This window comes from Homo sapiens, chromosome 1, assembly GCF_000001405.40.
Source record: "Homo sapiens chromosome 1, GRCh38.p14 Primary Assembly".
Lineage (NCBI taxonomy): Eukaryota > Metazoa > Chordata > Mammalia > Primates > Hominidae > Homo > Homo sapiens.
In genome coordinates, this window is record NC_000001.11 from 214,052,349 (window position 1) to 214,124,437 (window position 72,089).

The window sequence follows — 72,089 nt, forward strand, 5'->3', positions numbered from 1 at the left end:
TCCCCGGATAATTTGTTCAAAGGAGAGGTGATATTCTTTTAGCCTCATAGCAGCTTCAGCTGCTATCTCCCACCTAGAGTTCTACCCATTAATATCTCTTGTTCAAGGTATCACATCTAAAATTTCTAGTAGTTTATGCAACATTTAGCGATTTCCTCTCTTAGCAATGGTTGGAATCCACCACGCTATATCCTCCTTTTGGGTATCCTGAACTCTCCAAATTGTCTCAAAACAAACTTCCTTTTTAACATTTAGATAATATGGCTATTTACAAAGTAGATGGTCAAACGCAGTAATATACACATTTAGTATAAGCCAGTATTCAAAGATTCTAATAGCAATAATTATTTCCATATTCAATGCAGTCAATTCTTCAGTGTATCCAAACTGGCCATACAGAAGTTTAGTATGAACAATACAGCACTGAAAATGTACTGTATTTATATTTGACTTTGGCGATCAAACATATCAACCTTGAGAGGAAATAACATATTTCTGATTCTAGCCTTTGTTTCTTCACCTTGGTACTTCCCAATATCACCAGAGCTAGACTGGAGGAAGAAATGGGAAAAAAAACCCTGAAGGATATTATTTGTTTTGTTTTGTTTTCTCGAGACGGAGTCTTGCTCTGTCGCCCAGGCTGGAGTGCAATGGCATGATCTCGACTCACTGCAACCTCCGCCTCCCAGGTTCCAGTGATTCTCTTGCCTCAGCCTCACCAGTAGCTGGGATTACATGGTGGCACACGCCACCATGCCTGGCTAACTTTTTGTATTTTTAGTAGAGACAGGGTTTCACCATGTTGGCCAGGCTGGTCTCGAACTCCTGAGCTCGTGATCTGCCTGCCTTGGCCTCCCAAAGTGCTGGGATTACAGGTGTGAGCCACCGCGCCAGGCCCTGGAGGATACTTAATAAATATTTGGAGAATTAATGTGTATTTCAATCTACTTTTTCTATGTGTTAGCAATAAAGAACTAGAATATCCAATGGAAATAAAATAGTAACTAAACCTATAAAATATTAGGAACAAAGCTATAAATAAACAACTAGAACATATAATGGAAATAATATAGTAACCAACCCTAAAAAACATTAGGAATAAAGCTATAAAACTGTAAAGCCATAAAGAAGACCTAAAAAATAGAGACAGACAATAATTTTAATAATAATAGTAACTAACATTTATTATGTTCTTTTAATGTGCCAAGAATTCTCTCAGATTTTTACATAGGTGATTTCTTTAATTTTCTCGGAAATTTCATGAGGCAGTTAACACTACTATCATCATCTTTTTTTCCTTCCTTCCTTCCTTCCTTTCTTCCTTTTTTTTTTTTTTTTTTTTTTTTTTGAGACGGAGTTTTGCTCTTGTTGCCCAGGCTGGAGTGCTATGGCACCATCTTGGCTCACCACAACCTCTACCTCCTGGGTTCAAGCGATTCTTCTGCCTCAGCCTCCCAAGTAGCTGGGATTACAGGCATGCGCCACCATGCCAACCAATTTTGTATCTTTAGTAGAGACAAGGTTTCTCCATGTTGGTCAGGCTGGTCTCGAATTCCCAACCTCAGGTCATCCGCCCTCCTCAGTCTTCCAAAGTGCTGAGATTACAGGTGTGAGCCACTGCACCTGGGCTATCGTCCATTTTTCAAAACAAGGAAACTAGGATATATCGAGATAAGGTAACTTTTTTAATGGAAACATGCAAAATGATAAATATGCTTATTTTTCCTAATTTACTCAATAACTTTACCCTGCAAATTAATGCAATGAATTTATAAATTAAAGTAATCACAGTCAAATTTTAGAGGACTGTTCACAGATCTTAGCACAACTATTCTAATGTTCAAGAAAAGAGAAAATGCTTTAAACAAAACCCAAGAAAACACTGGTAAAAAAGAAAATCAATTTAAAAAGTATTAAAATTATATTAAAGTTCAATAAAGTTGTCAGAGATGCTCAATTACTTACAACAGAACCTGACACATAGAAGACACTCAATAAATATTTGGAGAATTAATGTATATTTTTATCTATTGTTTCTATGATTTGCCCCAATAGATATAAAAACAAAATGTATAATCACAGTAATTAAATATGTATTATTAATTCAAGAATTGACAAAAACAGTTCAAGGAAGCAGATTAGAAAATCCAGAAACAGGTTGGGCACAGAAACAGGTTGGGCACAGTGGCTCACACCTGTAATCGCAGCCTTTTGGGAGGCCGAGGTGGAAGGGTTGTTTATGGCCAGGAGTTCAAGACCAGCCTGGGAAACATAGCAAGGAGGCTCCATCTCCATAAATAAATAAATAGCCAGGTATGGTGGTGCACATGCATGCCTGTAGTCCCAGCTACCTGGGAGGCTAAAGCAGGAGGATCACTTAAGTCCAGGAGTTTGAGATTGAAGTGAGCCATGATCATGCCACTGCACTTTGGCCTGGGTGACAGAGAAAGGCATTATCTCTAAAAAGATAAAAAATCTAGAAACAATACAAGCAAACATAGAAATTTAGTCTATTATAAAGATTATTTTCCATTCAGGAGGGAAAAATAAACCATTCAACAAATACCATAGGAATAATTTGCTAATGATATCAAAGAAATAAAGTTAGATTCGCATCTCATGACATGCAAAAATGAATTATTGACAGACAAAAGGTTGAAAACGTATATTCAAACACACAAGCACACACACATATAACACATACATGAACCTTCTGGAAAACTAATTTTATTATCTTGCAGTTTAGAAGACATTTTAAGCAAAATAAAACCCAGAGGCCATAAAGAAGTAAAATAAAAGATATGGCTACATAAAAGTTACATCTCAGCAACAATAACAACAAAAAGCATGAGAAAAGTTAGAGAAAATAAGCAGAGATAAAATATATATTAAGTATATATAGACTATCAAGTCTTAATACATTACTTATAAGTGTATAAGTAATGTATTGTACATTATAAGTATTATGTATTATAAGTGTACTTATATGTCAATTTAAAAACTATACCAGCTGGGGGCGGTGGCTCACGCCTGTAATCCCAGCACTTTGGGAGGCCAAGGCAGGTGGATCACGAGGTCAGGAGATCAAGACCATCCTGGCTAACATGGTGAAACTCCGTCTCTACTAAAAATACAAAAAAAAAAAAAAAAAAATTATCCAGGCGTGGTGGCAGGTGCCTGTAGTCCCAGCTACTCGGGAGGCTGAGGCAGGAGAATGCGTGAACCTGGGAGGCGGAGCTTTCAGTGAGCCCAGATCGTGCCACTACACTCCAGCCTGGGTGACAGAGCGAGACTCCTGTTTAAAAAAAAAAAAAAATACCATTCAGTGGTAAAATGGGCAATGGGCATAAATAGTCAATAGGGAAGAAATAAAAATGGCCAATGAACATTTGAAAATATGGGCCAGGCACAGTGGCTCACATCTGTAATCCCAGCACTCTGGTAGGCCAAGGTGGACAGATCACTTAAGGTCAGGAGTTCGAGACCAGCCTGGCCAACATAGTGAAGTACCGTCTCTACCAAAAATACAAAAATTAGCCAGGCGTGGTGGTGCATGCCTGTAGTCCCAGCTACTCAGAAGGCTGAGGCAGGAGAATTGCTGGGACCCGGGAGGCAGAGGTTGCAGTGAGCCAAGATTGCACCACTGCACTCCAGCCTGAGCAACAGAGCGAGACTCCATCTCAAAAAAAAAAAAAAAAGAAGAAAGAAGAAAAGAAAATACGCTTAACTTTATTGACAATCAGACAAGTGCAAAATATAACATAATACCTTTTTTGCCAATTAGATTTGAAAAATAGAAAATATTGATACTGATATTATCCAGTTTTGACAAGGGCATGAAGAAAACAACAGCCTCACACACTATCACAAGATTATAAGTAGGTAGGCTTTTTTAATGGGACAAATTGACTGTAATTCTGGTAGAATTACGAGATCATATTACATTTTGACAAATGCTTACAAAATGCACAAAAATATATGTCTTCATTAAAACATTGTTTTCAAATGCAAAAATAAGATCTACCAGTAGATAAATGATTAATACCATAAAATGATTTATACAATAAGTAGATCCTTATAAATCAACACAAAAAGACATCCAAGGCAAATTATTAACTAAAAAAGGCTAGGAGCTGAATAATGCAGTATTACATTTTGTTGATTCCAATTTTTTTTTTTTTTTTTGTGACAGAGTCTCGCTCTGTTGCCCAGGCTGGAGTGCAGTGGCACAATCTCGGCTCACTGCAGCCTCTACCCCCAGGTTCAAGCGATTCTCCTGCCTCAGCCTCCTGAGTAGCTGGGATTACAGGTGCATACCACCATGCCCGGCTAATTTTTGTATTTTTAGTAGAGACAGGGTTTCACCATGTTGGTCAGGCTGGTCTCAAACTCCTGACCTCGTGATCCTCCCACCTCGGCCTCTCAAAGTGCTGGGATTACAGGCATGAGCCACCGAGCCCAGCCCTAAAGATCATTTTTTAAAATACCATCACTTTTGAAATTGTGATGCATCATGCAATCAACAGTGTTTAATACTTATCATAGTAGCATCTTTTTCTTCTTAGAAGAACATAAAATGATGATGTGTCTTACAATTGCATCTTAGATTTCATGAAATACAGTAAATCACATGATCCCATAAAATATACTTATTTATATATCTAACAGACTGAGTAATTGAGAATTTACCTGATGCCTTTCTTGTGTACTAGTCTTAAGAAGAAATGAAGAAGGGGGAGGAGGAAAATTTTCTTCCTTTCCCTTTAAGGACAGCCTGGTCTTTGCATTCTTGAATTTGGCCCATTTATTCCAGGGGACTTTACAAACCTTTAATCATCAGATCTGTGGGTTAATAGCACTGTCCCTGAGAAGGAACGGATGGAGGCTTTTGTGTCTAAAGAGGAAGGGAGGGATGTAGACCAGCCCCAGGTCCTTGTGCCTAGGAGGAGATGGGAATTCAGGGTTTGGGTTAGGAGTAGGAAGAAAACTGCTTCCCTGAAGCAAGAGGGTGGGAGAACTGCTGCATGGGTGACTGTGAAGCAGATTGATAAGTATGTTCATTGAAGGCAGAGGAAAAGAGGTCTGCCATCAAATCATCAGGATAGCAGAGGTGTCCTAATAGAGTCACCTTCCATTACTAGCCTTTAGTGTTATAGGCAGGAAGCAAGCGGACAAGAAACACAATTAACTAGAGACCCAAGGTCCATCCTCAATCTTCCTGGGTCCCATAAACCCTGGGGTTCTAGATCAACCTCAAGGGAGAAAGAGAGTCCCCTTAAATAACTGAGACTAGATGTCTAGTCAGCAATGGTTGATAGGGGGCTGCAGCATGTTATAAAAGAAAATGTCCTCTTGTTTGCTTCTGGAGGTTCTGGACCAATTTGTACCAGAGATAGATGATAGATAGATAGATAGATAGATAGATAGATAGATAGATAGATAGATATAGATAGATAGATAGAGATAGATGATAGATAGATAGATAGATAGATAGATAGATAGATATAGATGATAGACAGATAGATAGATAGTAGATCAGTAGCACCATCTTAATGTATTTGCTTGTTTAACACATTTAATGAGCTCATCTTATGTGCCCAGAACTCAGCTGGGCCCAGGGGGATACCAGGGACAGGATGAAGTCTGCAGTCAAGGAGCTCATGGTCTACAAGGTGGCAAACCTTCCAGAAGTGGAGCATCTTGGTTGCATGTGCCCCCTTTTCCTCCCAGGTAAATTTGCCACTCCCTACTTGTTGTTGCCCCCGAGGGACTTGGCAGCGGGTGTGGCTTCTCCAACTCAGAACTTGAAGCAGTGTGTTTTAGGAACCTTGAAGTTACAGTTTTGCTTGAACTGTGTGCAGTGGCCCCAGCATGGCCTGTGATAAATTGCTGTCTGGGAATCAGCCACACCACTTCTCAGACAGCTGCTGAGAGTTGTCTGAGAAGAGTCATTTCACTCCGGGGGCAAAGGGCCTCTGTAGTCACAGTTACAGCGAAGCTGCGAGACAGTCTTCTCATTCATTCCTTCAAAAAACATTTGTTCTAGCCTTCACAGCAACAGTGACATACAATAAATATAGTTCTTACCCTCATGGAGGCAATACTCTAGTGGAGGAGATAGTTGTTCACAAACACAAAGGAACTGCATCGACTAAAAGGTGTTTCATTGGCAAAGGAGCTGAGTAGTATGAAGAAAAGGAACTTGGGGAGTGAAGCAGAAGTTCCTGGAGCTGAGGGAGGAGTAAGCTGACTCCCCTGAAAAACTGACTTGGCACTGAACTCTAAAGGTTGAGTGGTGTCATGTGATCAAAGAGGAAGGAAAATGGTACTAGGTCCAGGGGACAGCAAGTGCAAAGGCCCTGTGTTTGGAGGAAATGGAGAGGATTTGAGGACCTGAAAGAAGGCTTGCTTTGTAGCCAGGGATCGAAAAAGAGGATGTTTCCAAGACAGGATGGAGTGATTGGGGGTATTGATTGAAGGAGGAAAAACAGAAAATTATTTTCTTTGCTTTACCAGACAAAGTTGGCTTACATTTGAAGAGAAAAGGAAAGAGATGTACAAGTGACTAACCTGCTTCATCTAAAAAGAATTTTTCCAAAACAAAAATCTTCTTCTAAGTGAGCAGCATCCATTCACTTGGCGCAAATCAAGATCCTACAGTCATTCTGTCATTCTTCTCTCAATCTCCAGATCTTATCAACAATTATTTTGTTGTCAGTTCATCTCCCTTACATCATTGAAATCCATTCACTTCTCTCCAGCTGCTATGTCAGTACCTTGGTTCACGGCACCATCGACTCTTATCTTAGCATCTACAATGGCAACAAATTTACAATATTGTGATTGGCTTTCCTACCTCTAGCCTTTCCACACCACATCCATTCATTTGCCTCCATTGTAACCAGAAGTGATTTTTCTAAAGCATTAATCTCTCCCTCTTTTCAAAATCTAGTGTGTTTTACTTTTACCATTGTTCCAGAATAAAGCCCAAACTCCTTACCATAGCTCTTAATATCCCTTCTAATCTGTCTCTAGTAACTTCACTGCCATTCTCTACTCCTGCCATAGTAAGTTACTTATCTTGTGCTGGTCCCTTTTTGTTTTGTCTCATGGCCATCCTCCACACTACTGCTGTAATCAATCCATCTTTTGATATCACATCTGTGACCATGGTATTTCCCCAATTAAGACTACTCTGGGGTTCCTTTTCACTTGAGTATTACATTTGATCCCCTTAACATAGCAGACAAGACTCCTTAAGATATGACCCCTACCATTTTCTTCAGCTTTATTTTCTACCACTTTCTTGCTTTCCTCTAATTATTGTTCTTCATGTCCCTAAGATATTAAATTGCTTGTGATTCCCAAGACATACACTATCATTTCATGCCTCAATACATTTGCATAGATTCCCTCTGCCTGATTGTTTTTCTCATTGATGCTTGAACTTTTTATTACTCCTTAAAACACTATTCAGATTTTGAATATGTGAACCCAGAATATAATATCAATATAACTATCAATCAAGTATGAGAGTAATGACTTCAATTTTTACCGATTCAAAAGATTATTTTCCATATACTCTTTTTGAAAAACTCACTTGAGATGTATTCCAACAGGATGAAGGTAAAAACCAAGAAAGAGGAGGATGTGGAATAAAGAAAGAGTAAAACAAACTAAAAAGTTATAAAAAGGACAGGTGGACAGCTGTGCAGCTGGCTGAGATGAAATTATTAATAGTTCAAATTAGAACAGGAACCCAATGGTTCCAAGAAAAATGTCTTCAGAAAAATTTTTTAATGCTGCAGAATAAGCAAGAAGCTGGAAACTATTTGTGAAATGAAAACAAAACAAAGTGCTCCTTTTCATAATAAGGAAAACAAATAGAAACTCTAGGAGAATTTTTAAAACAGAAGGCAAAAACAAGAAAGTGAAATTAAAGAAATATAAAATGTTGCATGAGTTCAAGCAATCAATCATTTATAAGAGAAGATAATCCATTTCAGGAAACTATACCATGCAAACACCAAAAGAAAGCTGATACAGTGATACTAATATCAGACAAACACAATGGTAAAAGAGATTAGAAAGACGTTTTAAAAAGAATCATTTTAATATTAACTCTAGAAATATTCTCCCTCAAGTGATGTGGAGTCCATGCAAGAAAGTAAATGATATGAGGACAGGCAATTTGCTCTGTGTAATGCTAACACCTAAAACGGTGCCTGAGATATATCAGGGAATCGATAACTATTTATTTAATGAATGACTATGAACCAGTAAAGAAGAAAATATAGTTCTGGCACTGCCTGGCTTAGGAGGGCCCAAAATTTATAAATTGTAATAATACAAATGCTGTTTGCTGGTTTTTTTGTGTGTTTGTTTGTTTGTTTACCATTGAGAAGCAACATATGGACCTAACGGAGAGGACTAAAAGAATGGTTAGAGAATAATGTAAATGTTATCAACCCTGACAATGAAAAAGCAAAGGTATGACTGACCAAAGTTAAGAGGTAGAGAGAAAGTGGAGCTACGAATACATTCACCTTGAAAGTCAGAAGAAACAGTCTAAAGATGATAAAACTACAACTAGAGATTTATTTAGTGATATTTGAAGTTACAAAGGAAACCAGGACTAGGAACACCCTAGAATAATGACTATGAAACTTCTCTCTGTTATGTACCACGCCTAAGTGATCCTAACCAGTCTCAAGGATTGAAATATTATCTATGCACTGACAACTCCCAAATGTGGAGCTCCTGCTGGACTATATATATTATATATATATATATATATATATTTTTTTTTTTTTTTTTTTTTTTTTTTTTGAGATGGAGTCTCGCTCTGTCACCCAGGCTGGAGTGCAGTGGCGCGATCTCAGCTCACTGCAAGCTCTGCCTCCCAGGTTCACACCATTCTCCTGCCTCAGACTCCCGCGTGGCTGGGACTACAGGTGCCCCCAACCAAGCCCGGCTAATTTTTTTTTTTTGTATTTTTTTAGTAGAGACCAGTTTCACCGTGTTAGCCAGGATGGTCTCGATCTCCTGACCTCATGATCCGCCCACCTCAGCCTCCCAAAGTGCTGGGATTACAGGTGTGAGCCACCGCACCTGGCCCCAGACTCTTATATCCAACTGTCTATTCAACATTTCCACGTGGATGTCTACTAAACATTTCGAGTTTAACATACCCAAAATGGACTCCTAATTTCTCTACATAGCCAAGCCTATTCTCTCCACAGTCTTCCCTGGCTGGGTAAATTCAACTCTATCCTTCTAATTGCTGAGACCAAAACCTTTGGACAGGTCTTTGATTTTATTTTTCTCTCACATGTCATATCTGACTCATCAACAAACCTTGTAAGCTCTAACATTCAGAACTGTATCAAGACACCAGCACTTCCCACCTCACTATACAATGCTGCTCTAAGCCATATTATTCTCACCTGATCTCTCGGCTTCTGCCTTTGCCCCATTCTACAACATATTCTCAACACAGCAGCTACAGTGATCCCTTTAAAATGTGAGATCATGTCATTTCAAAACCTTTATTTCAAAAGCTAGTCTCACTCAGAGTAAAAGTCAAAGTCTTTCCCATGGCCTCAAGGCTCTATATAAGTGGACCCCATGATCTCTCTGACTCCATCTCCCAATCATTCTCTTCATCCTGCTGTTTCAGTCATCCAGGCCTCCTTACTGTTGCTGAAACACACGGAGAACATCCCAGCCTCAGACCCTTTGAACTTGCTATTCCTGTTATCTGGGATGTTCAACCCTCAGATAGCCACACGGTTCCGTTGCCTACTTCCTTCTGGTCTCTGATTAAATGTCACCTTATTTTGGAGACATTCCTTGACAATCCCATCTGAAGTAGAAACTCCCACCCTAGAATTTGACCCTAGTCTGTCTGGCTCCAGAGTTTGTGCTCTCAACTACTACATTACCTGGTCTATGAAGCTTTCAGATTTCTTTCATATTCTCTATCATATGCCCATCACCTAGGTTTTCCACAACAAAGGAGAACCTGACAGCTGTCCCTACAAGCAATAATCATTCCCTGTTAGAAACCAAGAGGAAGAAGGAACATTGCAAGCACTGATAATAAATTTTTTTCCTGGAAAAAAGACATAATTTTCCCCTAGTGTAAGAGAAACAAAGTGCATGGGAGGAAAATGTGTTACTAACTGTAGGAAGGGGCAAACTGGAAGGCAATTCTAAACATCTCCAGATGAGGGGACTCCAAGCCATCAGCATTACAGTCTACGTTGGAAGACCATGATATGCAACTGCTGTCATCTACGTGGAATTTCCCTCAATCATCTTTTAGAATTACAGCAGCTACGTGCTAATGTCTCAGAGACCTCTTGTCTTCAGAGATAGCTACACTCTCTTCAATTCTGCATGGCAGGCAGTATTTGGACAGCTCTCAAGGTACCCATTAGCTGGTGTGCATGTCTTGTATAGTCCTCATACTTGGAACATGGGCAGAACCTCTGAAGGTGATGAGAGGTAACTTCCATGACTAGGTTACATTACATGGCAAAGGTGAAAATATTTTGCAGGTATAATTAAGGTTCCTAAGCAATTGACTTTGAGTTCATCAACAGGGAGATTACCTGAGTGTGCCTGGTCTAATTAGCTAACCTCTTAAAAGAGAATCTCCTGCTGGCCTTGAGAAAGCAAACAACCATGTGCGAATTGTCTATGAAGGAGGCCGTGGCAAGGACTTGACGGCAGCCTCTAAGTACTAAAAGTGGTCCCTACTCACCAGCCAGGAAGAAAACAGGGACTTTAGTCCTACAACCACAATAACTGAATCTTGCCAACAACTGGAGAACTAGGAAGAGAATCCCATGACTTACCTCGAATCACGGTCGTGGCTGACACCTTGACTTCGGCCTGGTGAGACCCTGAGCCAAGGACCCAACTCACTGATACCAAGACTCCTGCCCCTTGGAAATGCTGAGATAATAAATTTCTGATGCTTTAAGCCACTAAATTTGTGATAATTTGCTACAAAACTATAGAAAACAAATGCATACTACGATGTCAATGGCAGTGTCTGTTTGGGTGGTGTTGCCCTTGTAAGAAGTCACTGGAGCCTAAAGGGTTACACCCCCAGGAACCCCATCCCAGGAGGGAGAAAAGATGCCAGATCAGGGCAATCCTATTTGAGGGAAAGGGATGCTATGAGTCTGTGAAGGAAGGTTTGGTGCTCAGCGACTTGGACAGGATATGAGCTAGGTTTACCAACACTTTGCAGAAATGACAATGGAAACAAGCAAATTCAAGTGCAGAGCAGAGTCTTGATATGTTACCAAACCAGTAATGCAATAGATTGAATGAAGGCTGGGAAAGAAGGGAAGAAATCACAATAAAAGTAATTGTCCTTATGCTTAGTTGACATGAGATCTAGCATAAGACAGAGCTGGGTTTAAATCCTCCACCCAATCTCTTAGCTCTTAAACAAGTGACTTGACTCACAGTTTCATCTTCCCTAAAACAAGCTTCAAAATACCTCCATCACCAGGTTGCTGTGACAATTAAGAGAACAGGTATAAACCCTCTAATACAAAGCCAGGTACACAATAGATACCCAATAAGTGGTAGCTATTACTATATGATCATAAAATATTGCCACATATATGCATTTTCTATGACTTTGTAACAAATTGCCACAAATTTGGTGGTTTAAAGTAATGCAAATTCATTATCTTGCAGTTTCTGTGAGGCAGGGATGTGGGCATGGGCTAGCTGGGCACTCTCACTTTAATAGGGGCAATTTCCCCCAAAAGCAGGACACAGAAATCAGGCTCACTGGGGAAGAGTGGTCCCAGCCACAGTGATGGTAATGCTTCCCTTAGAGATTCCTGCCCTCCATGCAGAAGTGACAGAGGGAGGGTCGGGATGGGGATGGTCGGGGTACAGAAATGAAAAGGGATAGGGGGAAGGCCTGATCTGTCCCCATCAAACACAGCTGTCAGAAAAATGGCCAGAAAGAGGATGGAGCCTGAGTCAGGGCCAAACACCTCTCCCACCTCTCTTCTCTGCATCTGAAGCTGTGCATCTTGCTATTTAATGGAACTCTCTAATCGAACAGTACTTACTCCTCAGCAAACAGACATTATTTCTGTACATCATTAAGTTCACTGTTATTTGTAATTCTGTAATTCTGAAAGGTTAACCCAGGCTCTTCCAGGGCTGGTTTCCCTGCCCCAGTGAACATTCATGGGTGGTCCATGTGCCTCTAAGGACTTGCCTACCTTCACTTAAATATTCTCCCTGAGTCGGGGGCATGGGGAATACTCAGAGAAGGGAGACATCAGCCTGGTTCCAAACAACCAGTGTCTGCATCATTATCACTGCAGTAACTCTGACATCCCCCACAGTATAGAGCATGAGGGCCGCCTCATAAATCCTGACTGGCTGGTTCATCAACTCACCTACCCCACCCTGCAGTGTACATCATCTGAACCAAGAGCACCCACTTGCCAGTTCTCTGTGCCCCATGCTCTGACACCCACCTCATCATCCCCGGGCTCCCATCAGTGGTGGAAGACTCATGGAGCAAGAAGGCCCAATTATCCCGCTCTCATGGGTAAGTTTACAAATCAGATTAGTGATAGGATTTGAGAGTAAAGCCAGGACTTCTGAATCCTTGTCCAGCCTGTTTTTACTCCATCCCACTTTCTATGCAGGATCTGTGGTCAGTGCCATCTATTTCCTTCTTCATCCTGGGTCATCTGTTTGTGTCTTCCCTTTCAATACATTGATACTCAAACCACGGAAGTTTCCCAAGTGCTACAGAGAAAGGGAGCGGGGCAGAGAAGTTTGCTTTGCATCCTCCTCTTGCAATCAGGGCCAATGCTATGAGCATGCAGCTGGTGCAATCGCACAGGGCCCTGTGCTTGAGAGGGTCTCACATTTACTTTACTGCTCTGCTGTTGTCCTCTTGAAACTCTTAGTAATTTTTGAACAAGGTGTCACACATTTTTATTTTGAATTGAGCCCCACAAAATTATGTCACTGGTCCTGTCTGCAATAAAGATGCAATGAACTTCAACATACCTTTGCAAATTGGAGGGAGACTAGAAATCCCTTTTCTTATTGGCCAAACATCAGGCATTTATTGTAATTCAGTGTCATATCAGCACTACCTTCAGTTAAACTAGGTTGATTTCATTGGCCTGCAGACCAATGAAGTAAACAAAAGAGAAGAAAGGATGTGTAGGAACAGCATGTAAAACATCGCAGGATGGCATCCCACAACGGGAGGATTCCTGAAAACTGCTCTCGGCTCCTTCCATCCACCTCCATCCTGGACTCCTCTCTACTCCCTACACACCCCCCTTCTCCACTGGAGCTGTGTCATTGACAACATTCCCTCGAAATCTCCTCCAATATATCTTGGCATGCCAGTTCTTTCCCTCATCTCCTATTGCTCATCTGTGTTTGTTAAATATTATTTGGCACATAGGAAGCTCTTCAGAAAAAGAGACTTGGATTGCAGGGGATGGGCGGTGGGCTTGTGATTTGCGCAGGAATGAGGCTGTGCTGGCTCTTCCCCGCTTCCTCATCCCTCCCCCACCCACATCAACACCATAACACAGACAGGCACACAAATGTGTTGAGAAAGAAATGCACCAGGGCCATAAAAACCTTTAGGAAACAAGGCCTGGTAGCTTACCTAGACTTAAAAGCTTGGATTGTGAAAGCAGCTAGAACCGAGGCTGTCGAATCCCCCTTCTTGTTTTCTAAACTTGTCTCTCTTCTTGGCACTACAACCAGTACCTTCACCAAGAAACTCTACCATTGGCCAGGGTCTGGCGGCACATGCTCTCTAAATGACTGATCCCCAAAAGTCTCTGTTGTGAAAAAGTAAAGCAATCATGCGGAGGAGCCTAGCTCTCCAGCCAGGGGCTCTGCTGCTCTCACCGTGTTTAATGAGCAGAACTTCTGATACCGCAGCACTTTTCTAGGACCTACGTGGAAGAAGGAAGTGGATTTCTGATTGAGAACTCCCAAGGTACAGGGCAACTTCTCCTTTCAACGTCGGACACCCACACTCCCCCACTCTCAGAATCCTGTTTCTGATCTTGACAATGACAATCCCAAGCATATTGATGACACTTCCTATTTCTCAAGACACTTACTAAGGCAGCATCCTATATGATCTTTCTGGCACCCTGGAGAGATAAGCAGGGCAACCCTTATTCCCATTTTACAGAAAAAGCAGCTGAGTCTAAATGATGCTTATGCTCTGCCGGCAGGAAACTCAGCCTCACACCTGTGGCAGCACATTTGAAGCCGTCATGCTGGCTTCTGTTTAAAGACTGAGTTCTCATGGCAAAATGTAATTGACGAGAAATTTGTTTCCTTCGGCTATTGAAGCACTGGCAATCATTTCCCATTTCCCTCTAACTTTAGGCGCAGGCCTGCCTCAGTGAGGCCATGCATTTCTCTAACTCGACATTGTTGTAAAAGACGCAATGGCTAGGTAAGACAACTCACTGAAAGGAGAAAGGAGTTTTTAAGGCTGGAGAAACAGAGACTGGAAAAAGAGGAGGGGCCTGAAAGAGCAGAGAGTGGTTCTGATTGAGAAGGAAAGGGGAAAATTATCCCAATTCTAGCACTGCTGGAAAATGGGAAAGTTATTGCTGCACAAAGACCCTCTCGAACTGCCTGCCTTCCAAAATTTCTACTGCACTCTGCAGTTACTTGTGTATGGCAGAAGCAGCATCTTTGTATTATATGAACAGTCTGCTTCATAATCAAATACCATCTGTCGCTACATCTGAACTTGTTTTCAACATCTGTGCGTTCTGGTCTTAACAAAGCTTTAAAAACTAATTCAAAAACTTTCATGGATCACTGACTAAATATGTACATTGACCATCTTTCCACACTGGTTTGCAATGTTTCTTCTATAGGTGCCTCCCTCTGCCTGGGAAGAGTGAAGACATATACACTTGGAGGCTTTATTAAGCTTATTTTGTAATGGCCTTGGGTAGCCAAGTGCAAGAGAGGGACACTTGCTTATGCACTGAGAGGACCCATCATATTCTTTCTTGGTGCCAATACGGTCCCTTTCTGCCAATGAGAAACCTGTAAGTTGATCAGCTACCATACCCCAATTACTCAAAATGACACTACAGATAAAACGGCAACCAAGGGGAGAATCAACTGTATGCTCATATGCAGCGAAAGTGTGTTTGAACAAATGGTGAAGTAAAACCATGAGAGCTCTCGGGAGGATAAGGACGCTGTTACTTTGCACATGCTTCAGAAATGTGAAGTACGTCTTTACAGAACTTTTGGCCAACCCCCTGGCAGATGTTGACCAGTTTTGCTTATGTATACGTCAGTTGCAGAACACTAAAACAGAGATTGGAAATTTTAATTTAGTCAAGGCAGTTGGGCTAAAATGATGGCTTTTGTTGAAACCATTAAATAGAGCTGCCTAATGAAGTACAGTACAGAGCTGGCAAACAGAGCCCTGATGGGGAGCGGCCGCTTCCAAGCAGGAGAGAGGGAAGGCAGCGGCCATGAGGGTCTCAGAATGCAGGCAGCATGGCATCCTTGGACCGAGAGCCAGAGCTTGAGGTGGTGGGGGCAGAAAGGATGAGGGGGCTAGGAAAGTGAGCAGATGACAAGGCACTGGTGGAATCTCTGTGTGTGTGTGTGTGTGTGTGTGTGTGTGTGCGCATGCACGTGTGTGTGTGTGTGTGTGTGTGTGCTGGGGCCAATGAGGGTTTTGTTTTGGAAATAGTCTCTTGTAAGTTTCAGCTGCACATTTGCATGGACTTGTGGGCCAGGAGGGAAGTGTGGTATAGTGAGCATGTGCACGGCCCCTTGAAGGTGAGTTGAGTGAGTTGGGAGCACAGAGAAGGGAGGGTGGTGGGAAGTTGTGAGGCTGGGAGCCTGTGGGAGGGTGGGAGGCTGCCAGGTTAATGAGTCCAGTGATTGATTCTGCTGCTTCAATACACTTGCCCTTCGTATGCTGCCTGACGGCAAGTAGCCATTAGGTGTGCCCGGGCTATTCCTCCTTTCCCACTCGGGGTCAACCAAGGCAAAGCAAAGCTAACCTCAATATTGATAGAAACCCACTTTAGCATGATGAGGCTGACTGATAATTATTTAGAGGACTGGACATTGACTTCTTGCACAATGTTGAATCTATTAAAGAACACAAGACTGTGTGTATCTTTCTATTGTTTTCCTGTTTTAGTGGGAATTTTTATCATGTGACCATTTAATACTCTCTAGAAGTCCTGTATGTTTAAAAAGACAAAAACAATACTATATTTTAGTGAAAATGATTATTATTATTAAGGTATAATTATTTGCAGTATATAAATAAGTGAATTGTATTCAGTAAACACCTCTTTTCGGCCAGGTATTACCAAAAACAGAGGGAGATTCAGCCCTTGTTTACCTTGTAGGAAATAGGATGAAACAGCAGTTGATTTTTGCCAAACAACTGCTTATTTTGAACACCATCAAAGGAATTGGTTAATAATTGTTTGAAATTATTGTGTGAGACTAAGTGGATATTGGTATATTTTTTTCTAAGCTGGCTTATATGTATAGACATGACCCGAGGCATCAGACAAACAAAAATACATACACACAAGCATGTTATTGCTATTTAGTATTGGGGATGTGCATATGTCATGGTGTTGTTTGTTTTCTGTCAGGGAGAGGATCAGATTCTTAACTCTTCCAGGGAACTTGACAAAAGCCCTGGATTAAACCCAGAAAGTTGTTTGTCCTAGAAAAGACTTCCAGCCTCTTTGGGGACAAGCACCCTGTTATAACCCCTGGCATCCTGTGACATTCATTCTGTACACAAATGATGCTTATGGACAGAGGGGGTCACTGACCCCTTGAAATCACTCTGTAAACTCAGCATGTCTGGACCCCAAAGCTGGCAGCCACTGCTGCACGATAGTGAAAGTTCTAACATCCACTTTTAACTCCAATTCACTCTAGAGCCTTCATAACTTCAGAGATATATTAATCCCACACAGTGATGTATGTGAAAGTCAGTTCTCTTTGGTTAAGAACTGTTCATGATCCACTCAGGTAAGTATTGAAATAGGGTTGAATTTCCTTAAAACTTACTCACTGACAACCTGGGGCAGATGACCAGGAGAGTTCTAGGTGGGGCAGGGAAACAGGTGTGGAATCAAATATTTGCTAAAATATTTATATTCTAGCTTTTAAAAATTGATTATTTTACCCACCTATGTGATTGAGATTCATCTATATTTTTCCCTCTGCTCCTGATAAATATCCAGATTTATCTTAAAATGAAGAAATTTCTAGGAGGCAGAAGTAAAGAGAAACAAGGAGAATTCCAACTAGATGTTGTATAATTTTTGTATCTACTAAAGAGAGAACAGCAGATGCAATTTTGAAAGCCAAATTATTGGAAGAGGGGGTGAGAAGACAAATCAAGACTCAGTTGACATTGATGATTACCCTGATGTACAGTTTCCAGTTCATTTCTTTTTCCGAGGACATCGTGGCAGTAAGTGCCATTGCTCTTAAGGGGTTTGCCAGTATTTCTGTGAGAAATCTCCATCTTTTCTGCTGGAGGTTTGCTATAACTTGGCAATTTGTAAGCACGTTGGGCTGAAGTGTGGCATACACATTGTCAGTCCAGATGCAATTTTCTGTTGCAATTACCAAAAATGAAATCAAAGAAGCTGCTTGGGATTTTAGTTTACAGGGATGTTGGTGAAAGAGGAATATTTGTATCTCTTGCAAATTTTTACTCCTTGATTTTGTTCATCTTTATCTCAGACCAACCTCATGTTAGAAAAGCTCAAGTTGAAACACACTTCAAAAAATCAAAGTAGGTTTCATTTTAGAACGCATTTTTGTTATGACACAAATGGGGTTTAAGTATGGTTTTTACTGGTAAAAGTTGAGAGCAGAATGTACGCTCTCATCCTAGGTATAAGGTCTTTGGATTTTCCCCAAGTGCTGCGGAACTCTCCTCATTCCTGTGGTTTTCCCCATGATTCTTCAGGTTCTCTGAGTGCCCTGCATTTTGATCTGCATTGGTTAATTGGTGAACAGAGACACTGTCCGTGGAAGCCATTCTGTACCAGGCCCCACATAATGTTACCCACGCTCATCCTACCAACATGCAGACCCAGCAACCACTCTTGACTAAAGAGGCAAGTTTCTTTAACAATTGGCTACACAGATATTTCAAGTGAATCGACTAAATCAACTGATTCCTAGGATTTTGTAGACTTGAAGACACATTATTTCAGTCATGCTGAATGAATATTTATGAAATGAAATAGGAAGGAAGGGATCACTTGAGCCATCACTGGCTTGATAAAGACTCTTGGATTTCATGACAGAACATTTTTCATTGACTTCCACGGGGTAGACTGTGTCACAGAAATGGAGTTGCTTTTTAAAGATAAAGCTCTAACTTTTTCATATACTCAGTTTTTCTCAAACCAAGGATGAAAATCCCCAGGAAAAAGGATAGCAGTTGACTTCTGCGGGAGCCTGGCACATAGGTGTACAGTAAATATTGACTGGAGAGAAAAAGGAGCCCCAAGAAATGGACTGTGAAATTAGGAGGAGCTCTAAATCATTGTGCAACTTGGAGATGTATCACCACCCCTTTGGCTGTAAGACAGTGCTGAATACTTTTTCTTAGGGAATCCCAGGCAACAGGGAATTCCTCAGAATCCTTTCTCATCTTGATATTGGAATCCAAGGGGTACTTTAGTAAGATCGAACAACTTCAAGGGAAGAAAGAAAAGGAGGGCATCAAAATACCTTGGCTTCTCCCAAGGCAAGAGCTGTCCTTTCTCAGCTGTGTGGTCTGACTAGGTCCCAATATTGAAATGCTTATGAGAAAGGATAATGGTCCCGCTTGAATCCCTGGAAACTGCTAGTGGTCTGGCCTCAAGGGGATTCTTCCATCAGAGATTTATCCCATCCTGCATTGATTCACTATTCTATACTTTCTCCATTCCATTCTTCAAAAAAAAAAAAAAAAAGAGAAGAAGAAGGGGAAAAAAACAGAAGAATGAAGAGCTATAGAGAGAGACGGAAAAATTAGCAACTCTTGCACATATTCATGGGCTTCCATTTTCTTCCTGATCTCATAGATGTCTCCTCCAATCACCTTGTTCTCTGACATGCTGAGCTGAAAGGCATTTGAGGAGTAGCAGAAAGAGAAAAACTTTGTCATTGCTGACAAGACACACTGCAGCATCTGGGGTGCTCCTCGGAGACCTGTGGCCAGGCTAACCTGGCCTCATATTGCTGAGCTTGCAAAACCTGGAGGATGAGGTCACATTTGGCTATGACTATAAATAGACATCAGTGACAACTAAAACCAAGAGGGATCTTTAGCCTCTGATTCACAGGCTGACATCTCTGAACAAAGGAGTGGGTCATGCATCATTATCTAGAATTCTCAAGAGGAGCAAAACACTCTGGAAGGTATTTGGGTACCCTCTTTTTCTTGCTTCCCTTGAAGTCCTTTGATCTTATTAAAGTAGCCCTTGGATTCCAATATCAAGATGAGAAGAGATTCTGAGGAATTCCCTATTGCCTGGGATTCCCTAAGAAAAAGTATTCAGCACTGCCTTACAGCCAAAGGGATGGTGATACATCTCCAAGTTGCACAATGACTTTATACAACTTTATATAATACATTATCTATTCACAGTGAGACCTAACATGGTAACCTACCACCCCTACTGTCCCTCAGAGTTACTTATACTGCACATCATTCATTATCTTCCAAGAGCCCACCCTTACCTAACCACTTAGGAGGGCTGAACGAGAGTGAAATCACTTCCCTCACTTCCAGCACAGCCTGTAAGAACCAGGGTCCAACCATCTGCAGTACCTGTTCATAGACAACTCAGCAGAGGTATTTGTCTTCCAAATCACAAAGAGAATTCACACGGGGAGCCAAGGTTCTTCCATTTTACGGAGTGGCAGGATCGGCTGCCTGGGAGTCATCCTTCCATTTTCCCAGAAGCACAAGCTGCTGCTGCTCTCTGAGACTCTGAACTCTCCTTCACCTGAACAGCAGTGTCAACCTGCATTGGTGAGAAAACCGGAGCCCAAGCCCCGATTTCTAACATTAATAACAGTAGCCAAGCAAAGGCTGTTCAATCAGAAAATGCAAGTTAAAACTCTTTAAAAAAATGCCATCTGGACTAGGAAAACATGTCATCTTTCAGACTACGCACGGCATCAGTGTTTTTCTTTTCACAAATTTAGCACTCTTCCTCCTCCCCCCTGCTGCCTCCCTCTGCCTCCCCCTTCACCCTCTCTGCAGCTCTGTCATTTGAGAAGCCCTGTCTTCACTTTTCTTCGTATTTAATTTTTCATATCATTCGCAGGACAGATCACATATTTGTTGTGATTTATTCAATACCCATCGCTCCTCTGACTTGGGAGAAGGCTATCACCTTCCCCTCCTGTTCTGGGAGAATCTGCTAAGTCCACAGTTTGTGATTTTTTTCATCATCCATGTGCTTAAACAGTCGGGGGAGACTGTCTCGAGATTCTGCAGGTCCCCAAAGCTGCCTCCCACCCATCCCATCCATGATCTGCCCACTCAGCATTAATTCTAAGGAGGAGGCAGAGTGAGCCTGGACTGAAGACCCTGTGATGTGACTTCATTGAAAACGGGAAACTCATTTATTTCTTTTTGTTTATTCCTTAAGAATGAAGGTAATTGTATTTGCTAAAATGTGTATAGCTGTGTTTAACCCATTTATGCCAGAATTTACAATTTTTGTGTGTGAAAACTCAGACCTTAGCGATGACCTTGAGCAGTAGGATATAAATAATTCCTATAAGCTTAGAGTTCCAATAATGGAACACTAGGCATAAATGAGTTAAGGTTTGCCCTAACATGCTGGGGACACTTAAGTAGTAGAAAATTAAACTTCTCTGCCATTGCATTTAATCATAATGGCTCACTTAGTAGTAGGTAGTGGCTCCATCTCCAAAATGACAGAGTATTCATATTCAGAGAGGCAGACAGACAGAAACAGAGACAGAGAGAAAAAAGGAATATACGCAAACACCCAAACTACTGATGTAGGTCAGTTGTCTCTTAAGATTTATTTTAGTAAGAGATCTCAAGAGACCAAAAGGGGGAAAAAATCCATGATCTGGATGTAAGCAAATATTTATGAGACTCAGTCATGTGCAGAGTCCTGCTGGGGAAACCAAAAAGAATAAGCCTCAATCCAGATGATGCCCATCACAAGCTAGCACAGCAAACAAGGGACCAAGACACACCATTTTTTGTTACACATATTACCTTCCACCTTGCTCATTGTTAGTCAGGCACGTGTTTTAATTCTCTCAATGGAAGGCAAATTGTATAATGGCAAAATCCATAACCCTAACCACAATGACAGGCACCAACAGGAAGAGGATTCCCAATGAATTACATAGATGGATGGTCACCTAGACCAGAAATCTCACCAGGAAGGCCAGGTAACTCTCTGTGATCCTACGGAGGAGAGGCCATGGGAAGAGCATTCAGAAATTCCATCCACTATTGTTCCTGTCCTTTCAGGGCACCGCCATCTCCATTGGCATCTCTCAAATGACTGCCATGCCACCACAGTCCCTTCATGCCTACGCACATATAATAGGATTGTTTGGCCAAGGCTGTACCATGATATGCAAACTCCAGGCTTCTGTGTACCCCTAACACTTTGTTTGCAATCCATTTTAAGCCTTTGACTTGTGACTATTCCCCAGTTTGGCTTCTCTGTGGCTTGTATTCTTCAGCCATGTTCCTTTCTGCAAAGTCATTAGAAGCAGAATCTCAGTATCTTGAGGTTTCCTTTTGTCTTCATGCTTAGAGTCCTCCACATCATTTTTTGAGAACCCTTGTCAATCCACATGAAGTGTAGAAAAATCAACCCCGCTACTGACTATATGGTCTTGGGCAAGTTGCCCAACCAGCCAATGCCTCTGCTTTTCCTTTCTCTAAAATGGAGGTAATACTTGCCTCTTTCCTACCTACACCATAGAATTTTGTGACACTGAAATGAGATGAAATTATTTGAATGTGTAGGAAAACGGTAGAGTGTTTTACAAAGGCAAGGCGTGACTCATATCCTGAGTTGCCCAGGGATTTATTTTGTGACATTGAGAGTCTCCTTTGACATTTGTGGGTCTTTGTTTTGCCCACCTATCAAGGCAGAAATTTGCTTTGAGATCTTGAGCAAAAGACATTGTCGTACTACAAATTACCATGATCTAATTAGGCCTCCCTCCATAAATCTGTCATTTGAAAGCCATTCAGGCCTGCTCAGCCCAGCCTTTGATTTAAACTGCTCCAGGAGTCTAGCTGAAGATATGTCCAGGACAGAATCCAACACAATATTCTGGTCTCCTCCCACTGCTCCCTTGAGGATGGGCTGTTCACCAATTTTGGCCACAATAACAGTTATGTAGAAGAGAGATGCATTATAGTTTGGGCATAGATCTTAACCAGTGCCCATGCAACCTCGTGACAACATTATTTAGCATTCACATTGGATGTGCGCTCTTATTGGGAAAAGAATATTGCTAAAGATTAGCATTGCTGGGCCCTTGAAGCAAAAAGAGTCAGATAGGAAAGATGCGTATTTTCTCCTTTGAACTGACAGATGTATCCAGCATCCCCTAAGTATGATGAATACTTTGCAATGACGTATAAGACAAAACTAAGGCTTTTAAAAAAATGCTGGTGCTGGCCAAATCAAATAATAACCATTCCTGGTTGTTCTGGTTGAAGAAGATAAAAAAGAGGCTTGGAAAATCCAAAGCAGTGGGTAATTTAAAACTCATTTATATGGGGCTTCAGAATGTGTGTTTATATCCGTCTTTGACGATGCATGTCTCTGAGGTTCTGGGAGTCTGTACTTAACAATGTAGCAGGATCACCATGTCTTCCCTCAGGAAAATCTGGGAAGCAGGAAAACCTCCCCACCTTTCCTCTGCTCATCCCCTTCTCCACCACTGCCCTGTCTGCTGTCTCACTTTTGCCCCACCATCCTAAAACACACACCTGACACTTTCACCTGAATATCTTTTTGCCTTCATTCCAGGTTGTTTGAGTATCAAAGAAATGTTCTGTGTGCAAAGCAAACACAAAGAGGTGGAATATCAACAAAGCATTATTAAATAGCTAATGGACTTATATTCTCTGGAGGAACAGATTCTGGACTAGGAGAACCTGACTCTGCACACACAAAATCTACCAAAATATGCCTCCCATAACTTTCTTTTACAAGTCAGAGCAGGGTAAGGTATAGAATAATCGTGTGACAGATGATAGTATATGATTGACGATGGGGTGAGGTAGGACTTGTGAAAATCCCAGGAAACGATTGGGTAATTTTATCAGGGATTGAGGAAGGAATCAGCACTTTGTACAGCTGTGAATGGGAAAGGGGGAAAAGGATGATATCAGAACCCCTGGAAATCCCTAGGGACCTCAGTGGAGTTTGCCCCCTACCCTGGGTGGAGGTTTTGCTAGGCAGCCTTTGGTTCTAATCAGCTCACACCAACGTGAAGATTCCAGTATTTGTCTAGCGCTGAGGGATGAGGTGATTAGGGAGGAGGAGGGCAGAGAGAAATGAAAATAGAAGGATCAGAGGAAAGAACGAGGAAAGAAGGGGGAGAGGAATTAACCAATAAAGGGCCATTTCAGCTTCCCCTTTCACGCGGGTTCAGATTAATGGGGGAGGCGCGCGCCCACACACATCAAGGAGAGCACAGAACCAAGCTTTTCAAGCAAAGCCTCACAGGAAGGAAAGTCTGAGGAAACCTGAGCAGGGGCTTGAAACCGTACTAAGGAAAGGGGTCAAATTAATGTTTTCAAAATAAAAAAAGGCTGAGAAGAGAACAGTGAACAGGGTGGCCCAGGAGGTCAAACAGCACATTCAAGTGTTTTATTGTTGCTATCAAAAAGATGCTGGGAAAGGAAGAGGAAGAAGGAAAAACGCTTTCAAGTTTTAAGTTCCTTTTTTCTTTCCTCAAAAAGAGGCATTTGAGAGACCGAGCTGAGGATTATTTTCGTCTATTTTGGGAGACGATGCTGGTGTCATTGGACTCCAACCAGCCAGGGAGTGAAGAGGGAGGCAGCCGAGTGTGAGCCTGAATTTCTGAGGCTGAAGGTGGTGGCGAAGTGAGCATGGGAGCCTGGTACAACTGGGGCAGGCATGTGTGCAGAGGGGAGCAGCGGCCCTGATACCCCCAGGCGAACTGACCAAGATGCAGGCAGAGCTGTCGGGTTTTGGCTGTTTCCTCCAGCTCTCTCCAATCTCAAGAGGAAAAAAAAAAAAAAAAAAAAAAAAAACAAAAAAAAAAAACCTTTCCCGAAGAACACTCCGGACTCAATGCCAACCTGAGACAGCTGCTGATGTGGAACAACAACATCAAGGACTTACTGTCCCTTCCTGCCCCTCCTCCTCCACCACCACCACAGAAAGGACTGTGAAAAGACCAAGAGTTGGTGGGCGGCCAACAAGAACTAAAGAACTTGCAGCTGGTAAAACCACCTGTGCCTTGTCAAATTCCAGCCAAAACAATCCCTTCCCCAGAGTCTCCCGTGAAGGCGAAAGGGAGAAAATCTGATAATAAGATGGGAATCAGGGGAGTGGAAAGTGAGTGTGGCAGCATCCGGCCATGCACCGAGCCAGTTGGGAAAGAGAATATTGGGAAACTATGCCAGTTTGGAGCAATATGGAGGTCAAAAATCCAGCCCTGTGTTCCTGAGAGAGAAAGGGAGCAACAACTGTATGCAACCAAGGCAGACAGTCCAAGCGCAGAATTCAGCTTTCCTGATGGGCAGCGCTTTGCAGCACCAGGGCTGATGTCTGGATCATAGTAGCATGAGTTCAAATGCTCGGTGCCCATGGGAACATTCCAGAAAGGAGCCCCTTGCCCTTCCAACTGCAAAACCCAAAGCCGTGCAGTGGTTAAACAGTCCCTGGTTGCATTGCTTATCTGTAATTTATAGTCTACCTGGCCAGTGTCTGTTCAGAAGGCTAAGGTCCCATGGCCAGACCTCATAAAATACGCATGAACAACCATGATCAAGAAGATATTAAAGGATCACACAGAAACCACACATCTTTGAATGCAATGCATGCTTAGATGCAGTCTCTAATGTGATTTCCTCCTCTTTCAACCCCATTTCTTTTCTTTCATCTCCTCACCAGAAATGAAGCTACCATAAGTTTAGTTACTATTCTTCTAGCTACAGTGTTTAAAAGTAATCACCCATTCATCTGAAGTGCTAATAATGCTGGGCCTAAAATTAGAAAGTTCTCCTTGTCCTTTGAAGATTGGCTGAATCGCTAATATTATCATTGGCCAGGTAATGTTGGCATGAACGAGAGTTGAATTTTTGCTGACATCCCTAGCTGAATTCCACAATCACAGTTGATAACTATTAAAGATTAGTAAGTCATTCCCTGTGTTAAAACTTCATTTTCAAAGTATTTATTTATTCAACTGATGACTGCCATGCCCTGTCGCTTTTTATTTAAAGCATCCAAGAAAGTGCTGTGATCAGAGGATGGCGAGAATGAATGAACCTCGTGGTCAGTATCCACTATAAACATCAAAAGCAATAACCTGTCATTTATCATGGGAAAGAGTGGTGCAATTGGTCATCACAGAAAAAGAGGGTTTTTTTTCCCTAGGATTAAAATATTCAGTTTTAATTACAAAGGTGAATCTTTATTCCAACAGATTCTAATAAAATACATGTTTACTAAAAGTACCCCTCCTCAATAGAACTTTTTTTTTTTTTTTTTTTGAGATGGAGTCTTGCTCTGTCCCCCAGGCTGGAGTGTAGTGGCGCGATCTAGGCTCACTGCAAACTCCGCCTCCCGGATTCACGCCATTCTCCTGCCTCAGCCTACAGGGGCCGGCCACCACGCCTGGCTAATTTTTTTGTATTTTTACTAGAGACGGATTTCACTGTGTTAGCCAGGATGGTCTCGATCTCCTGACCTAGTGATCCACCTGCCTCGGCCTCCCAAAGTGCTGGGATTACAGGCGTGAGCCACCGTGCCTGTACAGTACTTTTATGGTATTCCTGCCCAAAATGGATAACTTACATCTAACGATGAAGAAACACCAAACAAACCTAAACTGGGGAATATTCTAGAAAATGACTGGCTGGTACTCTTCAAAAAATGTCAAAATCAAGAAAGATACAGAAAGGCCGAGGAACTGTTCCAGATTAAATGAGTCTAAAGAGCCATGACAACTAAATAAAATGCGTGATCTGGGATCATATCCTGAACCAAGGGGAAAAAAGATATAAAGGAATTCCTGAGAAACTTGGTGAAATTTGAATATGGATTCTGTGATAGCATAATATTAATGTTTAATTTCCTGATTTTGGTATTTCATTGTGGTTATGTAAGAGAATGTCTTTGTTCTTAGAAAATAAACAACGGAGATATTAAGAGGTAAAGGGACACAAAATCACCAACTTACCCTCAAATGGTTCAGAAAGAAAGAATAATATGCATGCATCTCCGAACTTACGTATAGACAGAAAGAATGACAAAGTAAATGGGGCAAAATGGAAACAGTTAATCTGGGAACACTGGTATATAGGAGGTCCTTGTACTATTCTTACAACTTTTTAAGTTTGAAAGGATATTTAAGAAAAAAACCTCCTTCAATTCTCTGTCTCAGAGACAGCTATTTACATATTTGCAGTTCAATGCATATCCTCTGTGGTAGGTGCTTCTAAGCCGGTTCCAAATGCCTCCAACCTTCTGGTATTCACGCCACTGAGTGATCCCCTCCCCTTGTGTGTGGCATGAAGCTGGTAACTTGTTTCTAACAAATAGAATACAGCAGGTAATTGAATAATGCCCTTTTCTTCAACATCATTGTATTATAATGTTAATGAGGAAAAAAAAATCAATTCCTGGCCATCGCCACTGTCTGTGTGGAGTTTGCTGTGCCTGTTAGGTGCACTGATGTGTCTATATAGTCTTAGTGTGAGTGAGTGTGTGTGAGAGTGTGCCCTGCGATGGCATGGTGGCCTGTCCAAGGCTAGATCCCCCCTTGATCCTTGAGCTGCCCAGACAGTCTCTGGTCACCCCCGATCCTGAAGTGGAATAAGCAGGTTGGAAAATGAATGAACGAATACAAATTATTGTAAAATAAAATTCATAGTCTCAGATAATCATACAAATGCACGACCATAAATGATGTGGCATGAAAGTGCTCTGCCCACCTTCCCCTATTTGTAATTTTGTAATTGCTGAGGTTTTTAAATGTTTTATTTTAGGTTCAAGGATACATGTTGATAGGGTTTGGCCATGTCCCCACTCAAATCTCATCTTGAATTGTAACTCCCACAGTTCCCACCTGTCGTGAGAGGAACCCAGTGGGAGGTGATTGAATTATGGGCCAAGTCTATCCTGCACTGTTCTCATGATAGTGAATGAGTCTCACAAGATCTGATGGTTTTAAAAATGGAAGTTTCCTTATACAAGCTCTCTTCTCTTGCCTGCTGCCATGTGAGTCGTGCCTTTCACCTTCCACCATGATAGTGAGCCCCCCCACCCCTCCAGCTATGTGGAACTGTAAGTCCAATAAATCTCTTTCTTTTGTAAGTTGCCCAGTCTAGGGTATGTCTTTATCAGCAGCATGAAAACAGGCTAATACACATGTGTAGGTTTGCTATATAGGTAAATGTGTGTCATAAGGGTTTGATGTACCGATCATCACCCAGGTACCAAGCCCAGTACCTAATAATTATTTTTTCTGCACCTCTCCATCCTGCCACCCTCTACCCTCTGGTGGGCCCCAGTGTCTGTTGTTCCTCTCTTTGTGTCCATGTGTTCTCATTATTTAGCTCCCACTTATAAGTGAGAACATGTGGTATTTGATTTTCTGTTAATTTGATAAGAATCATGTCCTCTAGCCCCATCCATATTTCTGTAAAGCACACAATCACCTTCTTTTTAATGGCAGCATAGTATTCCATGGTGTATATGCACCACATTTTCTTTACCCATGCTTCCACTGATAGGCATTTCAGTGGATTCCAGGTCTTTGCCATTGTGGATAGTGTTGCAATGAACATACACATGCTTGTATCTTTATGGTAGAATCATTCGTATTCCTTTGGGTGTATACCCAGTAATGGGATTGCTAAGTCGAATGGTAGTTCTGTTTTTAGTTCTTTGAGGAATCACTACAGTACTTTCCACAATGGTTGAACTAATTTACACTTCCACTAACAGTATATAAGCATTCCTTTTTCTCTGCAGCCTTGCCAGCATCTGTTATTTTTTTACTTTTTAATAATAGCCATTCTAACTGGTGTGAGATGGGATCTCATTGTGGTTTTGACTTGCATTTCTCTAATAATCAGTGATATTGAACTTTTAAAATATGCTTGTTGGCCGCAGGTATGTTTTCTTTTGAAAAGTGTCCATTCATGTCCTTTGACCATTTTTCAAGCAATTGCAACAAAAACAAAAATCGGCAAATGGGATCTAATTAAACGAAAGAGCTTCTGCACAGCAAAAGAAACTATCGACAGAGCAAACAGAAAAATTAGAGAAAATATTAGCAAACTATGAATCTGACAAAGTCTAATATGTAGCATCTATAAGGAACTTAAATTTACAAGAATAATTGCTGGGTTTTGAACTGCATGGTGATGGGAGCTTACAATTTTACTTGGCAAACACTTATTCCTTGGTGTAACTCACTACAATGACTGCCATAACTCACAGTCTCACCAAAACTTGGGTAAATCATTATTTCCCCCCTCCCTTTTTTTTTTTTTTTTTTTTGAGATAGAGTCTCACCCTGTCACCCAGGCTGGAGTGCAGTGGCACAATCTCGGCTCACTGCAACCTCTGCCTCCCAGGTTCAAGCAATTCTCCTACCTCAGCCTCCCATGTAGCTGGGACTACAGGCATGCACCACCACACCTGGCTAATTTTTAAAATTTTTAGTAGACACGGGGTTTCACCATATTGACCAGGCTGGTCTTGAACGCCTGACCTCATGATCCACCCACCTCGGCCTCCCAAATTCCTGGGATTACAGGCGTGAGCCACTGCACCGGCCCTTATTTTACTTTTTAATAATCTTTCTTAAATAAATGTATAGCCCACATTTATTTCAATGTTTAAAAGTAGAAAGGTTTTGGTCTTTGTTTAGAAGCTTGGTGATGTTTTTGTGAGCAGAAATATGCCTTAGGAACTTAATTCTTGTTTATATCAATTAGCCTATGGTAAAATTGGTCTAATTATACATCGTTTTGCTTAAAGTTGCAGTTTCCAAGAACCTATGGACAACGTTAAGTGAGGACTTACTGCACTGCAAAAGTGATGGATGTTACTTTCAAGATTAGGTTATGAAAGACTGTGACTTCCATCTGCTTGCCCTCTCTCTGGGCTCTTCTCACTTGTTCACTCGGAGGGAAGCTGGCTGTCATGTTGCTGGCTGCCTTACAGAGAAGCCAAGGAAGTGAGGGCAGCCTCCAATGAACAGCCTTTGAGAAATGTGGGACCTCAGTACAGCAGCAGACGAGAAACTAAATCTTGCCATCAACCACGTGAATGAGATAGGAAACTGATCCTTGAGATGCTGTAGCCCCAGCCAACACCTTGACGGCTTTGTGACAGACCCTGAGCCAGATGATCTGGTTAAACTGTACCAGGAATCCTGACCCACAGAAACTGTGAGATCATAACTATTTGTTGTTTTAAGATGCTAAGTTTAGGAATTTTATTTATTTATTTATTTATTTATCTCACTCTGTTGCCCAAGCTGGAGTGCAGTGGCATGATCATGGCTGACTGCAGCCCCAAATCCTTGGGCTCAAAGGATCCTCCCACCTCAGCCTCCCTAGTAGCTGGGACCACAGGCATGTGTCACCACACTCAGCTAACTTTTTATTTTTTTGTACAGATGGGGTCTCGTCATGTTGCCCAGGCCAAGACATTTTTATACAGTAATAGATAACTAATACATTCTCCAACTTTCTTTACTAGTTTTTTATTTTTTTCTTTTCTTGGGGGGAAGGTATTAATATTAACAGTATCATGGATAGCCTTCCATGTCATTATATTTAGTGTTATTGCATTTTTTTAAGAGGTGGATTGCTAAATACTGTTCAGATTGTGAATTGCAAAGGAGCACCTGGCAAAGGAAGGTAACGAGGATTAAAATCCAGCCCACACTCCACTCACCAAATGGTGCATCCTAGCATGTGCCTGGTTCACCCAGAGGAGGGGATCTTTTTTAAAAATTTACACAAACGTGGCCTCTGGGCTAGTGGCAGCCCTGTTAACAGTCATATAATATTCCATGATATGAATGTACTATAATTTAGTTAACCAATCATCTTTTTGGCCATTGAGATTGCTTCCTGTGCTGTTACTGCAAACAACCCTGTAATTAGTAGCCTCCTTGTACAAAGATATTTATATTCCTGTACAAACATTTCTGTAGTAAAGATTCCAAAATAGGATTCCTGGACCATAAATTATGTCCATCTTTAATATTGATAGATTCTGACAAATTAACCTTACTACAAGTTTTACCTGTTTATACTCCCAGCAAGTATAAAGATGTTGCTTTTTTCCTTACCCCTCACTGACACTGGATGAGATCAATCTTTTAAATATTTGCCGATCTGATACATGAAAAATTTTATCTCACGGTTTTATAGATCATTCATAGCAAATCAAATATTGTTAACTTTCTTTTCTCTGGGTCAGGACAATTTCATTGTTATCTGAGTCGATCGGTCTTTTTCCTCAAATATGTAGGCAATGTTGAATAAATCTGTTAGAGATCAGAGAATCAAATCCTACCCAACCAACGTCCATTCACTTCGTCCTATCTCTTATGTGAAATGTTAGTAGGAGAGAGAAATACAACACCTAGTGAGTGTAGTTAAGGGTAAGGTTTCAGCAAAGGTCTTCTAGCACTTGACTTTCTGATCATAAGTCTCAGTAAAAATCTTGTTGACTCTTCACCAGATTTGCTTGTTTAGCCACCACCACCCCCTTTGCAAATAAGATCACTTTCATTCAACTATTTTGACGTAGGTAGTATGAAGAGAACCAAACGCTAGTGAGAATACCAAGGCATTGTAAGTCTTGCTTTTTTACTAGATGTATGTGTTAGTCCATGTTGTCAGACAAGCAGACACCAAGATGAGAATTACAGATGTAAAGAATTTTATTAGGGAAAAAAGCCTGTGGTAAAAAATGGTGATGGAACCAGGGAAAGCCAGACAGTGTTGCAAGGCTGGCCCAAGGGAAGGGAGAGAGAGTAGTTTGGGTACAAATATCCTAGACTGCCATGCAGCCTAAAAATGTTTCAGCAAGACTCAGAGAGTCCTCAAAGCAAAGTCAGTCATAAGAGGGGTCTGTTGTCTCCCAGGGTCCAGCCTATCTTAGTATCCCTGCCACACTCAGTCACTGGCTGGGAGAAGCCAGTGGAAAGAGCAGCCTCGGTGTGATAAATTTCAGAGAACAGCAGCCAGGGTCCTTGATCAATTACCCTCTGTAGGGTTGGAGACCTACCAGGCTCATTGTCAAGGATGCCATCGCATATTATCAATAAGCTAATCTGCAGACAGAACCTCAGTAGAATCATAACAATAGGAAATAGAATACTTGTGCTTCATTTCTAGTTTGTTGTTTTCATAATGCAACTGCTTGCCTTATTCCCAAATAATAAAAGAAAGCATTTCTATTTGGTTGATGTGATGCTTAATACTGAGTGTCAACTTGATTGAAGAATGCAAAGTATTGTTCCTGGGTGTGTCTGTGAGGGTGTTGCCAAAGGAGATTAACATTTGAGTCAGTGGACTGGGAAAGGCAGACCTATCCTTAATCTGGGTGGGCACAGTCTAATCAGCTGCCAACATGGCCAGAATAAAAAGCCAGCAGAAGAACGTGAAAAGACTAGACTGGTTTAGCCTCCCAGCCTACATCTTCCTCCTGTGCTGGATGTTTCCTGCCCTCAAGTATCAGACTCCAAGTTCTTCAGCTTTGGGACTCAGACTGGCTTCCTTGCTCCTCAGCTTTCAGACAGCCTGTTGTGGGACCTTGTGATCATGTGAGTTATACTCCTCAACACACACACACACACACACACACACACACACACACACACACACACATATGTGTATATATATATAAAATAGGATATATATATACATGTATATGTGTGTATATATATATATATATATATCCTATTAGTTCTGTCCCTCTAGAGAACCCTGACTAATACAGTTGATGATTGCATAACTTTCCTAACTCCCACGGAATAAAGATGAAGATTGTAAAACAGAAATAGCTGGAATTCTATGTGTAAGAAACAATAAATGAACAGGAATTTGGGGATGGAGAACAGCAAAGAAGAAAGAAAGCTGGAGAGAAAGAAGGTAGAAGAACACAGTAGCAACCAAGAAATCCTCAGAGGCAGGTGGCCAGGGAGAAAATCCCCATGGAAGGCCAGATGAAGGATATTGAAAAATAAAAATGTCTAGCAATCAGAATAAGGGCTTTTTTTCTGCAAAGCATCAGCAATCAGATATACAAATTTTCAATTTCCTACTAGATTTTTAAGTGCTAGATTTTGGAAGTGGGGGCAGGGAGTTAAATACTAGTGCCTCTCTAAATGTATGTCTTAGACATTATATTTGAATTATTTCTCTTAGTCTTCAGGGACTTTTTTATGTTGAACTCTAAGGAATAATCCAAATATTTTGGCTAAATTCAAATTTGTTTTTATCAATTCTTCTTTTAGAGGCTCATAAGCTGAAACTTAGAAATGTCTCATGGCATGCAAATACTGTCATAATTATTCAATCTCTTTATGTGTTTGTGCTGGTCAAATCTTAGCCTTACCTATTAGATTGTAAACCCTTTAGGAATATCTTAAAGCATATAAATATTTTCTATAGCCCCTGCATTTCTCATGGCAGAATCATTATGTGATTGTGATCATAATGTTTGAATCCCATAGGTCTGCATACAAATGTAAAATATTTTATACACACATTAATACAAATCCAGTAGGTTTCCGCTGATCTATTTCCTCCATCACTTCTTGGCTGCATTTAATACTGTTGATCAATCACGTATCAAAGGTCCCTTCTTCCTGGACTTCCATTGTATTAACTTCTTGGCTGTCCTCCTAGCTCCCTGCCTCCTCTTGTTCCATATCTTTGGCTTTCCATCATCTCTTAATTTTTAATATCACACATCAATCTTTCTGAAAGCTTTCATTTCATGGTTCCATTATCACCCCTAACCTAATGCTCCCATTTACATCCCCAAATCTTACTGAGCTTTGGTCCTGTATTTCCAACTTCCTCTAGGATAGCTTCTCTAAAATATTTTGCTATCATTTGCCAGATCTGTTTGGTCCAAAGCTTTCTCTTGCTATCACTTATCACTTTCTCATTCATCAGTAGCATTTCATTGTCTTCCATTCACTCAAAGGAAACTTTAATGACAGCTTTGAATTCTTCTTGTTTATTCCTCTCCCCACATCTAACTGCTTTACCAAATTGTATTTCTCTTTTATTTGTGAAACAATATATCAGCTGCCTGTCTGACTTCAGGTTCTTCAGCTTACTGTGGTTGCCCAGTCCTTTAGGATTTAAATAAAAATGGTCTCAAATCCCCTTTCACCATTTCAGAGGAAACTCAAGGACTCTCTCAATGTTCCCAGAGTTTTCTGGGGATCTCATATTTCAGCTAGTCATTTTGGTACTTATTTGCTTCTTCTGATGAATTTTCAGTCTCCTTCCTAGTTCACTTCATGTGGCTGTTCACATTTTATACCCTGTTTGGACCCTCAAATGAAAAATGTTCCTTTTTCCTTATTTTACCTCAATACCTCTCACCTGACAAAGTTCTGTAGAGCAAACTTTACTGAAGATTTCAATAGTAATGACAAGGGGCTTGTGTGATTGTCTGCAGAGCAGACAGCAAAACTAAATATTCAAACTTCTCCATTTTTAAGAGTTATATATTTATTCATGTCACTGTGGAATATTCACTTCTTCCTTTTACTAGGGCTCTAGTCCCCATAGTTTCTGAGTTCTCTCTTTAATCGCCTATCTTCTTCTCAGCCTTCTCATCCTCCACCACAACCTCAAGTCAGTTCCTAGTCATTTTTCATGCAGGTAAAGTGGAGACAACTGTGACTCTCAAAACAGTGTGGCTATCACTTTATCTCACAACATTGAGAGCTTCTTACAAGTGAGCATCACTTTTGAGTCCTTTTTGTAAGGCCTATCATGCCTGATCCAATGACTACCATAGAGTAGGCTCTCAATAAATGGTTAATGAATTCAGTTTGGGTGGGGTAATTCCCTTTGAAAATGCAAATTGGTTTTTTTTTCACTTTGTAGTTTGCCTTTCAATGCAAATAACTAAACTGAAAACTCATTCCCATAGGTAGGCCAAACTTGGAAGGGTTAAAAAATCTATACCATGTATGATACCAAATAATCTGTTGGATTGATTTTTGACATTTGATATGGTTAGGCTTCATGTCCCCACCCAAATCTCATCTTGAATTGTAATCCCCAGGTGTTGAAAGAGAGACCTGGTGGGAGGTGACTGGATCATGGGGGTGGTTTTCACCATGCTGTTCTCATGATAATGAATAAGTCTCATGAGATCTGATGGTTTTATGAAAGGCAGTTCCCCTGCACTCGCTCACACACTCCCTCTGCTGCCTTGTGGAGAAGATGCCTGCTTTGCCTTCCGCCATGATTGTAAGTTTCCCGAGGCCTCCCCAGACATGAGGAACTGTGAGTCAATTAAACCTCTTTCCTTCATAAATTACCCAGTCTTAGGTATTTCGTTATAGCAGTGCGAAAATGGACTAATACAACATTAAAATACTCAATTCCTTGGAAACTATTTAATAGAAATTTGTATTTACTAGTTCAATAAATACTCATTAAACATCATCTGTGTATATTCTGTGTATATGCCAGGAGCTTGGTAGACTCCAAAGCTAATTACACATGGTCCTGACTCAGGATACCTGCAATCTATAGTGGTGACAAAGATTCATATAGTTATGATATGAAGTTAATGTACAGTCCACAGAGGGTTGCATTCTCTCAGTTGGTATAAGAATGGTCTGATTAAAACCTTCAGAGGGACAAAAGTTGTTGAGGCATGGGAATAGTAGAGGTGACCAACCCTTCAACTGGAATCTTGTGTTGACCTTGACATGTCATCAGAGGCTTATATCAAGTTCATGATTTGACTTTATTTATATATTTTATCTTGAAAAGCTTGCAATTTTAAATATCTCTAGAAAGCAAATAGAATTTTGTTCTGGATTTCACATTTCCATGCTTTTCTGAAAGCTACCATTCTTTTTCCATTACCACAACTGACACTCTACTTTCACTCACTGAAGGGATCAGAGATGGCTCTGAAATTCAGTCAGATGCATCATGGTCCCTCACACGCTACTAGCTTCATGGCCACAACCAATCAGACCTGACCACCTCCAAGTGAGAAGGGGCCATTTGGTCAAACACCAGCCACTGAAATCCAGTCTGTAATGCCCTTGCCTAATGACATTGTACCTGTGATTAGATACCACTGATAAAAAAGACCTCACTTCTTCTTAAAGCAGCCCATTTTAATGTTCCACATCTCCCTTAGAAATGTCTTCCCTTGGCCGGGTGCAGTGGCTCATGCCTGTAATCCCAGCACTTTAGGAGGCTGAGGCGGGTGGATTATGAGGCCAGGAGTTCAAGACCAGCCTGGCCAACACAGTGGAACCTGAAAAATTACTAAAAATACAAAAATTAGCTAGGCGTAGTGGCAGATGTCTGCAATCCCAGCTACTTGGGAGGCTGAGGCAGGAGAATCGCTTGAACCTGGGAGGCGGAGGTTGCAGTGAGCCGAGATCAGGCCACTGCACTCTCCAGCCTGGGTGACAGAGCTAGACTCCATCTCAAAAAAAAAAGAAAAAGAAAATAAAAGAAAGAAAGAAAAGAAATGTCTTCCCTTGTAGTGTGTGAAAATCTGTCTCTAAGCACCTTTATCTACTAGTTCTGGTTCTGGTTCTAATCCTTGTGGTCATCCAGAAGAAATCTAAAAACTTTTCCTTATGACAAATACTGTATCTGAAGATAACTACTACATTGATGTCTTCTCTTCCCCAGACTAAAAGTCTTCTGTGCCTTCAGCAACACTTATTTGGACTTGGTTTTGAGTCTTTCTTTTAGCCTGCTCACCTTCTTTGGAACATAACATTTTTCATTTTTTTTTTTAAGTATAGCATCCAGACAACATATCCCAAGTATGTATTAACTACAATAGAATAAAACAAGACGACCACCTCCATAATTTTCAACATGAACTACTATTAATACTTCTTAAAAGCACATTTTTGTGGCCATTCACAATATTTTTTTTACGTACTGAGGTTTTTTAAATTTTTATTTTAGGTTCAGGGGTACATATGAAGGTTTGTTATATAGGTAAATTTGTGTCATGGGGGTTTATTGTACAGATTATTTCGTCACCCAGGTATTAAGCCCAGTATCCAGTAGTTATCTTTTTTGCTCCTCTCTCTCCTCCCACCCTCCACCCTCAAGCAGATCCCAGTGTCTATTTTTTCTTTCTTTGTGTTCATAAGTTCTTATCATTTAACTCCCACTTACAAATGAGAACATTCGGTATTTGGTTTTCTGTTCCTACATTAGTTTGCTAAGGATAATAGCCTCCAGCTCCATTCATGTTCCCACAAAAGACATGATCTCATTCCTTTTCATGGCTGCATAGTATTCCATGGTGTATATGTACCACATTTTCTTTATCCAATCTGTCATTTATGGACATTTAGGTTGATTCCATGTCTTTGCTATTGTGAATAGTGCAATTAACACTCATGTGCATGTGTCTTTATGACAGAATGATTTATATTCCTTTGGTTATATACCCAGTAATGGGATTGATGGGTCGAATGGTATTTCTGCTTTTAGCTCTTTGAGGAACTGCCATACTGCTTTCCATAATGATAGAACTAATTTACACCCCTGCCAACAGGGTATAAGCATTCCCTTTCCTCCACAACCTTGCCAGCATCTATCATCCTTTGACTTTTTAATAATAGTCATTCTGACTGGTGTGAGATGCTATCTCGTCGTGGTTTTGATTTGCATTTCTCTAATAATCAGTGATACTGAGATTATTTTTCATATGCTTATTGGCTACATGTATGTCTTCTGAGAAGTGTCTGCTCATGTCCTTTGCCCACTTCTTAATGGAGTTGTTTTTCTCTTGTAAATTTAGTTCCTTATAGATGTTGGATATTAGACCTTTGTCAGATGCAAAGTTTGCAAATATTTTCTCCCCTTCTGTAGGTTGTCTGTTTACTCTGTTGTGATTTTCTTTTTGCTGTGCAGAAGCTCTTAAGTTTAATTAGATCCTGTTTGTCAATATTTGCTTTTGTTGTGATTGCTTTTGGTATTTTTGTCGTGAAATCTTTGCCCATTCCTATGCCCAGGATGATATTGCCTAGGTTGTCTTCCAGGGTTTTTATAGTTTTGGGTTTTACATTCAAGTCTTTAATCCACATTGAGGTGGTTTTTGTCTAAGGAAGGGGTCCAGCTTCAATCTTCTGCATATGGCTAGCCAGTTATCCCAGTACCATTTATTGAATAGGGAGTCTTTTCCCCATGGCTTGTTTTTTCAGTTTTGTCAAAGATCAGATGGTCATAGATGTGTGACCTTATTTCTGGGCTCTCTATTCTATTCCATTGGTCTATATGCCTGTTTTTGCACCAGTACCATGATGTTTTGGGTACTGTAGCCCTGTAGTATAGTTGAAGTCAGTTAACATGATGCCTCCAGCTTTGCTCTTTTTGCTTAGGAATGCCATGGCTATTCAGGTTCTTCTTTGATTCCATATGAATTTTAAAGTACCCTTTCCTAGTTCTGTGAAGAATGTCATTGGTGGTTTGACAGGAATCATATTGAACCTATAAATTGCTTTCAGTGGTATGGCCATTTTAATGATATTGATTCTCACTATACATGAACGTGAGATGTTTTTCCATTTGTTTGTGTCATCTCTGATTTCTTTGAGCAGTGTTTTGTAATTCTCATTATAGAGATATTTTACCTCCCTAGTTAGCTGTATTCCTAGGTATTTTATTCTTTTTGTGGCAATTGTGAATGGGATTGCCTTTTTGATTTGGCTCTTGTCTTGGCTGTTGTTGGTGTATAGGAATACTAGTGATTTTTGTAGATTGATTTTGTATATTAAAACTTTGTTGAAGTTGTTTATCAGCTGAAGGAGCTTTTGGGCCGAGAATATAGGGTTTTCTAGATATAGAATCATGTCATCTGCAAACAAAGATAGTTTGACTTTCTCACTTCCTATTTGGATGCCCTTTATTTCTTTCTCTTGCCTGACTGCTCTGGCTAGGACTTCTAATAATATGTTGAATAAAAGTGGTGAGAGGGAGCGTCTTTGTCTTGTGCTGGTTTTCAAGGGGAATGCTTCCAGCTTTTGCCCATTCAGTATAATGTTGGCTGTGGGTTTGTCATAGAGGGCTCTTACTATTTTGAGGTTACACACTGAATTTTATGTTAGCTAAAATTTCTAACTCCTTTTCACATATGCTATGGCTAAGCCATATATACCTGCCATATAGTAAGGGCTTGACAAATGTTAGCTATCATTATTAGCAGTTACTGTTTTTGTGAAAATAATTTTGATAAGTATGCTCTCCACAAGTTTGTCTAAACAATTAATTTAAACTTTTAAAAAATAAGACAAAGTATGGTTGAAGATGAAGTACACAGCATCCTTCTAACAACCCTCTCTCCTGAGTAACATCAATCCTGTACTTAAACTGCATTGGGCATGGACATTAAACCAGTTGCTAATCTACCCTGTTGTCTTTAGGAGACCAAGGTTTCCTTAGTATCACTTAGATCTGGATATGATGAGGTCCCATAGAACACAAATATCATTCACTAGGTTTGCCTCCCCCTGCTTCTGCAGATCCTCCCAGCCCAACAGAAAAACACACATCCCGGCTTGCTCCCTCCACTTCTACCTTGTAATCTGTGTACAATTCTCCTGGATGTTCCTGATGGTGTCTCCTACTTGCTAGTGTATATTTCTTTTTAGTTACTTTGTGCCATCTACCAGACACCATTGTTAATTCCACTGGGTACTATTACTTTTGGTGACCACAGCTACCATCCCTACTTGGTATAACACCAGTTGCTACTGCCAGGAACCATTGCTGTCTTCCAGTGCTTTCCCATATAGCACTGTTTTTGCTTTTGCCAACTCTGGTCCAACATGTAATTGCTTATACTAGACTCTCCAGTTCACCAAAGTGGGCTGTGATTTGTGGCAGATTTGGTGAGACTTTCTCATGCTTTTGAGCTACTGTTTGTTGGAAGGGCCCAGTTCAGTGTTGCTTAGGCCTTGATATCTTAATAAATTTTGGCATATGCTATGGTTTGAATGTGTACACTCCAAAATTCAGTTGTTGAAACTTAATGGCCAATGTGATAGTATGAAGAGGTGAGACCTTTAGGAAGTGAGTAGACCATAAGTGCTCCTCCCTCATGAATGGGATTAAGGCCCTTATAAATGAGGCTTCACACAGCATTTGGATCTTTTGCCCTTCTGTCTTCAACCACGTGAGGACACAGCATTCCTCCCCTCTGGAAGATCAGCAGCAAGCACCATCTTAAAAGCAGAGAGCAGCCCTCAGCAGACAATCAGATCTGCTGGTGTCTTGATCTTGGACTTCCCAGCCTCCAAAACTTAAGAAATAAATTTCTGTTCTTTATAAATTACCCAGTCTTAAGTATTTTGTTATAAAACCACAAACAGACTAACAAAGTACATTTTTTCATTTTTCTTTTCTTATTTTTTGGAGGGAGGAGTTTACATGTATAACCTCTTTTCCAGGGCTGAAACACTGGCTCCTGTGGCTGAGCCAGGAAGCGGGTCAGATTTGCTCTTCCTCTCCAACCATGATGCTTTGTTTTCTTGTCAAGTTTTTAACTGGTTTCCTCTTCCTTTTGGGTAAATTATCTCTCAGAAGCTGCCTCTGTCTATCTCCAGCATCAATCATGCAGCAAAAGCTTGAACCTCAAACGTGTGAACTCTACTACAAACACCCCCCCCCACACACACACATACACACACACACACACAACTACCACCTATGGACTCCTTTCCATGTGTGTGTCCCATGAAAAACTTTACCTATATTACCTCATTTCAATCATCACAGTAATCCTTACATGGGGCAAATATTATAATATCTATGAAGACACTAAGATTCCAAGAGTTCACATGGAAGAAGAGGCAAGATGTCCAACTAGATGCAGTCCCACCAAGAGACTTGACCATCAAGAAGACTAACACACTCCAAGCAGATATTCAGAAGGAAGGCATTGAGAGTGGGTAGAGGAAAGACACAGACCCTGAGCTGAAGGAGGAGGAAGCTGGATACCCTGCATGTGGCTGCCGAGCACGAGGACTCATTCCTGGCCCCCAGTAGCTCCTGGGGAAGGGGTGAGTTCAATAAGTGAGTAGTGCCCTCTCTCACCATAGGCCTCCAGAGTCCTAGCTGCAGGAGACCCCAGAACCTCTATGGACATTTGAATTGACATGGATAGCTGCTTAGAGAGATGGCAAGGACTGAAGCTTGTGTGAAGCCCAGAGGGTTTGTCATGGGAATGGCTGCAGTACAACACGACCAGGGATGCCCATCCCCCAAGGAACACCTTGGCCCCTCCAGTACAGCAGGTGCATAACCTTGAGGGGCTACAGAACAAAGCTGTGGACCTAGTAGCAGCCTCACAGGGTTAGATCATGCAGCCAAGGAGGGCTGAGTTGAGCTTTGGCCCCCTGAAATCATCCAGAAACAAAGCCAATTGACTAAAGTACTTATACAATAGTCAAACCTTTAAGGGGATCAAAAAACATAAAAGCAAAAAACCCCATCCAAAGGACATCAACTTCAAAGATCAAAGGAATATCAACCCACATAGATGAGAAAGAACTAGCACAAGAACTGTGGTACATCTAAAAGCCGGAGTGTCTTCTTACCTCCAAACAACCACACTAGCTCCCCAGCAATAATTCTTAGCAGGCTGAAATGGCTGAAATGACAGACAGAGAATTCAGAATCTGGATAGCAACAAAGATCATCGAGACTTAGGAGAAAGTCAAACCCAATCCAAGGAATCTAAAGAATCTAAAAAATGATACAAGAGCTGAAAGACAAAATAGCCATTTTAAGAAAAAACTAAACCGATCCCATAGAGCTGAAAAGCTCACTACAATAATTTTATAATACAATTGAAAATATTAACAGCAGAAAAACCAAGCTCAGAAAAGAAAAGAATCTCAGAAGTCAAAGACTTTGACTCAAAGATTTGAATCAACTAATTCAAACAAAAATAAAGAAAAAGAATAATAAAGAATGACTAAAACTTCCAAGAAATATGGGCTAATAATATAAAGAGACTAAACCTATGACTTATTGGCACCCCTGAAAGAGAGGGAGAGAGAGTAAGCAACTTGGAAAACATTTGACGATATTGTCCATGAAAATTTCCCCAACCTTGCCAGAGAAATTGACGTTCAAATTCAGGAAATTCAAAGAACCACTATGAGATACTATCCAAGACAACTGTCCCCAAGAAACATAATCATCAGTTTCTCCAAGGTCAACATGAAAGAAAAAATATTAAAGGCAGCTGGAGGAAGAGGCAGGTCACCTACAAAGGGAACCCCCATCAGGCTAACAGCAGACTTTTCAGCAGAAATCCTCCAAGCCAGAAGAGATTCAGGGCCCATATTCACCATTTTTAAAGAAAAGAAATTTTGACCAAGAATTTTATATTCAACCAAACTAAGCTTCATAAACAAAGGGAAAATAAAATCTTTTTTAGACAAGCAAATGCTAAGGGAATTCATTGCCACCAGACCTGTCTTATAAGAGATCCTTAAGGGGGTACTATACATGGAAACAAAGACTGTTACTGCCCACCACAGAAACACATAGACCATTGATACTATAAAGCAACTACACAATCGACTCTGCATAACAACCAGTTAATGATGACAGGATCAAATCTGCACATATCAGTCTTAACCTTGAACATAAATAGGCTAAAAGGCACAGAGTGGCAAGATGAATAAAGAAGGAAGGCTCACCTATATGCTATCTTCAAGAGATTCATCAAACATACAGTGACACCCATGGGCTCAAAGTAAAGATATGGAGAAAAATATATCAAACAAATGGGAAACAAAAAAGTGTAGGGGTTGGTATTCTAATTTAAGACAAAACAGATTTAAGCCAACAATGATCAAAAAAGACAAAGAAGGTCATTACGTAATAATAAAGGTTTCAATTCAATGAGAAGACTTAACTATACTAAATATATATGCACCCAACACTGGAGAACCCATATTCATAAAACAAGTTCTTAGAGACCTATGAAGATACTTTGATAACCACACAATAACAGTGAGAGACTTCAACACCCCACTGACAGTATTAGACAGATCATCAGGGCAGAAAATTAACAAAGATATTCAGAACCTAAACTCAATACTTGACCAAATGGACCTAGCACACATCTACAGAACGATCCACTCAACAGAAGAATATACATTCTTATTTGCACATGGCACGTACTATGAAATTGACCACATGCTTAGCCATAAAACAATTCTCAACAAATTCAACAAAGCCAAAATCACACTCTCAGACCACAGCACAATAAAAACAGAAATCAATATTGAGATTTCTGAAAACCATACAATTGCATGAAAATTAGCAACCTGTTCTTGAATGACTTTTGGGTAAACAATAAAATTAAGACAGAAATCAAGAAATTATTTGAAATTAATGAAAACAAAGAACAACATACCAGAATCTCTGGGAAGCAGCTAAAGCCGTGTTAAAAGGAAAGTTTATAGTGCTAAACACCCACTTCAAAAACTCAGAAAGATCTCAAATTTACAACCTAACATTGCAACTAGAGGAATTAGAAAAACAAGAGCAAACCAACCCAAAACCTAGCAGAAGAAAAGAAATAATGAAAATCAGAGCTGAAGTGAATGAAATTGAGATGCGAAAAACCATACAAAAGATCAGTGAAACCAAAAGTTGGTATTTGAAAGAATACATAAGATTAATAGACTGCTGTTTCAACTAATAAAGAAAAAGAGAAGATCCAAAGAAACACAGTCAGAAATCACTAAGGGGTCATTACCACTGATCCCACAAAAATACAAAAAATCCTCAGAGACTATTATTAACACCTCTATGTACACAAACTACAAAGCCTAGAAGTAATGGATGAGTTCCTGGAAACATACAATCTCCCAAGATTGAACCAGGAAGAAATTGAAACCCTGAACAGACAAATAATGAGTTCTGAAATTGAATAAGCAATAAAAAGCCTACCAACCAAAAAAAGCCCTGTACCTGATGGATTCACAGCCAAATTCTACCAGATGTATAAAGAAGGTTGGTACCAATCCTACTAAAACTATTCCAAAAATTTGAGAAGGAAAGATTCCTCCATAACTCATTCTATGAGGCAAGCATCATTCTGACACCAAAAACCTCACAGTGACACAATAAAATAAAATAAAATAAAATAAATAAAATAAAATAAAATAAAATAAAATAAAATAAAATAAAATTCAGGCCAATATCCCTGATGAACATAGACATAAAAATCCTGAACAAAACACTAGCAAATCAAATCCAGCAGTACATCAAAAAGCTAATTCACCATGATCAAGTAGGCTTTATTCCTAGGATGCAAGGTTGGTTCAACATACACAAATCAAAAAATGTGATTCATCACATAATCAGAACTAAAAACAAAAAACACATGATCATCTCAATAGATGCAGAAAAGGCTTTTGATTAAATTCAACATCACTTTATGTTAAAAACTCCCAACAAACTGGACATTGAAGGAACATACCTCAAAATAATAAGAGCCATCTATGATAAACCCACAGTCAAAATTATACTGAACAGGCAAAAGCTGGAAGCATTCCCCTTGAGAACCAGAACAAGACAACCATGCCCATTCTCAGCACTCCTATTCAACATAGTACTGGAAGTCCTAGCCAGAGAGATTAGGCAAGAGAAAGAAATAAAAGGCATCCAAATAGGAAGAGAGGAAGTCAAGCTATCTCTCTTCACAGACGATAAGGTTTTATACCTGGAAAACCCCATAGTCTCTGCCCAAAAGTTCCTAGTTCTGATAAACAACTTCAGCAAAGTTTCAGGATTCAAAATCAGTGTACAAAAACCAGTAGCATTTCTATACACCAACAACATCCAAATCAAGAACATAATCCCTTTTGCAATAGCTACCAAAAAAAAAAAAAAATACTTAGGAATACAACTAACCAGGGAGGTGAAAGATCTCTAAAATGAGAATTACAAAACACTGCTGAAAGAAATCACAGATGGCAAAAACAAATGGAAAAACATTTAAAGCTCACGGATAGGAAGAATAAATATTGTTAAAATGGCCATACTATCCAAAGCAATTTACAGATTCAATGCTACTCTTATCAAACTACCAATGACATTTTTCACAGAATTAGAAAAAATTGCTCCAAAATTCATATAGAAACAAAAAACAGTCTGAATAGCCAAACCAATCCTAGGCAAAAAGAACAAGACCAGAGGCATCACACTACCTAACTTCAAACTGTATTACAAGATTACAGTAACCAAAACAGCATTGTACTGGTACAAAAATAGACACAAAGACCCATGGAATAGGTTAGAGAACACATAAATAAAGCTACACCTACAACCACCTGATCTTTGAAAAAGCTGAAAAAACAAGCAATGGAGAAAGGGCTCCCTATTCAATAAATAGCGCTGAAATATCTGGCTAGTCATATGCAGAAAATTGAAACTGGACTCTTTCATCATATACAAACATCAACTCACAATGGATTAAAGACTTAAATATACAACCTAAAACTATAAAAACCCTAGAAGAAAAACCTAGAAAACATCATTCTGGATGTAGGCCCTGGCAAATATTTTAAGAGAAAGACTGCAAAAGCAATTGTAGCAAAAACAAAAATTGACACCCGGGACATAATTAAACTAAAGTGCTTTTGCACAACAAAAGAAATTATCAATAGAGCAAACAGACAACCTAGAGAATGGAAGAAAATATTCACAAACTATGCATCCAACAAAGGTCTAATATCCAGAATCTATAAGGAACTTGAGCAAATTAACAAGCAAAAAACAAACAACCCCATTTTAAAAAAGGGGCAAAGGAGATGAAAATAGACTTCTCAAAAGAAGACATACACATGGCCAACAAGCATATGAAAAAATGTTCAACATCACTAATTATCAGAGAAATGCAAACCAAAACCACAATGAGATACCATCTCACACCAGCCAGAATGGCTATTATTAAAAAGTCAAAAAATAACACGCTGGAGAAGTTGCAGAAAAAAGGAACACTTATACATTGCTGGTGGGAATGTAAATTAGTTCAGCCACTGTGGAAAGCAGTTTGGCAATTTCTCAAAGCAGTTAAAACTGAGCTACCGTTAGACCCAGCAATCCCATTACTGGGTACATACCCAAAGGAATATAAATCATTCTGCCCTAAAGACATGTGCACACATATGTTCATCACAGCACTATTCACAACAGCAAAGATATGGAATCAACCTAAATGTCCATCAGTGGTGAACTGGATAAAGAAAATGTGGTACATATAGACTGTGGAATACTCTGCAGCCATAAAAAAAGAATATCATGTCAGATCATGTCCTTTGTAGCAACATGGATGGAGCTGAAGGTCATTATCCTAAGCAAATTAACATGGAAATGGAAAACCAAATACATGTTCTCACTTACAAGTGCACATGGACACAAAGAAGGGAACAATAGACACCAGGGTCTATTTGAGGGTGAAGGGTGGGAGGGAAGAGGGTAAGGATTGAAAAACTACCTGTCAAGTACTATGCTTATTACCTGTGTGATGAAATAATCTGTACACCAAAGCTCCATGACATGCAATTTACCCATGTAGTAACAAACCTGCACATGTACCCTCTCAACCTAAAATAAAAGTTGAAAAGAAAAGAAAAATCAATACAAAAAGGTGTTTTGGAAAAAAAAAAGACTTTACATAGCTTGCTCAAGGTCACACAATAAGATGCTGACAGAACTGTGATTTAATCTGTGCTTATAAATGCCATGTTATTCTCCCCCCCTTCATTCAGACCTTCTTTCTCCATCTTATGCCCAAGTATCAAGTAATGAAGTACCATATCCAATACCTCAGTTGCCATACCCACACCCACTAATGTCATTTCCCTGTCAAAGACAGACATAGATTATTCCAGAATGACTTGTTCTTTGTGAATGTACCCTGGCTCTTGATGAATATGTTTCTTAGAAACTTCTCAAGGACAATCTATTATGGCACTATATTGTCAGACTCACTGGTGTAAAGTTTCCCTAATCCATATTTTTATTTCGTTTTGAGTTAGGGCAAAACTTGCTCACATGTCGTCTTCTGATACCTCTCATTCTCTCCAGTTCCTCAAAGAGGTTAGACTGTGCTACAGTGACTGAATTTACGAGTCCTTTCACAACCTGGAACTTAATATTTCTTAGCAATAAGCTCTTTCTCAGTCGGGTGCCATGGCTTATGTAATCCCAGCAGTTTGGAAGGCCGAGGTGGGTGGATCAGTTGAGGTCAGGAGTTCAAGACCAGCCTGGCCAACATGGTGTAACCCCGTCTCTACTAAAAATACAAAAAAAAGGCTTGGTGGTGGACACCTGTAATCCCAGCTACTCAGGAGGCTGAGGCAAAAGAATCCCTTGAACCCAGGAGGCAGAGGTTGCAGTGAACCAAGATTGCACCACTGCACTCCAGCCTGGGGCTACAAAGTGAGACTCTGTCAAAAAAAAAAAAAAAAAGCTCCTTCCTCTGTTTATAGACCTTAAGACAATCTGTAATTCTTACTTCCAAGTTATTGAAATTAAATCTTGTTAGTTACCTATGCTATATGTCCTGCTAGGTTAAGAAGGCACTAGATCCACACATTGCAGTCCACAGTCTAGTGCAGGAGACAGATACATAAAAACTTAATAGTAATAAGTGTAACCAAAATAAGAACAAAACTGAGGGGCACAGACGAGGTTCCCCAAAAGACTGGAGGGTTGATTCTAGCCCAAGGAGTCAGAGGAAGTTAAACAAAGCCAAAGTCTACAATTCATCCAGAAGGATGACTAGAAATTTGCCAGGTACAAATTTTAATGGAGAAAAGAGGGAACAACACTTATTAGAGATATTATTCTCAGATACCACAAATCATGTTCCTCAGATACCACAGTCAACAAATTCTTCCACCCAAGAGCTTCCATGGATTTTCTCCTATTATATTTATTCCAAACTACTCAGCCTAGCCTTGAAGACTTCCACTAGTTTCATTCACTAGTTCATTGAACCCGTTAGTTGAATTTGTTTATTGAGTGCCCACCAGAAGCCTGGCACTGTTCTAGGCACTGGAAACAGTAGGAAACAAAACAGAAAGCCTCACCTCAAACTTACTCTTAACTTGGGCCTACAGAGCTTGCCTCCTAGTAGAGACAGACAATGAACAAATAAATAAGGAAGGTATATAGAAAAGTAGATATGTGACGAAAAACAAAGAAGGGAAGGTTGTTCAAGAAATGCCAGGCAGAGGTAGAAAGTGGTCAGAAAACACCTCCCTGAAAAGATGCCATAAATGACTTGAAGGAGATAAACGTATGTGAGGGGAAGAACATGCAAAGCCAGGGGAGTCACAATGTGAAAATTCTGAGGCGGACGTATCTGGACATGGCCGAAGAAAATGTGGAGGCCAGTTAAACTGGAGCCAAGGGAGCAAAAGGGAAAATGGCAGGCGACGAGGTCAAAGAGGCATTGTAAGGACTTTGGTTTTATTCTGAGCAAGATGGGAATTGTAGTAGGGTTTTGAGCAGAGGAGTAATGGGACCCAATATGTCTTCATGGGAGCATTCTGACTGCAGAGCTGTACAGACATTGAGAAGGCGATGAGGAAAGAAAGAAGAGGAAAAGATAGTAAGTTCTGGAGAGTAAGCACCTGTCCCAGGTGACAGATGACAGATAATGGGGTTTGGACGAAGGTGGTGTCATGATGGTGGTATAAAAGAATGTATTTTGGATATAATTTCAAGGTAGAGCTGGAAATAGTTGCTTATGATTTCAATATAGAACACAATAGGACAGAGAGAGACAGAGAGAGAGAGAGAGAGAGAGAATGGGAGAGGGAGAAAGGGAAGTCATGGGTGACTCCAAGGTTTTTGACCTGAGCAAGAAGATTGGAGTTTTCATTTACTAATATGGGGAAGACTGTTGGAGAAGTAGGTTTGGCGGCTGGTAGGGGGCAGGTCATGTTAAGCCTGAGATGCCCATTAAATATCCAAGTAGAAATGTCAAATAGGCAGTTGGGTATAGGCATTCTAGGGAGAGTTCTGGGCTAGAGACAGAAATTTGAAAGCATATAACTTTGCTTTGGCTGCCATAATAAAACCACAGACTATGTGGCTAAAACAGCAGAAATTTATTTTCTCACAGTTCTGGAGGCTAGAAGTCCAAGATCTAGATGTGGGCTTCTCTTGAGGCTTGCAAATGGCTGCTTTCTCACTGTATCCTCCTGTGCTCAGTTCCCTGTGCACACCCCTGGTGTCACTTTGTGTGTCCACATTTCCTCCTCTTATAAAGACACCAGTTAAATTGGATTAGGGCCCACCCTAACAGCGTCATCTTAACTTCATCACTTCTTTAAAGACCCTGTCTCCAAATACAGTCACACCAGGGATTAGGGCTGCAACGTGTGATTTGGAGGGGAGGGCACAATTCAGAATTCAGCCCATAAAAGGGAGTCCTCAGCTTATTGAAAGAGATTAGATAAGATCATTAAGGGAATGAACATACAGGAAGGAGAAAAGAGGTCTGAAGGTGGAGCTGTGGTGCTCCTCAGATGTTTAAAGGTCAGGAAGATAAATAGGAACTGGCAAAAGAGAATTAGTGGCCAGTGAATTGGAGGAAATCCAGCAATGCATTGTATCCTAAGAGCCTGGTAAGGGGGACACTTCAAGGAGAAGGAAGTCAGAGGAAGTCATCTATATAGTCAAATGCTTCTGAGACACAAAGAAGAGGAGTACTGAGAAGTAGCCATTGAATTCAGAAACATGGACGTCATCAGCAACCTTGATGAAAGCAGTTTGGTTGTTTGGTGGAGAAGAAAAGCAGATTGGAGGAGTGAGAATTAAAGAGGAATTGCAACACTGAATATCAACTCTTCTGAGTGTTGCTGTAAAGAAGACTAGAGAAACGGAAGAAGCTAAAGGGTAATAAGAGCTCAAGGCAGGAATTTTGTTTAAGCTGGGAAAAAATAGCAATGGTTGTATGCTAACGGAGATTATGCATTAGAAAGGAAGAAGTCGATAATGCAGAGTGATGTCCTTGAGTAGCAAGACTCAAGGCTGCTTGTAGTATCTAGCAGCAAATGTGAAGGGGTTTTCCTTATCTAGGAACCTGTACATCAAAGGTAGAGCACACAGCACAAAGGCACAGAGGTGGGTAGATGGGATTATAATGTTTATGGAATTTCCCTCTGAGTATGGATGGGAGGGAAGATATTGAATATTTGAGGAAAGAGAAGAGGGTGTGAAATAGTTGTCTAGGCCAGAGACAAAGTGAATGGACTAGGAAATTAGAGTGGAATTGGCTGCCAACACTGAGAGCAAAGTTGAAGTTAGTCATCTGAATTTAAACTGAGATCACTCACCGTAGTGGTATATTTTTCTCCAGCCATGTTCAGCTAGGAAGGTGCAGGTGCCCTGAAGATTAAGTGTTAGATTTACCCAGGGCTGGGGTTTTCCAGACAAGTTTGATGAGGAGGGAAGGGGTGTGAGAGTTAGAATGTTACATAGGGAATGACTTTAATGATGGACCTTAGAATCTCAACTAGGGAAGAAGAGAAACAAGGACATAAGTCAAGCGCATGACATTAAAATAGTGCTAGGTTCAAAGGACATCCTGGTAGGCTAATTGGAATTGTAGTCATCACAGTACTTAAGGGAGAGAGCTAGAAAAATAGAAAAGATTGGCCAGAAATCTCTTTTCTCATTTCTATCCTAAATGGCAGAATTCCAGAAGCAAGGGCTATGATTTTTACCTATTTTTCTATCCCCAGAAGTGCCTTTTAAAAAGTTCCTATAACAGACATCTCTTGATGAGTGAACCATTATTGTGTTACCAACTTGAGAATTATTTTCAGGAGACAGCATGAGAATACTGGAAGCTGCACTAAGAGATCAAGACCATCTGGGTTCAAGCGAAGTCTTTGCCTCTTCCTCACTGTTTGTGGGCTCATTTCTTAACCATTGTCAGCTTCACTTGGTTCATCTGTAAAATGAAGAAAATAATAACTGCCCTGCAGTTATTGTGAAGATCAAATGCAATAAGGTATGTGAAAGTGCTTTGTAAACTAAAAGGCAAATTAACAATAACCTGAAATAGCCACGAGATCATGAATCACCCAGCAAAGGGAGAAACATAAGCCTCCAAGGACTTTTGAGGGGGACCTTTGTGCTCCTTCCATCCTCTATGACTAAGCCACACGTCATGCTTGTAGGACTCCAGGCTTTATTTGCAGCTTTCTCATTTACCCAGCCCCTTTTTTTGTACTCCTAAGCTCTGCATTCTTATCAGAGAGGGATAAAGAAGGACAGGAAGGGGAAGTGGGGAAAACCAGAGTAGGAGAAGAATGGAGGAGAGTAGGATGGAAATAATGTTTTCTACATGCATTATGTGCACCGTGCACTCTGCAAAAATCTCATTTAGTCTTTGATCTACCATTATTCAGTATCATCCTCCCAATTTATAGATGAGGAAACAGACTCAGAAAGTTTAAATTATTTGACCCAAATTACACAATGAGTAGAAATAGCAGAACTGGAAATCAACCTCTTCTCTTTCTGAATTTAAAGCCCAGGGCTTTCCTAGTAAGCCCTGGGGTGTACGGCTAATCCAAAGCAATCTTCTCTGCTGAAGAAAAATTATCTTTTGGGAGGATTTTCTGAACTAAATCTCTCATTTCTCTGTGATACTTAAGCTCCCAGGGGGGGAAAAAAAAAGAGCAGCATGTAATCAAAGAAAAGAATACTAAAATTACTAAAATTCTTAGGGCGAGAAGTTATTCATATCAAAGTGAAAACTACTTAGATTTTGAAAGTGAGTTGTCTTAAAAAGCTCTTCTTAGCTTCTCATTGGCTCAGAAGTTCTTCACTAAGAGGCTTATGGCAACATGATAGAGGGGGAAAGAGAGCTATACTAGCAGCTCAGATTCTTATTATCAGGCCATCTTAGTGTTGATCTGTATATCTATTCCTGAATAAGCATCTGCCTCAAATATAATGGCTTGAAACAATAATTTGTTACTATTTTCCCCAGCTCTGAGAACTGACTGGGCTCTGCTGGACGGTTGTTGCATAGGCCTTCTCCCTGTACTTGCAATCAGGTGTTGGCTGGGCTGCAGCCATCCGAAGGCTCACTAGGGCTGCACATCCCCAGTGACTCCCCTCCTGAATGGCATTTGATGAGTGGAAGTTCAGAGCACCCACACACAGTTCCTTCATGCAGCTAGGGCTTCTCACAATACAATGGCTGGGTCCTAAGTGAGAGAACGCCAAAAGTGAACAGTCCAATAAGTAGAAGACAGATACTTCCAGGCCAGTAAACGGCTATGCCTGAAACTGGCATAGCGTCACTTCTGCTGTATCCCATTGGTCAAAGCAGTCACAGATCCCACTCGGATTCAAGAGGGTAGAGAAATAAACTCCACTCTTTTGACGGGGGGGAAGCAACATCACATTGAAGAAGAAACTGGGAGATGGGAGATAGCATTGCATCCATCATTGGAAAATAATGACTAGATACAGTCACTCATGCTTGTAACTTCAGTGCCTTGTGAAGACAAGGTTGAAGGATTGCTGGAGGCTGGGAGTTTGAGACCAGCCTGGTCAACATAGGAAGACTCATCTCTACAAAGATAAAAATTACCTGGGCATGGCAACTCACTCTGGTTGTCCTAGCTACTCAGCAGGCTGAATCGGGAGGCTTGTTTGAGCCCAGCAGTTTGAGGCTGCAGTAAGCTATGATAGTGCTACTGCACTCCAGCATAGGTGGAGTGCAGAAAAAAAGAAAGAAAAGAAAACACAGCCTGCCATAATCACTAGTTCAATGACATCCACAAAGTTAGAATAGCCTCTATATCAAACTCCTGCCTTTGGAGCTTCATGTAGCCCTTGCCAGCCTCTCTGCCCACATCTCACACCATTTTCTTGCTATGCTACAGCTATACTGTCTTCTTTCTTTTCTTCATACCTCAGAGTTTGGACATTTATGAACAAAATCCCCTTCCCTTTCCCTCAGTTCTTCCCATGGGGGCCTCCCTCTTATCATTCAGGTCTCAACTCAAATATTGCCTCTTCTGGGAGAACTTCCCTGACTAATACATGTGACTCTTTCACATCCTCCATACCCTTTATGTGTTTGCTTTCTTATCTACCATCTCTGTTCCACTGCTACTCACAAGTTGTGAAAGGACAGTGATTTTGTCTGTCTTCTTCACTGCTGTATCCCCAGTGCCTACACTAACGTCCCTTGCATCATGGTCATTCAACAATTTTTGTTGAACGAATAAATGAATGAACAAATGAATAACCCAGTCAAGTGGCAGCCAGTGACATCTAAGACAACATCTAAAATGTCATTCGTTCCACAAAAATTACAGAATCCTTCTTATGACAGATTCTGCACTAGTTCTCCAGGAAGCTATTTTGTCTCTGGACACAACTTAGACAATTCGTGCTTGATGTTATCAATTTACCCAACTAAAACCTTCATTATTTGTTTACTAATAAGATGAATTCAGGAGTTTTCAAACTGTGGGTCCAAGTGCATTAGCTCTGTGACTGTAACCCCCAGGAAGAGGCTACAGAGACAGGAGAAAAGAGAAGCCATGAGACGCCATCATCACTTTCAGCACAGCAACAATCTTTTCATTTGCTTTATCTGTGGGGGTTCTGTATAAGATTTAGCTTGAAAAACATTCTACTGCTAAAAATAAGACTAGATGATCTCTTCAATTCTGTCCTATGTTCTGTTCTTCATGATGACAGTTCTCAAAGTGCGGCCTTCCAGTCCCTGTATCAAAATCAACACATTGGACACTGTGGAAGATGCAGATTCTGTGGCCCCTACTGAATTAAAGTTTCTGGCCATGTGACCAAGGAATCTGTATTTTAACGGGCACCTCGGGGTATTCTTAGGTACTCTAAAGTTTAAGAATCATTGCTTATTATGTAGGAAAAACTGGATAAAGTACAAAAATAAGCTGTTATGCAAAGTAGAACTCTCTTTCCTCGGGGATGACCTCTTGCAAAAAGGAATGTCTTTTCTCAGCATATACGGAATTTTTTGGAGAAGTAGGCATGGCTCTAGACTGCAGGATAACTAGAATGTGTGTTTTACTTGCTAGAAGCCCTAATTGTTCCCACTATTATCTCTTTTTAACCCAGTGATTGAAGCCAGTACGCACGTGTGCTCACACAAACACACACACACACACACATATATAATACACATACACAATGCCTATGGCCAGTATCACAGCCAACCTACCACCTCACTCAGCTGTGTCCTGCCAATTAAGCACTTCTTGAGTGGTAGAAGAGCAGGGCCCTTAAAATTCCAAGCATAAAACAGCTAATAAGAGTATCTTGTTTAACAAAGTAATAAAGCAGAGGCAAAAAAAAAAAAAAAAAAGCTGCAAAGTTTTCTTGGTGATCATTGTTTAACACTGTATGTAATTAAATATGAACGAAAGTATGCTACTTTCATTTTGTGAGCAATTTAATTCAATTAAAAATAAATGGGTCTCCTTGGCTCAGTGGGCATACTGATATACAGAACAGCACTGCCCTTAACTTGGTTTCCACTGTGTTTAAATCCAGCACGGGCAAAGCTACTGAAATACAACCCCAGGCTAACGCGATTAACTCATTCCCCAAGAGCCAATAGCAGACCTCATCCGGTCAACTGAGTACAGTGCTTTGCAGCATAATATGTTTTAATTTAAAAGAAGTTTATCAAGCGTTTGCCATGTGGCGTGAAGAGACGTTTAAGACATCTCGTAGCAGTCAAAACAGTGGTTATCTTGGGGCAGGCTAGGCATTGACTGGAAAGACACTGGAGGAAGCTGGAAATGTTCTGAATCCTGATGTGGGTGTTGGTTAGCAAATAGACGTTCATATATATGCATGTGTATGTATAAATACACATTGAGCCGTACACCTAAGATGAATGCAATTTTTGTATTTGACTGCAAATATTTTATACCTCAACCAAGGAAAAAGAGACACTTTTTCTGCCCCCAAGGATCTCGCACTGTTATTATTAGGCACCACAGGCATCAGATTCTCCGCTTACCATCTGGCTGGGGAGCCACATAAAAATACTTGAGGGCACTTATTTTGTGATAAAAACATATACAAATCTTAAAGCACCCTTAGGAAGAAAACGACAAATAAGAGGCAATCAATTTTTGCAAACTTCTTGCTCAGGGCCATATGCAGTACAGAGGACCCCCTGGGTGTGGTAAGTCCTCAGCTCAGCTTTGAAGATGGGGAAGAGGAATAAGGAGATATAGGGGGTAGGGGGTTGGGGAGGGGACAGGAAATGGCGTGGAGCAAAAGCAAGGTGTGGGACCCCCGGCCCAGGGGCAAATTAACCCTGTGTCAGGACTCCTGCTGATGGGGGCATCCCAGAGAGTGAGTGAGGAGGTGGGACTGGCTGGCGGGGAGGGGCAGACAGATGCACTTTGTCCTGGCCCCAGTTCCAAGCCGGGGTTCCAGGGATAACTGTCAAGGGCGGTCCGCACTCGCAGGCCCAGGAGGTAATGGATCCGCGCCGCTGCTGCGATAACTGGAGCTGCTCTTTCATTTCACCCAGAAGAGCCGTTGTTTGGGAATGAACTCCGGGATTCCAGAGGCCACGTCTAATAATAACACCCTTATCAACGCTGCAAGGCTGAACCGAGCCTGAGTGTGTGTGTATCTCTGGGTACCCAGGGGCCAGTGCCCAGCCCTGAAAGGAGAGCTGAGCCCTGGTGAATGGAGAGGAAAATGCCAATCTGTTGACAAAAAGTTCGCTGCTAAAAACGAAACCCCGGCCAACATTTTACAACCTGGACGCATTGTTAATGTAGTGGTTTATCTGGCAGGAATAGGAAGCTGTGTTTGAAAACAATGTATCCTTTTTAGGTGCAAGGTCAGCGTCTGTAGGACCTCGGGGTGACACCCGCCTCCCACCCCCACCCCCAGCCCAGCTCCTGGGAGAACAGCTCCAAGCCTGGCCCCCAGGCTTCCTGGGCAGAGGAAGGCGTGCTCCGCAGGCCCACAATGCAGGGAAGATGCTATCCTCTCCGGCAGGCGGGGTGCCCCACTGCACACAGGCCTCATTGAGGCCTGCCAGGGCCTCCCCCACCTCCTCCCAGAGCCAGGTGAGGTTGAGAGCAGAGAAAATCCAGAAGTACCTCTTTTAAAACTAGTCTCATTGGGAAAGAAAGTGCCAGGGGCTTGAGAGCTCGCCTTGGGTGAGAGAGAGTAGGCTCCATCCCTGAGTAGCTGTGCAAGAGATTTAACCTCCCAGGTCTGTGGTTTACTCACATGCAAAGGCAAATGAGATGAATACCTACCACAAAGGGCTACTGTGTGGATGAAATGACCTTGTGGAAATGAAGCACTTAGCATGCACCATGCCTGGTATGTGGCCAGGACTCAGTGAAGGGATTTTGCACTGGCTGCACCCTCCTCCTAGAACATTCTTTTTTTTTTTTTTTTTTTTTTTTTTTTTGTGATGGAGTCTCACTCTGTCACCCAGGCTGGAGGGCAGTGGCGCGATCTCAGCTCACTGCAACCTCCACCTCCGGGGTTCAAGGGATTCTCCTGCCTCAGCCTCCCAGTAGCTAGGATTACAGGCACGTGCCACCACGCCTGTCTAATTTTTGTATTTTTAGTAAGGATGAAGTTTCACCATGTTGGTCAGGGTGGTCTGGAACTCCTGACCTCAAGTGATCGTCCGCCTTGGCCTCCCAAAGTGCTGGGATTACAGGCGTGATTCACTGCACCCGGCTAAACATTCTTTTTAAGAAAGGCTTGTTCCCTTACCTGCCCCAGGTCCCTTCTCTGCTTTATTTTTCTCCACAGTGCTTACTACTAATATCTTAAGTCTTTTTTTTTTCATCTTATTTATTATCTGTCTCTCTCAAACCAGAGAGAAGCTCTGTGAGAAGGGTCTGTGTTTTGTCTACTGAGGAATCCTCAGAACCTAGAATAGTGCCCAGCATAGAATAGTTGTTCAATAAACATTGAATAAAGGGTACATGATGATGTAGATGAGGATTTTAGTGTACCAAGTTCCCAGTTTACATTCTCATCTCAAATTTCATAAGGTCGGTAATCTCTACTATACGATAAGCATCTCCAGGCAGGAACTGTATCTTATAAGTCTAGATTCTCCATAGCTAAGGTAGATAGATTTAGCAAAGAAAAATACAAGACACCCCTGGTAAGTTTCCATTTCAGATAAATAATACATTTATGGTATGAATACATCCAAAATATTGCATGGGACATACTTACACTAAAACATTATTCATTGTTTATCTAAAATTAAAATTAACTAGACATCCTGTATTTTATCTGGCATTGCTATCCATAGTACTTATGCAGTAAGCTCAAAATGAGCAGGTGCTACATAAGTGAATAATATGCTCAAAATCCAGAGAAATCAGAATAAACCTAAATAAAATAGGAAGGTCAGGCTCAGTGGAGTGCTGGTAATGTTTCCCAACTGAATTTTCAGGGGGGAAAAGAAGGCTTGATTTACAACATTTGCCAATTTCCTTTTTTTTTTTTTTTTGTTTTAATTTTGATGGAGTTTCACTCTGTCACCCAGGTTGGAGGGCTATGGTGCAATCTCAGCTCACTGCAACCTCTGCCTCCCAGGTTCAAGTGATTTTCTGCCTCATGCCTCCTGAGTAGCTGGGACTACAGGCACACACCACCATGCGTGGCTAATTTTTGTATTTTTATTATAGTAGAGTAGGCGTTTCACCATGTTGGCCAGGCTGGACTCAAACTCCTGACTTTATGAGACCCTCCCATTTCGGCCTACCAAAATGCTGGGATCACAGGCGTGAGCCAATTTCCTTGGTGTAAACACTCCCACCATGACCAATTTCAGGCTACCAAGGAGATATGACTGAACAAAGTTGGAAATAGATGAGCTTCATCAGCTTTGGCAAGCCAATATGAGCCAGCTTCAGCCTAAAAGTCACAGGAATAAGGAAATAGACAACAAGCAAACAAGAAAAATGCAATTTAAAACCTGTACCCACTATACTTTACCAAGGCCTTCCTGACCACTTCCTCATAAAAATTATCTCAAACTTAAAATCCTATGAGGCAGAAATGATGAGACCTATTGCTTCAGCAATGGGCAAAGAAGCCAGAAAGAATTTAGAAATTGTCTATTTACAGGTAGTAGACAGTTCAAGCTCTTTCCCCCAAACCATTCTGCCTCTGCAGTCACGAAATATGGAAGCCAAGGGGGCCTCCAATGTCAGAGGTCAACAGGTCAACCTGCCCATTCCTCTGTAGAGAAAACTGAGGCAAGGAGTAAAACGGCACACTCCTTCAGAGCTGGGAGTAGAACCTGTACCACGGCCCCCCACTTTGTGTGTGTGTGTGTGTGTGTGTGTGTGTGTGTGTGTGTGTGTGTGTGATGCATAAAGAAATTCTCAAAGTGTGTTCTAGTAACATGGGGAGCCTAAGAAATAAGCACAGACACTCCTAACGGAGTCAACATGGGGTAAGTATGCAGAGTTATTTTTGGTTTTGTTTTTAATGCGACCAGCCAGGGTTTCTGCTTTCTTAATCTCACCCAGATGATATGAAAACTTAGACCAGAATAGAGAGCACTTGTTGCAAAGAAGTAGCCAGAGCCGCAATGACCAGTGGTGGTCAGGAGGAAGGGGACAAAGAGGACTCACCCGAGATCATCAATGTTGACACACTAATTGAAACAAGAACCCACCAAGTTCTAAAACAGCCCCCTGTACGTCTCTCTCCACTCTTCCTCCTGGAGGTACCACTGAGGACAGAGCCATGCATGAGAACCCGCGCTCTGCCAGTAACCATGGTGGGTGGGCACAGGAAAGTCACTTCCCTTGCTCTCCACTGTTTCCCCAGCTATGAAACCAAAATGGGATTTCTGGGGCCTTTCCCATCAAAGACATCTATGATATTCCCTCTTTAACCTCATGTGTTTCTCCCTCCATCCTCCCCCCTCCTTCATTATCTTCCTTTTTCTCATTTCTTAAAAATCTTCTTTCCCTTACCTTGCCTCCCCCTGCACATCCTCTGTCACTCCTCTCCCTTTTCTGCACCACAGCCTTACACTCTCTCTCTCTCTCTCTCTGTTTCATCGTCATTCTCTTGGTACCACCACCCCAAGCCCCTGGAACACATGCTGCTGGAATTAACATCGGCTCTTACTTAGACAGAAACTCTCTCATAAAAGAAAAACATGATATAGGAAAGGCAGGAGTGGATGCTGGCTGGATGGAGAGGCAATCTTCAGAGCAAGCAGCCCCCAGTGTTACTCTTCTATTCATATATATTAACTACGCCCTTCTCTTTATCTGGAGAGCACTTTGCCAGCTACACAAACAAAAGATTATGCAGATTATCATAAGCAAAGAGAAAAAAATAATCTTAATTACACATCCCCAAACGTAAGCCCCCTGAATGAGAGCACCTGGGCATCCCAAGGCCATGTGTGCCCTCCAGGAGAATGATGCGGCTTCGCCAGTCCCCCTTGTAGTGGGCACCACAGAGTCCTAAGAGGCAAGCGTGCCCTGAGACTTCCCAGCTTGCTGGAAACTCTGAAAGGAAATGAGAGCCCTCAAGGCTCATTAGACCTATTTATACAGTTCTTCGTGGGGGAAAAATTAAATCTTCCAAACACAGATAAATACACCCCTGTGACAAATGAAGTAGCTAGTCATGGTTAAACCCCGGTCCCAGTGCTGACAAACGTACTAGTTGAGCCCCCCAGGCAAGATCAACATATTTATTTATCTTGAATTGCCTTTAGTTGGGAGAAAAGGAACACAGGGCTACTACATGTGTGGAGGAATGAGCGCCGGGCTTGGGGAGAGAAGTAGCAGGCAGCAATGCTGTAAGGTAGGAAAGACAAAGGAAGGTTACGCACTCAGCCGGGTGGTCAACCCACACCTCTCCCTGCCCAGCCCTCCCCATGCCATCTGCTGACCTTGGAGGTTTCTCAACCCAGCCTGTGCTGGCAACCGGCTATCCCGCTACCTGTACACTGTATCCTCGGCGACTCCAACAGCACAGGGTGACACAGGAGTGCCCTCGAAATGGCTCACTTCCTGCCCCTCTGCATTTCTCGGTAGGCCTTGTCTTTCTAGGAGCCACTCCTTTTCTGGGAAAGGTTGGCAGCATCAGGGAATGGCCCTGGCAGGAAGTGGCCAGACACATCCGAGGCCCTCCAAGAAGAGATAGTGATAAGATAGAAGAGAAAAATGATAGGACTTAGGCTGACTCCTGATAATCTCCATTCCTGGACGGGGAGCTGCACAGTCCACAGCTGCCCAGCCTGTGCAGTGGCCATGAGCCACAGGTGAGCAGTTGGGAGGTGATAAGCCTGAAATGAGATGTGCTGTAAACATGCAACTGGTGCCTGTAATCCCAGCACTTTGGGAGGCCAAGGTGGGCAGATCACGAGGTCAGGAGATCGAGACCATCCTGGCTAACACGGTGAAACCCTGTCTCTACTAAAAATACAAGAACTTAGCCCGGCTTGGTGGCAGGCGCCTGTACTCCCAGCCGCTCGGGAGGCTGAGGCAGGAGAATGGCGTGAACCTGGGAGGCGGAGCTTGCAGTGAGCCGAGATAGCGCCACCGCACTCCAGCGTGGAAGACAGAGCGAGACTCCATCTCAAAAAAAAAAAAAAAGCAACTGGTTTTGAAGGCTTAATATCAAAATCATAATAATTTTTGCATACTGATTACATGTTGAAGTGATAATATATTGGATATATTGGGTTAAATAAACTATTATTAAAATTAATTTCATCTGTTTTTTCCTTTTTAAATGTGGCAACTAGAAGATTTAAAATTACATGGGGCTCATATGTTATTGGGCAGCATAGCTCTAGAGAATCTTGAGCTGCGGCACACTCAATCCAGTTTTCTCAAGAGCCCGTTTTCAGACTTTGCCTCCTCATGAAACCTTTTAATGCCAGAACCAAAGTGGAATTTATTTGTTTTCTTTTTTCCCAGCATAGGACCCCTAAAGTTAAACTCATTCCAAACCAAGAAATGAGAACCTAGATTCAGAAACTCCTTATTTTATTTAATATTAACTTTTTAAATTATTATTTCAATAGGTTTGGAGGAAACAGGTGGTGTTTTCTTACATGAATAAGTTCTTTAGAGATGACTTCTGAGATTTTGGTGCACACATCACCCGAGCAGTGTACACTATATCCAACGTGTAGTCTTTTATCCCTCACCCCCGTCCCACCTTTTTCCCCAAGTCCCCAACGTCCATTGTATCATTCTTATGCCTTTGCATCTTCATAGCTTAGCTCCCACTTATCAGTGAGAACATACGAAGTTTAGTTTTCCGTTCCTGAGAAACTCCTCACTTTAGCATGTGGACCTCTTTAGCTTTATAATCTCAATGTTTTTCCCCAGTTTCTCTTGTTCTTTCCTCCTCCCACTCTTGTCCTCAGAACATTAGCTCTTACATGCACCACAACTCCCCTCGCTTTAGCTTAGAAATAGCTGAATAAAAAGGCTCATAGGAACCTGAGGAGACCATCAAACCCATTCAAATTGGTCCACTTGACCTAACCCAAGCAAAACACAGCTGCATTGGTCTAATCCTTTTTTAAAAAGCAATAATTCTCATCTGTTTTCATATAATAAATAATGCTTGTTCATTATTTTAAAAACATGAAAATACAAGCCAAAAGAAGAAAATAAAAATCATACACAATCCCAATCCTCAAGCTCACCATTGTTGATGTTTTCGGTACCTAGCCAACATGTTATTTTGTACATCAATAATAATAATCGCAATGTTTATTGAGCACATATTATGTCCAGGTACCATGCTAAATATTTTTAACATATTTTTCTTCATAATAATCCCAAAGTGGGTTCTATTACTATCCCTGGTTTATAGTTGAGAAAAACTTGAGATTTAGCAAGGTTAAATATCTTGTCTAAAGACAAACAGCTGGTAAGTGGCAAGCCAGTTAAACACAAGTCCAAACTGACTGTGGACATGCAGCATTTAACCTCTTTGCTGCGAGTTCTCCAAGGAGAGAGACACTATCACTGCCCTTGTGAACTTGTTCTCTTAAAGGCATCAATTTCCATCAAACTCTCCTAAATTCACAGGGCCATCCTGTATGCACATCCTAATCTATCATTATCTGTTTTCTATTTATATATTCATTAGTTCCGTGAATATTCATTGAACACTTTCTCTGTGCCAGGTGCTATTCTAGGCAACTGGAATACAGCAGTGAACACAGTCAACAAAGTTCCTTTGCACTTGTGGAGCTTATATTTCGGTGTAAGGAGACAGACAGTAAATAAGCAAGTAAATATATATTACGTCACATAGTAAGTAAGACAAACTAGTCACTGGAGAAAATTGAGCAGAGCCAGGGGGACACAGAGAGATGGGAAGGGGAGTTGCAGTAAGACACATGTGGGGGATTGTCTTATTATTTGCTATTATTCATGCTGTGCATAGCAAAACCTGGCTAAGACAGATGGCTGTCTTTTAGGATGGTCAGGGACGCCCTTGCAGGAAAGGTGGCATGTGAGCAGAGACCTTGAAAGAATGGGGAAACAAGCCATTTAGTTATTTGGGAGAAGAGCTCGCCAGGGCGGGATGTGCAGCAGAAGCAAAGGCCCTGAGCTGGGAATGGGACTGGTGTGTCCAGTGAACATCAAGGAACCAGTGTGGTGAGGGTCAGGTGAGTAGGGAGGGCAGCAGTGGGAGATTAGAGAGTGGGTGGAATGAGGACAGGGCCTTTGGGACCATCATAGAACTCTGGCTTTTACCTTGAGGGAGATGGGAAGCCACTGGAAAATTTTGGCAGAAGGAATGTGAATTACATCTTAGAAGTGTCACTCCAACCACTGTCTTGAGACTAGATCAGTATTGGAAGAGCAAGTATGGAAGCAGAATGACCAGTTGAAAGCTGGTAGTAACCTGGAGGAGAGATCATGCTGGCTAGGATCAAGATAGTGGAGGTGAGAAGCAGTGGTCATATTCTAGATTTATTCTGAAGGCAGAGCCAACAGGATTTTCTGATGGATCAGACATGGGATATGAGAGAAAGTGTCAAGGATAACTAGTTCTTGGTTTTGAATAACAGAAAGAGAAGCTTACCATTAACTAAGCCAGAGAAATTACTAGAAGAAGTTTTTTGAGGGGTGTAGACATCAGGGCCATGTTTTGGAGAATGTTAGGTTTGAAATACCTAGCTGACATCTAAGTAGATGTGTTAAGTACAAAGTTGTCTATTATCTGAGCTCAGGGAGGGGTCGAGGCTTGAGATATGACTTTGGAAGTTCTTGGAAGATAGATGGTATGTGAAACCATATTCCTGAATGCAGTTATCTTAGCAGTGATTAGTTACAACAGAGAAGAGGTCTTCACTTAATCCTTGGGCCTTCTAACTGGTAGATATTGAGGACGTGAGGAGGAGACCACAAAGGAGGCTGGAAAGATACAACCAGTGACAAAAATAAACAGTTTAAAAAGAGGGTTGTCCAGGCCGGTAGAAAAGCATTTCAAGTCAAAGGGAGTGGTTGGCCGTGTCAAATGCTGCTGACACAATATGACGTGGACTGAGAACTGGCCATTAGATTCGGCAATATAGAGAGCACATATTACCAGTATGGACAAGTGAAACAAACCAAGAGATCATTCCAGCAGGGGCACTGGGCTAGGGAAGGGATGAACCTACACCCTTTCACCATCCTTGTCTTATGGTGCTGAGAGGTGCCAGAGGGTCCCGTGGCCTCATTAAACTCTTCTTCATTATATAATTTGGTTTTCTGTGTGACAGACAAATCTCTCATCACTCTAGAGATGCCGATGATAAAATGATGATCGACTGATCATGGTTTTAAGGTTCAGGATGGTTGGTGGGGAGTTTCCCATTTGAACTCCTCAGAACCCAGTGCATTTTTCAAAGCTTTGGTGAGGTGACAACTCTTGGAAAATACATTTTTCAGCCCTTCATGAATTTACAAAGCAGGATATTATCAGGCTATCACGCCTTTGAGTGGAGTCTTCTCAATAGCAGAATATTATAATATGTATGTGGCTGATACCTTGTAAGCATGTCAATATTAGATGAAGTAGTCATACTAGTATTAAATTGCTTAGACCCTATAAATGGACCTAATAACCCTATTAACTGTAAATTAACTCTAATTGTGTCATTGTTTTTCCTCCAACTTCTGACAATCACAAGGTGGTGTTTTTCTAATTCTATCTTGAAAACAGGACTAAAGACTTTTTCTGTCTAGGTGGTCGGCCCTCCAAACTCATATGTACAGGATGTGCCAAACCTATTTTCTTGCCTCCAACCCTTTCTTTCTGCTGAGTTCAACTTGAATCTCAGGATCTACCTCTCAGTCTCCCTTTGCCTTTTCCTTAAATAATTCATCCAGAAGCTCTTAAATGTCCTTGGCTAAATAAGGTCCAAATCACATGAAATGGGGATATGACTCATTCGGCAAGGCCACACTTGGAATTCACTCAGTCCTTCAGCGTTAAGAGCAGGCGGGAAAGGTTTGATTGGGATGGAGATGGAGGACAATTTCCAGAGCCCAGAGGAAGTACCAATCTGAGGCATGCTTCCTTCCTCCAAGAACAAGAAAAGTTGGCTCTTGGAAGAAGACAGACAGACCTGCTGTATTTGTATTTGGAAACTTGTCTTCTAAATGCAGAGGTCTATAGAAACTTTCCAAGATAAATATGCCTGAGAATGCAGACTTTTCTCAAAAATAGTCATTTTGAATAATTGTAATTTTCTGTTTAAAACTGCACGTGCTCTTTTGACAAGCTGGGATGCTTTCCTACCCTTCTAAGTAGGTGGAGGAACCTTCTATTTGTCCGTTCTACCCACACTGCTCTAGAAGGCTCTATTTTCATGAGGGGCAGCTCCTTGAAAAGGCTCATGCTAGTGTTTGCACATATGACGATTTTAAAGTGTTGGAAAACTACTGTGACCCTCAGCTGGCCATACAATAGCCTTATGATCTATATACTCTACAGAGAAGTTTCTCAAAGTGCAGGCTGCACTTACTCATTCAATAAATATTCTTTGAGCAACTGTTGTCCCAGGCACCATTCAATGCCCTGGACAGCACAACCATGAACAAAACATATAAAAATTTTTTATCTCATGGAGTTTACATTCCAGTGGAACAAGAATGAAAATATACAAAATTAATAAGTGGAACATATATTAAGTTAGATACGGAGATATGGAGTGATTTGGAGAGAAATCAACCGGTGTGGAATCCCAGAGAGTGTCCCGAGTGCAGAGAGTGAAAGAGGGAGGAAAAAGGTGCACTTATTAATAGGGTGGTCAGGGAAGAGCCTACTGAAAAGGTATCCTTTGAGAAAAGACCAGAAGCCTGTGAGTGTGTGAGCTTTGCAGAAATCTGGGAGGAGAGCCCATTGAGAAGAAAGAACTGCAATAGCACATGTTCTGAGGCTAGGATGTGCCTGAAGTGTTCAAGGCACAACAAGAAGGCCAGTATGGCCCAGGTACAGTAAACCAGGGAGAGAATAGTAAGAGAGGTAGTGGGCATCCAAATTATGAAGGCCCTTGTAAAGACTTGAGCTTTTTCTCCTAGTGAGATGGGAATCACCAAAGATTTTGAGCAGCCCGGTGATTCTAACTCATATTTTAACAGAATCACTTGGCTGCTGTGTGAAAAAAATAGATCATAGAGGAATGAGAAGGGAATCAAGGACACCAACTAGGAGGCTTTTATAATAATCTAAGTGAAAATTGGTGGTAGCAGACCAGCCATCATAATTACCTGAAATACCTGAAAACTGTGAATGCCAGGAGTTAACTTTAGATCCATTGAACCAGAATGTGAAAACCCAAGACTGAAGTTTTCACAAATACTCCCCCAGGTATTGCTTAAGTATACTAGAGTTTAAAGACCATTCTTCTATGATGTGCCAACTATCAATTCATTGCCTCACACCTCCAAATTCACCCCTCATTGCCTGCTTTGCAAAAATGGATCTGGGCCCTGTACACATTTTTCCTTTGCCAGCTGGTTCAATGTTAAGTCTTGTCCGTAGACAGCACTGGAGAGACATTGCAGTAGGAAGGAAGTTTCCATTCTGGTTCTGATGCTCTGGCTTAGCAGGCTCCTGCAGCACAGGCGGGTTCTCCAGCACCAGGCTCCCACAGCACTCATGGCTTCCACAGCACCCATCTCCTGCAGAGTAGGCAGCTTATTCAGAACCAGTCTTCTGCAGTTTAGGCAGCTTTTCCAGCAGCCAGCTAATGAAGCACAAGTGACTTCTCAAGCATTGCTCCTTCAGGGCATGCAGCTACCCCAGCACTCAGCTCCTGGAGATAAGGCAGCTTCTCTAACATCAGACTCCCACAAAATGCGGCAGCCAGCAGTATCCTACTTCCAGTAGCTTCCCCCATCACCTCTGGTAATTTCACAGTAAGTGCCTCCAGAGAGACACTGCCTCCTGAACAGCTTTCCCTGGCACCCTAGAGAGTTGATTTATAGCAAGTTCCAGAGAGCAAATTCTACAAGTGCAGGTATTCCTCTTTCAGCCATTGGGCCATGGCTGTGCTCTCTCCACAATGTCTGGATTTCAGCCTTTGGAGTGGAGGTCAGGGAGGATAAGGGAGGACATTCCTCAGGCCTCTACTTCAATTTCAAGTGTAACGTCTGTTGCTTGTATCTGTTATTCCTATATTCTTAGAGTTCTCTTTACTTTTTCCAGGCCAATCTCTCATTACTCTAATCCCCTATTATAGTTGATATTTCTTTACATTAACTTTTTAATATTCAAATTACTGTGTGGTTTCTGTCTCTTGGTTCGACCATGACTGATGCACATAGCATCACATTCCAGAAGGAAATTTAGCACTCCAATCCTTTACTTGCCAAATCTGAGAGCCTGAAAGTGGTTGGATAACAAACCTTCAAGTTGCAGGCAAACTCTTCAGCTTTCAGCCAATTGTTTGGTAGAGCTTTGTACATGGTAAACAATTAATTTCATCGTGCATCATTGCTGCCTTTCTTCAACTGAAGGGCCTAGAAAGCACAGTGTTCTCTAAACTGCTGGAAGCCCACTGGAGCACTTCTGCCTGAGGAGTGGATAATGATAGACAAGCCCTCAAAGATATATAAATAATCTCTGAGCAGAATCAGAGGCCTCCTGGACATTCTCCCAGCACCAATATCCTACACACAAAGCAGATGCTTTTGTCCATTATTTGCCTGGTTACAACTGGAGAAAATGAATTTGGATTAGGTAATATTGTATAACATATGTAATCATAAGCTTTTGAGTCTGACACTGATATTTGAGCCTAGCCCTGACACTAACTAGTTTTTTTACTTTGGACAAATAACCTAATCTCTCTTGAGTCTCAGTTTTATTATCTGTGAAATCTGCATAATAGAATTTACTTCCATAGGGTTGCTATGAGGATTAAATTAAATTGTACAGGTGAAGAATTTCACCTGTGAATGTGATGATGGTTGTCCTGCTGAAAAGTGCAAAACTACATTCTTACCTGCTTGTTCAATCAATGTGCTACCAAATGCAAGGCAATCTGTAGCAAAACTGAGTGTCCAGTTTGGGTCCCCATAGTCAGAACTTGTGCCATTTCCCTGGGTAGCTCCGGCTGCCTCTGTGCTCTTGCCTCAGCTTCTGCTCCTACTCTCATCACCAACTCCAGATCCAAGAACACCTAAAGAAACACCAGTTCTTGAGATATGTGACCTCCAGAGACAAGTCATCAGGAAAGTCTAGAAAGCACTGTCCAATAAAAACAGAGTGTGAGGGCCGGGCGCAGTGGCTCACGCCTGTAATCCCAGCATTTTGGGAGGCCAAGGAGGGCAGATCACTTGGGGTCAGGAGTTAGAGACTAGCCTGGCCAACATGGTGAAATCTTGTCTCTACTAAAAATACAAAAATTAGCTGGGCATGGTGGCAGGTGCCTGTGATCCCAGCTACTTGGGTAGCTGAGGCAGGAGAATCACTTGAACCCAGGAGGCGGAGGTTGCAGTGAGCTGAAATTGTGCCACCTCACTCCAGCCTGGGTGACAGAGTAAAATTCTGTCTCAAAAAAAGAAAAGAAAAGAAAAGAAACACAGTGTGTGAGCCACACATGCAATTTCCAGGAAGCACATTTTTTAAAGTAAAAAGAAACAGGTAGCATTTATTTTAATAATATAGCTTATTTAGCTCTTTACATAAGGCATTATCGTTGTAAAAAGTAATCATTATTTAAAAATACCGTTAAGATACCTCAAATTCTTTCTTCTATATTAAGTCTTTGAAATCCAGTGTGTAGTGAACACTGACAACATTTCTCAATTCAGATCAGCTGCAGCAAGTGCTGAACAGCCACATGCAGCAAGGAACCATCATGTCGAGTAGAGCAGTTCCAGACCATCTGGCCCAGTTCCCTCATTTTAAGAAAAACGTACAGGGACTCAAATAAGTTTTATGAATTGTCCTTCCTAAGTCACGTAGCCAGATAGAGGCAAAGTCAGGATCAGAATCTAAGGCACTTGATACCTTGCCTGGATTTGAAACCCAACCCCACCCCTTATAAGCTGTGTGACTCAGAACAAACTTCTTTACTTCTCTGAACTGCAACTTCCTTTTTTATAAATGGGAAATTAATATGTTCCCAAGAGTTGTAGTAAGGATTAAATAAGGTAATGATGTAAATCACATAGCTCACAGCAAGCACTGGCTAAATGGAATAGTAAGTTATCGTAATCAACTAACCACACTGCCTTTCACTAACCTCAGCCTAATTTAGCAGGAGGCAGAGAAGGGACGGCCTCCCACTGCACACTGGTGGCCTTAGATGTGGCTTTAGTCTAGCCAGCAAGAACAATGTTATGATGCTACACATGCTCGTCAAAGTTTTATCGTAGCTCTTTATTTCCAAGTTAGAAAACAAAAAGGTGATTTTCCTTTCAAGATTCTCTTGATAAAGGAACGATGATCAATTTTTTAAGTTTCAGCAACAGGAGCAAAGTTACAAGAAGAGCACCATTAAATGCCCCACCCATCCCAGTCTCTGGTACTCCAAGGCCCCTGACTCACCTGGCTTCCCTTTTGACTCCCCTTGTCCATCCAGAAGACACAGAGATCCCTCAAAGGGAGATAATGTCATTTGTTGACATTTCCCAGGTGACGAGAAAGTCGGGTCTTTTACTAGGGACCTGAGTCTTTGCATATAATTAGCAGGTCAAATAACCCTCAGGGAATTGAGGCTTGGCGTTCCTCATTGTCAAAAGGAACCACAGCCTTCGGAGAAAGGGGTGGAGGTTGAACTACAAGAACTTCTCTCGGTCTTTTTTCATTTAAGGATCTCAAATGGAGCGGTAAATGAGGAAGGAGCAAAGAATTCCAGGCTCCATTTCTTGTTTATCTTAGAAATTTACTTCCAGGGATGTCTACTCTGGAAGTTACCATATAAACTGAGATCAGCAAATAGAACATTTCTGCTTTCAATTAACGAGTGCCTATTACGCATCCTACCATAAGTAAAATACTTGACTAAAAATTATTTTAAGATTTCAAGAAATTTACAATGTATTTTGGAATAAAGTGTGGAAGAAATACATTTACTTAATATAGATGGCAATATAGCATAATTTACATTACATGTTATATTATTGGTATATAATTGTATTTATATAATATTCATATGATGCGATATAAGATTGTTAACTAAAAGGATTAAAAATATGGGAAGCAGAGTGTGGAATGATGGACAATGGAGACTCAGTGGGGTAGGGGAGGGTGAATGATGGGAGGTTGCCTGGTGGGTACAGTGTGCATTGCTCCAGTGATGGATGCACTGAAGGCCCTGACTTCACCAAAATGCAATGTGTCAATGTACCAAAATTATGATACAGCAAGTGCTTTAGGAATTAAGAGGTGTGAAATAACATCAGGCTGGAGTAAGATGTGAAGACTCTAGGGAAGAAGTAGAGTTTGAACCATCAGCTGAAGTTAAGTGAGATCAAAGTCAGTTCCAGGAGATAGTGGGGAAAGCTGGCTGAAGGAAAGACTTGAAGGAAGGAATGTCCTTGGCACAGTCTCGGGGACCATAATGGATGAATGAGGCTGATGTGAGAGACGTGTTCATGAGAAAGATGGGAAGTAGGTTGGAGAGGTAGGTGACGTCCTATTTTGTCAATGGACAGTTTCAGCACCCACCCTGCAAGCCCCAAACTGGGCCTTGGTGAGGGAGTTGTTGGCAAAGTCCCTACAAGGCCCAGACCCCAAGCCTACATGAAGGCGCCAGTTCAGACCTCAAATGTCAGCCTGTGGAGTTGAGTCCGTAACCAGCCTGAGAGACTTGCCACGGAGCACACTTGGCGCCTCCTCCATACTTCTAGCTGCACACAGACTTGCTCAACAATGGAGTGACTGATGCAGGTTTGACCTTGAAGTACAGAATCAATAAAGGAACTAGAAGAATAAAAGTTGAAATTGGAAGAAGATACATGGGAGGATGACTTAGAAAACAATGCATGGACTACTCAGGAGGCCGAGGCATGAGAATCACTTGAACCAAGGAGGCAGAAGTTGCAGTGAGCTAAGATCGTGCCACTGCACTCCAGCCTGGGCAACAGAGCGAGACCCCGTCAAGAAGAAGAATGCATGGGGTATCCCTGCCACAGGAGCCCTTAGGAATCTGAGAACTATTAATAAATATGATGTTATTGTATTTGCACCCTGAGTTTGGCTTCCTGAAGAATCCATTATAGTGGCACATAAAACCCATAAACTAATGAGGAGGCTTCCTCCATAGAACTGAAGGCATTTGTAGCTATATTGACACTTAATTCACTGAAGACATTTGTCTCACACTTTATTATATTGAGAACTTAACCCAGTTTTGCAAAATAGATAACCATCACAGGAGCTGGTCTTAATTACCTCTTGCCCTTTGTGTGCCTTATGTAGACCTTCTCTTTGAAATAATGTGTGTATTTTTCAGTCTTCTCTTTTCCTTCTTAAGGTTTTTCTCAAGAGCCTAGCAAGATTCCTTAAAAAAAAAAAAAAAAAAAGCTGAAAGCAAATCTATCTGTTAGTTGCCTTTGGCCTTAAAAATCTTCCCAACAAAGCTATAGTTGCCTGACAAACTTTGATATCTATAAATAATGCTGACAAAGGAAAAAAATCAAATTAAAGTGTTAGTTCAAGAATTCCATCCCGTGAACACGTTAGAGTGTCCTACTTGTCCTCAGGCTACCATCCTGCTTGAGCTGTTAGCACTTTTCCTGAGGCAGACAACTTCCTTAACTCACACCTGAAACAAACAAACAAAAAGCTGATGTCAGCCCGGGCGGTCCTTTCCCCTCCTGGCTCTTTCCCTTTGCTAGAGAACTGAAATCAGATGAGTTGCTGACATCTGGTGGTAACTAAGCGGAGTGTAATCTCGGTCTTGGAAGGACTTTTGTCTCTGATTCCAATACACTCCCCCAGCCTCTGATTCCTGGAGGCCTCCCCTTGAGCTTACAAAATTGTTTTATCCAAAGGGAAAGCAAAAGAGCAAACTAAGAAACAACAGAAACAATTTCCCACGGTTCTGAGAAGATGAGTGTTGGCCACCAGAATGAAAAGTCAGCCTTCTCTAGAGACAACCAACACTTCTTGGATTTAGACAAAGATTAGACTTGATCCCAACAGACTTGATGAGTCATGAGAATAAATAACACAGGGAAGTCTCTTTTGGTTAAAGGTAACATTTTTCTTGCAGCTGGGAATAATTCTGCTGTACTCATTTTCTCTTGGCCATTCAAATATTTTAAAAAGCTCCCCATTTTTTGGGGGCCACAGAGTAGACAGTGGTTTCTGAAGCATTCTGCATTGTTCTACTCTTCTACCTCTCAGCATGTTGCGTGAAACCTCAAATCCTTGCTCACAAAAGTTCTTAAACTTCATCTTCAGAGAAAAATGTAGAACCTTCACTCTGGATAGGACAAAGGCATCCACTAATGAGACGTGCAGGGCCTAAAGGTATGTTAGGTGATTCCCAGTACTAGTGTCTGGGAGTATCAGAGAAGGAGGTGTCCTAAACGTTGCAAGCAGAAAGAAAATCAGTCACTATTCTAAAATGCTATTTGATTTCTTCGTAGCATGTATCACTAAAAACAAAATGTATTTTGTTCATGTGTTTGTTTTCTTGGTTTTCACCTGTATCCTCCTGGTTTTGCCTTCCTTACTCAACACACCTCTCCTCTTGAAAACTAGAAAATAAACTTGAGAACAGAAACCTTGGTGGTCTTGTCCACCGTTATATCCCAGTACCTAAAATACATGACATGCTAAACTTCTCAAATACTTATTTTACAAAAGAATGACAATACACTCCCATAGTTCCAGGGAGTCCCTACTTTACCATCCCTCACTCCAGAAAGCCCGCAAAAGCATCCCATCCAGGGAAGCTCTCTAATGACTCTTTTTCCCATTCATCGACAGCAGAGAGCAA

General features: G+C 41.3%; 1 long non-coding RNA gene across 1 annotated transcript, besides 4 other annotated features; it reads right to left on the reverse strand.

The window, feature by feature from the left end:
* Window positions 1–1,564: 1,564 nt before the first annotated feature.
* Window positions 1,565–59,815, reverse strand: LINC02775 (long intergenic non-protein coding RNA 2775). The gene is made up of 4 exons (XR_922584.2): window positions 59,556–59,815; window positions 19,895–20,090; window positions 6,571–6,812; window positions 1,565–1,656 (listed from the first exon to the last, which is right to left on the reverse strand). It is a non-coding gene; the product is annotated as a long intergenic non-protein coding RNA 2775 (long non-coding RNA).
* Window positions 49,878–51,077: an enhancer, noted in NCBI's record as "CDK7 strongly-dependent group 2 enhancer chr1:214275569-214276768 (GRCh37/hg19 assembly coordinates)". NCBI's record gives its function as "activates an origin of replication core promoter dependent on BRD2, BRD4, P300/CBP, MED14 and CDK7 cofactors, with strong dependence on CDK7, by STARR-seq in HCT116 cells {active_cell/tissue: HCT116}" and the evidence as "EXISTENCE:reporter gene assay evidence [ECO:0000049][PMID:35650434]".
* Window positions 54,904–56,389: an enhancer, noted in NCBI's record as "VISTA enhancer hs2357". NCBI's record gives its function as "enhancer in: heart[8/11]" and the evidence as "EXISTENCE:transgenic organism evidence [ECO:0001131][PMID:17130149]".
* Window positions 55,738–56,032: a silencer, noted in NCBI's record as "tiled region #3036; HepG2 Repressive DNase matched - State 8:EnhW". NCBI's record gives its function as "represses a minimal TATA promoter and a strong SV40 promoter by Sharpr-MPRA in HepG2 cells {active_cell/tissue: HepG2}" and the evidence as "EXISTENCE:reporter gene assay evidence [ECO:0000049][PMID:27701403]".
* Window positions 70,987–71,076: a silencer, noted in NCBI's record as "silent region_1810". NCBI's record gives its function as "represses an Ori minimal core promoter by ATAC-STARR-seq in GM12878 lymphoblastoid cells {active_cell/tissue: GM12878}" and the evidence as "EXISTENCE:reporter gene assay evidence [ECO:0000049][PMID:35858748]".